At 42.5% G+C, this 72,089-nt stretch overlaps 1 protein-coding gene across 1 annotated transcript; it reads right to left on the reverse strand.

The window, feature by feature from the left end:
* Positions 1 to 405: 405 nt before the first annotated feature.
* Positions 406 to 33,232, reverse strand: KCTD1 (potassium channel tetramerization domain containing 1). Its single transcript, XM_062501299.1, has 5 exons — positions 33,218 to 33,232; positions 32,587 to 32,765; positions 6,100 to 6,244; positions 3,518 to 3,823; positions 406 to 703 (listed from the first exon to the last, which is right to left on the reverse strand). The coding sequence occupies exons 1-5, from the start codon at positions 33,230 to 33,232 to the stop codon at positions 545 to 547; spliced, it is 804 nt and encodes a 267-aa protein (XP_062357283.1). The 3' UTR covers positions 406 to 544.
* Positions 33,233 to 72,089: the final 38,857 nt, after the last annotated feature.

The raw sequence follows: 72,089 nt of genomic DNA on the forward strand, positions 1-72,089 counted from the left end.
CATCCACCTCTAAAAAAGACAGACATAAACCTCCATATGCAAATAAAGTTGAATCAAGGTGTGTACACATTAAAAAGTGGATGGCTGTTTGGCAATGAAAATGGGTGAAGAGTAGTTTATGAATCCCCCCTGGCAATGGCTTGTACACTGTTAAATGGGCCTGGGAATGGCCTAGGACACTTAATGGCCATCACAGCACCAACCTCATCTACCACATTTTGTCATTGCATTTCCTACCCTTTGACATATACATACATATATATATGTACAGACATACATATACATACATATTTTTTTATATGTGTGTGTGTGTGTGTGTGTGTGTGTTTTCTTTTATACCTTGAGGTTATTATTATTATCACTACTATTCCAAGTGTTCCCATATGAATTCAGGTGTGGTCTCTATATTTGATATAAATGTGTCTTTTATTCAATTTTAGTTCCAGGACTTGTTTGGAGTCCAAACTGCACATGAACTGTCCCCCTTTTTTTTTTCTCTTTGTTTTCTTTTTTTTTTTTTTTTGCATAAAGAAACATGTCCATTTTAGTCCAGAGGCTCTTGCTTTATTCGAATGACAGAGGGTGCACGAGATGTCCTTCTGAGTTCTCGTCTCAGTACGTATTCACTGAATTGGGAAGAGTCCACCCCACCTCCACATGAGCCAACAATCTCAAACCCTCTTTGCTGTAACCTCTCAAGTACCTGCAAAAAAGAGGAAACAAACACCAATGTATAAGTAAATAAAAAGACTATTTGCTGTCCAATGATAATAACTGCTGTTTTCAAATGGATTCAGCTAGGGAAAAAAAAAAAGTGGTTATGTAGCTTAACTGTACTGGATTGATATCTGCTGACTATGCCCACTGAACAGTGAAAAAGGAAAAATGAAGAAAAAATCTATTTTTTTACTACTGCCAATGAATCCAGTCTTTGTCTAGCCACAGAAACATGACTAGAAAAACACATTCTCTGCTTCACAGAATTTACAACACAAAAGGATAAATACATGATTGCACAGCAGATGCTGATCAAACACCTGAACAAAATGGTGACAGTGTAGATAACATGGTCATAATTTCAGAAAACCTACCATGATATTTACTAGAGACTTAAAACCCAACTCTTTGTTACTTTTATCATCATCTTCACCTTTTTTGGGCTTCCTTTGCCTCACATGCTAAAGTGACTTCCTGGGATTTACCAGGGTCAGCCTGACAGCTGCCAGGCCCAAGGAAGGGGCTGATGCTCCTGGACCCCACAGGATGTGGGACCCTCTATTCAGCATGACCAGACCTCACAAGGGTTGTGCTGGAATCAGGTGCCTACCATGGCTTTCCCAGCTCTTTCACCAGTTGTCAAACTGGCTTGCATGTAGACTGAGACAACACTGGCAAGCAGAAGGGCAGAAAGCTGCAAAGGACTAGGGCAGGGGAAGAAGCAAGCTGAGGTTTAAAAATGCTTTAAAGAAGACATGCCATGTCTTTACATAAAAATGTTTCAGGCTGGTAAATGTCTTTCCAAAGTACTTGAGCATAGCTAATTGCACAGCAGTCATATCAAAAAGGAAGGGGTAAGAAAAGAGACTTGGAAACAGCAACTGAAACACATGTGATCTTTACCTTTTAACAATATATGACAAAATCCCCTGCCCCTGCCAAAATGTGTTGGTGCAAGCCACTGAAAAACAGAACAGGAGAACTTGGGTCCTGAGAAAAAATGTGGTGGAAGCAACTCTGGAAACTCAGCCCTGGACAATCCATTTGGTCTGTACCTCACTCTTCACCTGAAGAGTATTGGTATTGTCCCATCTCCCATTTTCATTAGCACTGGGAGATGCTTATCCTCCTGTTTATCAGTGTGGGATCATTACCTCTCTTGAATCCTGTACATATATTGCCACTCTGACTTAGGTTTTTCACATCAGTAAATATGCTTTGTAATTCTTATTTCTGCAACAAAATTATAAGCATCAGAATAAGTGACAAAGTGCTGAAGGATACGACTGCCTTGATAACTACCATATGGTGCAGCTAAGCAGCCATCCTTGAAACTCCTTTTCAGTTGTAATCTGACATCTAAGGCTGTCCTAAATTTGCACTTATCTCTATGACAAAGCAATTTTGATGTTTCAGCATGACAGTCAAGGCCAGTAAGAGACAACTGTCCAAGCATAGCATGGGTTAGTTAGGTCTAGATAAGTCTATCCAGACCCTTGTGTTAAGTGCTGGCACAAGTGCAGTGCCTGGCCAGCCTTCGGAGTGTGCCCCAGTGCTCAGCTTGCTTCATCTGGAGCGAAAGAGGCTCAGGGGTGACCTTCTATATTTACCTGAAAGGAGGCTGTAGCAAGGCACATGTCAGGCCCTTCTACCAGGAACCCAGCAACAGGTCAAGAGAAAATGGCCTCAAGATGCACCAGGGGAGATTCAGTTTGGGTTGGACATCAGAAAGAATTTATCCTCTATGAGGATGATTAAGCATTGGAATGGACTACCCAGGGAAGTGATGGAATAAACATCCCTGGAAAAATTCAAGAAATTACTGGATGTGGCACTTAGTGCTATGGCTTAGTTGACGTGGTGGTGTCTGATCAAAGGCTGAACTTGTTGATCTTGGAGATCTTTTCCAACCATAATGACTCTGTGATTCTCTACCTGGACCGTGGAACCTGGCAGATGAAAAGATGCCAAGCTCAGCTTGTAAACCTGTTCTATGAAAGAATTCACTCACAAGCCTGCAGCATTTAGGAGGCGTTTTTAAACTGAACAGCATTGATTGTGCTATTGATGATTCCACATGGGAAGTGCTGGCTATGAGGTTGGTTACTTTTAACCAACAAAGGATAAAAACGTAACACTAATACTGAAGTTGATAATAATTATTCCAGGAATTACCTTAATTTGTCTCCCAGGTTTTTTCTTATCCATTTCATAATATCTACTGATTTTAGACATTGCTACATTGCATCATAGAATACTTTGGGTTGAAAGGGACCTTTGAAGGTCATCTAGTTCAACCCCTCTGCAATGAGCAGGGACATCTTTAACTAAATCAGACTGCTCAGATCCCTGTCCAGCCTGACCCTTGAATATTTCCATGGATGGGGTATCAACCACCTCGCTGGGCAGCCTGTTCCAGTGTTTTATCACCCTCAAAGAAAAATTTTCCTCCTTTTATGTAGTAAAAATCTACAGTATTTTACTTTAAATCATTACCCTTTGTCCTATCAATCACAACAGGCCTCTACTGTATTATAAAAAATCAGGAAAAAACACTGAAAGTGAAGGGTTTTCCCTATGACCACAGAAAATTCTAACACTACTGCAGTTTGTTTGCAAAGAGATTTGGCAAAACATGAATTAAATGGAGAAAGACAACTCGACACACTGAAGTAAATCACTTGCTTAAAGCCTCCAGCTGATTCTGCTCACCAAAATGCTCCAGTGACATGGAACAGGGTCAGCCCACTGGTAGGTGGCCAGCAGCTCCCTTTCAAAAAATGCACACGTGACTTCCTACCTGAACTGAGTTGAGGTGACAGTATCCATTCAGTGGGAATCGGATGACATGCGTAGAGTCGTGGTTCCAGCCGGCGTTGACAGAATTGCACATCACATCACCAATCTCTGGGAACACCTCCTCTATCAAGGACTTATCTCCACTCAGTGTAATCCTCTCGCCGAGATCTGGCGCAACTCGCACCACCAGGCACTCGCAAGACTTGGAGAAGCGGCCACTCTCCCGGTCCTGTTTCCACCGTTCCATCTCTCCTAGCATGGGCTGAAGCTGGAAATACTTTGCTTCTTCATATAACAAGCTGTAGTCCTGAAAGACACGTACGTTACTGTGCACAATTAAGAGAGGCGTTGCTAATGTGGTGTTTAAGGTATATGGTTATTCAGGCCAGCGCTGCTCTAGGTCTGTAACCATTCAGACAGAGCTTCCAATTACTTTGTAGGAAGGGGTAATAAAGGAACAGTGCAAGCAAAAAATAACCATGAACCACCTGAAACACATAGAGTGTAGCAGTGCATGTAAGACTAGGGAAAGGCTGTGCTTGCTCAACTCCCTTATGCAAAAAAAAAAACAACAAAAACCCCACACTTTTCTCCATATTTCATCCCCACAGTGATGTCATATAATAATGATCTCACTGAACAGATGGAACAGAATTCAATCAGGATTCAGAAAATTCATCACTAGGATCCATTGTATCTTACAGCAATACTAGCAGGCATTGTAACAGGTATAAGAATGTAAATGAGGGAGCCTGCAATGGTTGTTAGTGTAAAATGATTCAGATATTTGCATAATGTTTGTACATATTAGTGCATTTTAAAAATTAAGTATTTTTTAATACTTCCCTATTTTGCCACTAGTATTGTTTACTACATCATCTCAAATGTCAGAGCAGAGGGAACACATTTCTAGGCATAGCCACTGCAGAAGTAATTTAGAACTGATGATGTGGAGTCTGCCTACTGCCATTTGTTAAATTTAAAAAACATTTTTTAAAAATACCTCATTTTTCTAGGTGTAAGAGCATAAAACCATTTGGAAAATATTTTTACAGAGAAAAGAGATACATGAGAATTACGGAAGAGAGAGAAACAGAATGACAACAAGAGAAGCCTGCTAACAGTCAATATGGTCCTAAATTTGAACTAGAAACCAAATACTCAATGAGGATACCTAAATCAAGGTAAAAATAAAAAATACTGCTTATATTTATTGTGTAACAAAAAAGTAATGTAATCTATATATTTCTAAGAAACAAGAAACACTCTTCATTTTAATCACTGTTTTTTTGTATACCTTAAAGCATAACTGGGGAGGACACCCCTTTGAACATCACAGTTGGGTGAACCTGCCAGGAGTTACACTTTTAATTTCAGCACACCTACAATATATTTATGTGTTTAAAAGGCTCTACATATGTAATTTCTTAATGTTCCATGAAAGGTGACTTTTCCTTTTTCTGTATTTCTGATTAACTGCAGAAGTGCTGACAGCAGCACTAAGCCATGCTAAGGCTTCAAAAGAAGGAAATGATGCTTATCTGTTAGCTCAAAACTCCCACATTATTCAGGGAGATCTACCCTTGTCACCTATGGGTGCAGCAAGGATAAGTCTACACCAGATGATTCAAAGGTTGCTGAAAAATAGCTCTTGAACTCAGCCTCACAGCTATTAGCCCCAGCTCCTGAAAAACTGTCTCAGCTACGAGGGGAGAAGGACTGCATACCAGTGTGAACTGCTCCATCCCTGCCTCATCAGTCATCACCTCTCCTGTTCAATCCCAGCTGCTGCATTTCCTGCACTGAACCAGGTGCACTGATCATTAAGTAAAGATGAGGATCTGTTCTGTTGAAGACACCACATATACAACCTCATACCTACTAGCTGATAAACATCACATAGATTCTGAAGTTCTGCCTCTGTAGGATTTGTCTGACAGTGAACTACCACTAATTTGATTTGTTACTTAAAAAAACAAACAAAAAACCCCCAGGCTCTTTATTGAAGTTTAAATAATAAGCATAGAACTATTCATTCCTGACTTCTCTAAAACTCCAAAATTAAACTTGCAGCATGCATTCAAGAGTCTGAGGGAGAAAAGATTCTATGACTTAATGCCCAAATATTACCATGTGTGCTGTTTATTTTGTCAGTGTTGTGATTCACACACCATTTTCTGAATTTCAGTGTGGGAGTGGAAACTGGAGCTGCTGCAATCACTGGGGAAGCATAAAAATGGATGAAAGGACAAGTAATCAGCAAAGCTCATGAGCAGTCAGCTGCAGATTGTAACACTGCTTCTGTTTCCATGAGTATGATACAACATTTAATTTCCCTAGGTCAAATCTGGCAAGGTTGCTTTATTACCACTATAGCCAGGAGGGGAAAGTTTAATATTGATGTCACTCTAGGAAAGGAAAACACCCCTTTAGCAACACCATTCTTACTTTTGCCATGTACCACAAATCAAACACCATACCCGGCAAATTCCTCTTCCCTATCCAGGGCTCTGTTTCGACTACACACCAGATACTTGCTTTACCAAGATACAAGCACAACACCCAAGTCCCTTGAAATCTCACCTTGAAATCATCAGGAATGAGGAGTTTTGATGTCCTTAAGAAATTCAAGATATATCTGAACATCTGCCCATCTCTGTCGATGAAATAATGCTGCTTGAGACTGTCGAGGACAATGGGCTCCGTGCCATCAAAAAGCCGGCCAATTCTGGAGAGGAAACAAGAGACGAGGACCACAGTCAGACCAAGCTCAGCTCAAGAGCTGCCCAAATGGCCCAGTGCTATAAAATCCTGCCATGCAAACTTCACTGAAGCAGCTCTGAGGCTTTGTTTCATTAGAAAAAGACTGGTTTCAAACCACTCTGTAAGCCACGTATTTTCCAGCATGGTCTCATTAAGCGCCAAGGAGCACAGCTGGGGAGGTGGAAGGGAAGAAGCCAAGCCAGCAGCCTCTCCCACCCACCTCACTGCCCCAGTCTGTATCTCAAAAGATGACAAGCCCTCAATTATTTTGGACCCCTCTTTTGATAGTCCCCTTCAGCACAACTCATCCCCTCTAGAAGCTCCAACACTCTGACTCATTCCAGGGCACTGCATAGCGAACTTGATTTATTTTGGAAACTGTACCTGGGGAATCATTTGTTTTGGTTCTTTGCTTGGTTTTCATTTGTTTTTTAAACCCAGGTCACTTTTTGGATAGCATTTACTGCAACCAACACTAGGGCAGACACAGTTGAGGTGAGGGGCAGCACACTGTGGTAATATAAACATGGGGGTACAGAGTTGATAACATTTCAATGTGAGGTAATGCTTTAATGCAAAAGTTAAGTGCTTGTGGCAGGTGTCAATCAGAACACTGAAGTAATACAGAAAAAATGTCTCAGCTTTTAAGCACCACCCACTGACCACCAGAACCATGCAGCCACCTAGAAAGACTTCGCTTGGCAACAGCTCTTGCAACATCAACCACTGGGTGCACATACAGTTCTGGATGTGGGTCTCCCAAACCAGCTTTAGTTAGAGCAATAGGAAGGGCTGAAAATGGCAAACAAAACCCCCAGAGTAACACCAAATAAATGTTTTGTTTCTGCACTGGGGCATTTGCAAAACACTCCTGAGTCACTGGTAGCTTCCCAGTGAAATGAGCAGGAGTGACTGGAAGGTCTGATTTTGTGTGTCTGTTCATATGTCTGTACATGCAATGTGGAAGTACTTTTTGACAACAAACAGTCAACATGGCACACTATTTTTGTTTTGCTTTAAAAGCAGTGAATAAACAACGAACCCCCAGCAGCAGCAATAAAAAAAAAGACACCAAATACTCAGAGGTGATCAGCCCTCCTGGCTGCACGAAGCATCCCAGGCTGAGAGATGCCCCATCTGCTGGCCAGCAGAAGGGTATGTCCAGAAGGCATTCGAGATGTAAAAGTGGCTCTCAAAGAGGGGGAGGCAGCAGGGCTTGCAGCAGGGTCCCAGGGAACTGCAGAGGGGCAGGGCTCCAGGTGACCACACACTGTGCTGCATCAACAGCCAAATATCCTCCCTTTGAAAATGGCACAGGCAACCCAAATTGAGTTTGGAATGATGTCTGTGCCTGGAGCAGATATATATATAAGTTGTGAACAGAATACAAATCTCATCTATAGTTTCTCACCAGCTGGGAGGAGACCAGGAAAGAAATAAAACTCCATTAACCCTAGCTGGCCATTTACAATTCTGTAATAAATGCCTGAATCAATTCAAGTTGTATGAAATCTGTAACATATAAGGAATTAAATATATTTTGCATCATGAGCGGGTACAGAACACTTTTTTTTTCAAATCCATCCCTTGAACTATTCAAGCTTTCTTCCTCTAAGACTTGTTACTGCCTGCCCTGCTGCTCAAAGTTTAAACTGCGACAGCCCATACAACACAGGCTCCTGTTCACTTGTTGTATGAGCCACATTTTATGTCTAATATGGAAGTACTCAGCATTTAGAATTAATTTTCCCTTAAACTCAAGCATGTCATCTTCAAATTTATCACGGAATTCACACACAAAACATGTATTTGGCCAAGTAAGTCATTACTGAAATGTATAATTGTAATTGGTTTCTGCAGCATTTTCCTAGTTTTAAATTACTTATATAATTACATATTTTAAACCTCTAGGCTTTTTGTCTCCATTTTATTAATTGTTTAGAGAAGAGCAAGATAGTATCAGAGGATGGAGCCTTCTAACAAAACCATAATGCTGAGGAGAGTGCTCAGCCACTGGGAGTGCTACCTGGGACCTGAATAGCTTTGGGAATGGGCTGGAAGCATTAGCAGAAAGCACTGCCTTAGTGGTCTGCTACTGCAGCAAAATCCCAGGAACTGCAAAGTCCATAGTCCCTCCTGACTCCCCTCCCAGGATCACTCTGCAACACACAACTGCACTTTCACATATTAAAACAGCATTGGAAGGGAAGACCCCCAGCAGGGAGACTTCTGTAAAGAAAATTAAATGATTTTTCCTTTTCAGATGTAAAAATGTAGATTCCAGCGTCCTTCATATGTCCTTCAGGGAAAATCTTGAGATACTACGGGTTCCAAATCTGGCGACATAGTCCTGCTCCTAATCTGCATTTGCTACACACATCAGGAGAGGAGACTGGGCTATGCCAGGATCCGGGGAACAACCAGCATCCTCACCTTCCAGCCTCACCAGGAACTCTTGGATTCCCAGGGGCACAGTGGGAAGCACTCTCTCATGCCTCACTTGTCACCTCCTCTGTACAATACAATTTGATAACCATCTTCCCTGCCACCCATAGCTTTGCTGGCACTCCTGCTTGGTCTCACATTGGGAATATACATGCTTAAGTGACACCCGTTTGCTGGCACAAGAAGGGTTTTTAATAAGGTAAGTCATTACAATACTTTGCTTACAATAAGGTAAGTCATAATTTCACTTCCCAAGAAAACCTGAAAGATGTTTTCCCCATCTCCTTGACAATGCTGGCTGATGATTGGCAAGGACACCTTTCTTTTTTAAATGAGAAATACGTAACAGCTGAGTGGCATTTCGAGACAGGAAAGCACTTTGAAGGAGGCTTGCAAAATAAGATGATAATTATATGCAGAATTAGCCAAATATCAAGGGTAAAGGATAAGAAACTGTAGTCCATTTACAAGAAAATGTGCTGCTGAAATATTTAATTAAAATTAACAGGCTGGAATTTTTCCATATATCAGGAAAATTAACCTCCCATGGGTTGAAAGTGCGACCTCCAATGGGTAATAATTAATGTCTGTGGCTTTAAGTATCATATTCCACTGTCAGAAATCGAGTGCTTCAAGGGTTGAAAATATAACCAGGGGAAAACCCTGTTTCCATCAGAGAATTTGGTTTTACTTAAAGGACACAAAGTAGGTATAGACTAGGTATATTCCCCTTGTTTACTGGGGAAAAAACAACAGGGAATGGAAAAGATCATTGTTTTAATTCCATGAAATACTACAGGGATGGATCTTTCTTCCCACAGATCAGCACTCCTGTAATAGCATTTCTATACCAAAAAGCTAGCACAGGAAGATGACATTGCTTGCAGGATTTCTCAAATTCAAGTACAAAAGTATACGGTCTGCAGCAAAACTGTATACCTAGTGTGTTTATAGCCTTGCTCTCTTATTGTATAAATATTTAAATATATTATTATACACATAAAGATAAAAGACTTCACTTTAGTATATTCTGCCTCATCTGGAAATGTGGGAAAGCAGCAATAATTAGGAACAAGATGGCCAGTACTAATTAAACAAGTCAATTATTGCAAAACTCTCTTAATGCCAAGAAAAATGACAGTGTTCTGCAGATTGTTTTAATGGCTTCACTGGACAGAGCTAAAATTATTCCTTTCTGTAATCAAAAGGATACAGGGAACATGGAAATGCTGCAAGCCTTGATGTTTGCAAACACGCAGAATGTATTACATCACTTTCAAACTAAGGTAGAAATAAACCTTTTTCTTCTCTGAGAAAAAACAGGTTTCTTATAATTGAATATATTCAATATATAATTTCTCATATTAACATTTTTATCAGAGGACGCTACAAACTCCAAACTAACTGAAAATCTTTTGCAATAAAATACTTTCAACTGTTCTGAGCTGTCAGAGTTCCCTGCTCCCCATGTCTTTCACAGAAGAACAAAAAAGGGAGGAAAGCTGGTGAGAAGTCCTTCTTTTAACCCATCAGAGGGGGCTGTGCAGCAGGAGGAGCATCAGTAATGCCCTGGAACCTGCAATCCCACACTAATGGCAAGATTTCTGCCTGGATTTCACCAGGGCTGATATTCAGCAGCTGACAAAGAGCAAAATACTAAAGAAAACATATCTCTCTCACTCCAATAAGGAATCACGTGACAAAGTAAATGTATTTCATTTAAAATCTTACTCATCTCATTGGAGCCACTGCAGCAAAGGGATTAGGAGTTTGGTCCTTAAAAGTCAAGTGGAAGTTTTATTATCATGTCATTATATTTATGTGGCTAATGGGAATGCTTGTTTAACACTCTGGAGTGTGTGGAGAGTGAGCTGGAACGGGCATTTACTTTTTTTTTCTCTGCAACTTTTTAGTCCGAGCTGTCCTTATTAATTTCTTTTCATTTTCTTTTACTGAGTGCTCAAAGGCAATTTGCATAAGAGTCTATTATAAATTAGATCTGTTTAATGATATGCTCATCTCATGGCTATTTAATTCTACTTCCTCGTATGTCTAAATTATATAATTTTGCACTGTCCCCTAGCAGCTAGTACAGCTGAAGAGGTGTCCATGCCAGTGAGAAATGTTATCCTACCCAAGTGGAGAATGATGAGGTTTCTATTTTTTTTTTTTTTCAGAGAACCACTTTGACAGTATCAACCTGCTTTTCTTTTTTGAATAACTCACATCATTTGGATCCATAGAGACTGAATACATAGCAACCTTTATAACTCTGCATAACAAAAGTTGGCTCATAAACATAACAGAATACATTTGCAATTTTCAGGAACATATATTATGAAAAATGCATTTTAACCAAATACCCTGTTGTAATCTCTCACTCTCAGTGCTATTATAATTTGCTCTTATCTTTTTCTTCTTACATTTAATTTAAGGTTTCGTGTCCATGAGTCTTAGGAATTTCTTGGCACGTACAGTTCCTACATTATGAGAAGATGCATGTATACAAATAATTATAAAGAAATGGTAACAGGGGAAACATGTATTAAAACCTAAAAGCTCATTAAACCTTCTATAGAAAACGTATTTATATAGGAGCCAAAATGACAAAGAAGAAGAATGTACAGGAAGAGGTATTAAAACACCACTTCTTATGAGATATTAAAAAAAAAAAGTTACATGGCATTTTAAAGAACAGATAAATGCCAAATACTGAGTAAAAAGATGTCAAACCTTTGTGGAAATATTTGCTAAAGATTAAGGAACTGAATCGTTTACATGAAGAAGATTTCAAACATCTTAAGATTGTTACTTCAGCATGACAGTAAAATAAAAGGTAGGGGAAAGCTCAGAGGGCTCATTGAGCATTTAGAAGGAAGCGAGATAGACAAAAAGTGGTGAATAATGTTAAAGGCAGAGCAAAGCATGTGAGGAGCAGATGGGAAGGATCTGAAATGATGAGTGACATGGTATCATCAGGGAACACACCAGAGACAAAAAAAAAAAAAAAAAAAACTAAGAAAAAAGAGAGAGACATGAGATTTGCTCCAACCTGCCTGATCAGAGGCAGCATCGGGAGCAGAGATGAAAGCAAATCAGACATATTACAAAATGAACTAATAGTTGTTGGATCTAATCCAGATGGACAAACTGACACATTAACTGGAAAAGCATAAATTGCACAACATAATGCAGTCATGTTGCAGGAATGCTACTGACATGAGAGCAAACTACGTCTCTCTACGCCACAGATGAGCGTGGAGAATGAGAGATGTATTGAAACGACAGCAGAACAAACATGGGTACACGGGTCACAGGGAACACAAGGGTGAATTAAAAAATGGATGGCCAAGGCTCCACAACAAAGTAGAAGCACCCTAACTTATGCTTGCCCAAAAAGGAAGTTTTTCCAAAATAAAATAAAACCTGTATTTCCCCTGATACCTAGGAGTTTCACACCAGAATTAATGATTACACCATGAAATAGAGCTAATACAGCAACTCCCTGGGTGTACAGAACATACTGGTTGACAGTCAGTCACCCTGGTGGGTGTAGGGTGCCCACATGTTCAACAGAAGGCAGTCCAAAAATGCAGTCTCTGTCACAGCCTTCTCTTGGGATGTTCAAGCCCTCATTCCAAATTCAGGACCATCATCTACCTAGACACAACTGGCACTCATAGAAATGCTGACATTTTAGAATAGAAAGGAATAAATAGTTGGGATGGGATGTTGAGAGCTGTTGACTCATGACCAGAGAACAGTTTATGCAGGTAGATGGAAACCATCTCCCACATTGCAAGATGGCAACAAGGGTGAGGCCAGAAGAGCACTACCCCAGACCGTGGATGGGCCAGGGAGTTTCTGTTTACCATATTCCTTCTCTCTCTGCTTTGGTGTACCAGGGAGATGCAGACTGATAAGAGAAACAGGGCTGAAACCCTAATCTGCATTTTTTCACACAGGGCTGGGCAGGTAAGTGTTTTAAAAGCAATTTCAATACTGTGTCAGCCAAACTTCCTGAATCTTCAGGCTACATTACAGGCTTCAAATGTGGCTGAGAGGGGTCTATCCTCTGCTCACCAGCTGTTCTCCCACCCCAAACCAGGATCTTTACCCCACAAACCCCATCACTTTTCAGAAAGTGAGGTTCCTCCATCTGACAGACACTGAAGTTGCTGGCACTTCCCAAGACATGTATGGGGCATTCATTTAAGAGCTGGAATCGATGATCCTGGTGGATGTCTTCCAACTCAGATTATTCTGTAACTGAATACATCCTTGATCCTCACAGTTTTGCTTGTCTTCAGATACCAAACCCACCTTCAAGCCCTTTTGCTGCTATACAGATATGTCTCCAGAAAACTTCAGCCTTGCAATCCCCAAACAGGGGTTTCTTCAGCCAAACCACTGTCTACAGACTGGTGCCACAGCCTCTCTCTTCCTCTGGGACTTGGAGACACCTCTGGGACCAACCAGCACCCTGAGTGACCCACCTGCCAAATCATGGAGACTCGGGGCAGGGCAGGAGGCTGCAGACACCTGCCATCACCCTCTCATCACAGGGGACAATTCGCTTGAGGTATTTGTGAGGACATCAGGCAAGAAGGAACTGTACACACGGCCTTCCCTGCACACCCACGGGTCCATAGCCACAGCTTCACCATCAGGATTTTAGTATTTTATAATGCCATCTCTACTCTTTCTTTTCAGGCTTGTGCACGCACTGGATGTACTGAAGAACTGTCTACAAGCCTTTAAGCCCCACATCTCCTACAGTGTTTGGTATGTTGCAAATTAGTCCTTAAAAACTTTCTAGTTTTCCAGAGCATATCAAAACCACTTTTCCTAAAATCACTTAAACCAGTGAAATGTTAAATCAATTATTCATGCAAATACTTTTGCCATCTCTGTTTTTTGTAACCAAGTTTTCTTGGCAATGATAACATTTCACAGAAAAATTCACAAATACTCTCTTTGCTTGCCAAGATGATTTTACTAAGCTTGAATCCGATTTCACTGAGGTATGTTATTTGTTTTATCTTGAGGGAAGCTGCCTATTAAGTTAGTAGCAACCGTGTCCTTTTGCTTATGATATGGTTATTACCGAGCTATCAGGAGTACCTTTAAGTTATTAGGGTGCGATGGCAAATTAAGTACTTTGCGTCATAATTAGCTAATAACTTTTGAATTATATTTTAATCATGTTTAAGATGGTCAGGTTGGCTGTGAGTACAGATAATGGAGGATAGGAGCAGAACACTAGTGTTTATCATTCAATTCCAAAAGTAGGTAAACTGGTGGATACACAACATCCCAAAGGAATATATAATCTGTATATTTAGAACACTGAACTCCTTCACAGGCAGCAAGGTAAAAAAGTGGAACTTGTGTCTTAGGATCGCATTTAAGTAAAAAGCGAAAATATATCCGTTTCAACTCAGCCTATTTTGAGCTTGTCAGCTTTTTTTTTTTTTAAGAAAAAGATTGTTAACAATACCCATCTTCAAATCCCTGTTGATAAACCTGTTCATGCAGATTCCACAAAGAGGACACTGTTAAAGCAGCTTGGAAAAAACTACCAGAGCCATTTCCCTTTCAAAACTATTGATGTTCAAGAAAAACCAACCAACCAACCAACAAAAAAACCTTCTCAGAATAGGGGAAATCCTTTGATGTATTCCTTTGTACATCAAGCTTGCCCCTCAGCTTTCATGAATTTCATTAAAACCACTATTAGCTCTCAGTATTTCCTCCATATCCTTGAGAAGACTCAGCACCAAAATTCCACATACGAATCACTAGAAATCAGAAAACACTGAGATTCTCCATGAAACGCCTTAGAAAAGTAGCAGTAAAACAAGTTCTACATCCAAAACCAAAAGATCCCACTACAGCACATCTATGCTTTGTAGAAGCTCCAAGGTGTTGCTAATTCTGCCCCTTTCCAGGATGTTACTTTGTTAACCTGGCATCCCACTTCACATGCCTGGGACCTCTTTCCCTATAAATGACAAACAACGCAATGAAACCATAACAAATTAATCTTTCCAAGATCTTCAAAACTTTGACTACTGAGCCAGAAATCACATCTATGTTGTTTTGTTAACTGCTGCCTTCTCTAAGAAAAAGGACAACACGTTTCCATAGACAGGACAAGAACACACTTGCCTTTCCCTTTGCAAGAGTTGCACAAGTTCCTCCTGCATTGCAGCCCATAAAGACAGGAGACTGCACCATTAAGCTCTGTGTGCTCTGGGGGGGATTCTACAGGAACTGCTTCCTGAGAGAGAGAAAGAGGCCACTACTGCATTAAAGCCTAGGTAAAAACTTCCTATTAATGAATAAATTTGAATGAATAAAAATGAATAAAATTCAGAGAGACAAAGGCTTCTAAAACTTTTCGATGTTAACTATGTCTGTGCCCGTGTCCCCAGAAAATACCACCCTCCAGAGCCCAGAATGAAGTATTCCCAAACACCCTCGCTCTTCTGCTTTCAATAAATACTCATGAAAGTCACATACAAACTCTGAAACATGCTTCTTAAGTGCAGTCAGCACAGAGGAGAACAATTTGCTGCTGTTAGCTTGTGCAGCAGAAGCCTGTAAAACACATTACCAGGTCTCAACCTAGCTGCTGAACTTGGGCTTGGACTGTCAGAAGACAAATTTGCCAGGGAAGGTGGAAAACATGTTTAGTCTGCTTTTTAAAACCCCTACAAGAGTAGACAAAGGAGAAAAAAATATACGTACACAGAACGCTATTAAGGTAGTCAAAACAAGCTTCACAAGTTAAGATATGTCAGATATTAGAGATGCTCCTGCAAGTCACGTTTGCAAACCTCCCTCTGTGTGAAAGATTTTAGACTTCATCTTTAATCATCCATTCTTTTCTCACAGCACCCTGAACTTGGCATCTAAGCCAGAGATAAGCCAGGCTTGTACATCAGGCTGTTGCCCACGGGACCCCTGCTTTATCTGCTGGAGCTCTAATGGATGAGGAAGGGACTGCAGGAAGGGAAAATGGGTAAGGTAGAAGTACACCTGCCTTAAATTTTTTAGCTCCTTTGAGTGAAGCAAGAAGGTATCAGACTAAGGAACGTGGTAAAGAAAACATGCAAGAATGACTCTTCAGAACAGGACTCAAATAATATGCAGAAAATACAGCCCAAGGGACACATGCTGAAGTGAGGAGGAACAGGAGATGCTGATGACATGTTTAGTAAATAATCAACACAACTCTTTGCACAGAGGCAGGCAAATGTATTGGAGATAATATTATCCATCTACTATGAAAAACACAAAGGTCACCCTGACTGCCCAAATAATGTTCTTTTCCTATAAAGCTTACTTTAATTGCAATGAGGGAAGCTGCAAGGCCAGCTACCCAACAGCATGTTTATTATACTTCAAATATTAGTGTTCTCCTTTACTTAGTCCACCTGCTAAGATTCCTCTACCTAGACTGAAAGCAGTAGTTTCAGAGTAACAACCCAGATTACAAATTCTTCTAGAAGGGCAATCCATATAGTATAAAAGCATACACAACAGAATCAAGGAAGTGGTGGGTGCTATGAGCACAGAATTTAGTATGAGAAACACAGGACTGTACACTGCTCTTTTTTTAATTAGCTCACATGCAGTACAATTACATTGCTGTGATTCCTAGTGTGGACACACACAAGTGCCTACATAGAGAAACGTGTTTATACCCGTACAACTCATTCCCATACATTTACATGTTTAATCGCTTCCATGCTAGAGGTTGAAATAATTTATGCACTTCAGTAACTAGAAAAATCACACCATTAACCAAAACAGTTCATACAAAACCTGTGTGCTAATCAGCTAAGAGGACAGGAAAGTCCACCTAAAACATCTTAGAACAGTGGCTCTGAGCAATAAATAATGCTTATTGCACAGGTTAGAAATGCCAAAGCCACACCTGAACATTTTGCTGGTAGTGGGGTGATAAAAAAACACACAGATAACATTATTTCCATTGACAAACTTTACATATACAAAACAGTGGCTTTATTGTTTATTAAATGAGATGCTGCCATGGTGTAATCATCCCTGCAGCCATACCAAACCCAACAGCAGGTCAGATGCAATCCTGTGGAGGAGGTAGAGAGAGGAGAAAGGAAGAGAACTGAGACACAGCACAGAAGCAATACAGCCCCATAAACTAGTGATGCAAGGAATAATTAATCCATGGATGTGAAAACAGATGCACAACTGTAGAAAGCAAAATCTGCAAAAATACCACATGACAAAAGTAAATGTTACAACATGGTTCCTTTATTAAACAACATCCAGGATGTGATTCATCTGCCTATTGCTACTTGAGATACTCTAGGGCATCCCAAAGTGTTGGGTGATTGCACAGGGACACTACTGCAGGCTTCTGTCCTGCTGAAGCAGCCACAGAGTCTGAGCAGGAACTGTGCACAGGCATTAATTTCCCACATCAAGGTGAGTGTATCCCACTCACAAAAATGACCAGAAACTAACTGTACCAAATTCATATAATAAACAAAGTCTAACATTCTTCCAAGCCACTAACTTCAATTTTTAAAAAGTCAGGCTCTATTAAATAAAAAAATTTACAAATTTGTGTGACATTAAATTCAGAGCAAAAGTTCATGGTGCTCTTAAATTTTATAGGAATTTGTAACATTTTTAATTTAAGAACTCTTTTACCCAGCAGCTCAGGTCAATCTCACACAGAGGAGCTGACTGGTCCTAGTTTCTTCCTCAGCCACAACTTCACTACAGAAAACACAGAAGAGTGACATCCAAAGTCACATTACACTGTGACGTGTGTTAGGAGCCCTGCTTCCTAAATGCAGGCAGTCAGCCTCTAATATTCTAGCAGGGTGTTGAAGCGAGCTGACTCCAGAATCAAGCCACAGCCTATGGACAGACAGACTCCCATGGATCCACACAGGGCTGGATCTCATTCCACACACACTCTGTGCACCACTGCAGCAGCGATTGTGCACCCCAAAGATTATGACAGCTCTGTCACGTAGCAACGAATAAATGCTGAATGAAGGCAGGCAGGTGGGAAATTATCTGTCAAGAAACACCCAAACAAGCATAACTCCATCAGTCTGAAGGATTTACAACAGTGAGGATATATGTTTTACATCTGCTGTGATCTTCCTGGTAGAAACCAGCACAGCCCAACAGTGAAAATCTTCCTGAGGTGGTTCCAGGCTGCTAATAAACATGAAGATGCCTATTAAGATGAGCACTGCTTTTAAACTAGTAGAAATATGCTGCTGATGAAGCAGACTACTGCTTGAGTTTGTAGGTTTTCATTATTTCATTCACTTAACTGTGAAGCTTTTCTCTAAAAAGAGCAAAATATAACTACACTTGGAGCAATAGAAGGGAAAAAAAAAACACATTTCCTAAAGGTCTCTTCATACTGCCATCTGCCCTTTCCCCCAGATGCTGGTAAAACCACACAGCCCTCATACCAACAAATTAAGTTGCAGCTTGCACTACTACTGAAAAAAGCCTGATCAAGAACCAACACAGGTACATATGCCAAAAGACTAGGATTGCCTTAACAACAACAAAAAAGAAAAAAAAAGCTAAGAAATTACTGAGAAAAATATCCAATTTCAAACCTACAGTTTTTTAGAACAATGCAAGTTCTGGTACAGGCATTTTTGGGGACAGAAAACTATTTCAAAAAGGTCTCCACCTCTCTGTTGAAAGTAAAGCACATTACAACCACATTGCATAATTCCCTCCACTTTTGTACTTAGTTAATACCAATGCTTTTTGCTCTATATGTGAATGTAATAAAATTTTAATTTAGCAGAAATCCAGGTGTCTTGGTAGATTTCTAATTTTTTTTTTCTTTCTTTCATCACCCCAAGGCATAGATAGAAATTGTTTTCTGCTATCTTTACCGGAGATCTACGGAACCACGTTATCGAAAGGTGCAGAAGACTGAAAATAGTTTAGGGTAATCAAGACCTGCACTGCTTCATCAAAGCCCCATCTCTCCAGAAGCCACTGGTGTTGCAACAAACAGTTTGGGGCTATAGTATTATTTTGATTATTTTCCATTACCTTCCTAGAAATCTCCTCTTTTCATGGTAGGCAGAAGCCAATTAGCACCATGAAAGGAAGAAGTCGGAAGAAGTCTGGAGAAAGATAATGTGTTAAAACTGCCAACTTTGACTAGGAAGTCGGACCACCAAATTATGTATTGCTAACCACAAGAGTCTGTATTTATTTGTTTTAACCTCACAGTCCTGTGGTGGAAACTAATAGTGCAGTTCTTGGCCCCTCATTTTTACACAGCTTTTCTTCCCTCAGTGTATACCACACGACAACTGCCCACAAATAATGACAGGAGGCAAAATGGACCTGGGCTGCCCAGTTGTCTGCTGCTGAGCACCATGATAGGTTTGAACAGGAGGGAGAAGGCACCTGAGGTCAGACTGGGCTCTGTTCTATCACCACTGATACTGCAGCAGTGCAGTCAATAAGAGCAGCAACACCACAGGTCTCATTTGCTTGCAGCTGCCCCTCAGACCAGATGCCTTCCCCAAACTCTACTCAGCTCAGCAGCTGTTCCCGCTCCATCCTTGTATCCTGCAGCCCACCCAGAGCTCCAGCCACAGTGGGTACAGGCACATAATCCATCTTTGCTGCCTCTAATTGCCACCAACTACTATCTATGTGCTTTGATGTTAGAAGAGCTCCGGCAGAGATCTGCCCCAGGGATTTGCAGTGCAGGAAAGAACGAGTCTGCCATATTCACACTGGTAACACAAAGGCAGCAGCAGCTTTTCAGGGGTCCCTGAGAAGTGTTTGCTAACAACTGAGCCTTACAACAGATGACAAAAGGCAGGCGTATTTCTCCACTGGGCTTCAAGAGTTGGTTGATTTTCGGATCTTCTTCTCTGCTGGACAAATACTGAGGGGCACAGAAACAGCCAGTCTATGACTGTGGACAGCAGCTCAGGCCACTTTGCAGGACCAAAGTCAGACAAAGCATATTTGCTCCTCAGAGTCTGTGAACACAGGCAAAATAAAATTGCACATCTAATTTTGGGAGCACATCACTGGCTTATTATATATTATAAACAGACAGGAAAGATGAATAAGGAGCTTCACCTCAACTCTGAAGCAGGGAAAGCTGACAGGAACACATTCTTGCTGACTGAAGCATGTGGAGTCACTTCTGAGCTGGGGCACCAGCTCCCTCCACACTACCTGCCCTCCCACTGCCAGTATTTTGTTACTACGGCAGAATAATATTAGGACAGCAGTGAGGGAAATAAACTCTCTGTTATGATGGATGTGCATTTAGTCAGCAATGTGCTACAACAAACTTGACCTTTATCAGGACTAGATTTCATTGACTACTTTTTGAGGCACCTCACCCCATTTATTTTGTTCTGTCTACAGCCTCTGCAATTTCCAGCTGATAAGGCTTTCATCACCTTTCCCAGTGGAAGCACACTGCAAAGAAACATATTCTGGCATGCAAGGTCAAGGGACAGAGCCCTTTCTGTGGTCCTCCACAGCAACAGAAAGGGCTCTTGGAAGAAATACTCCCAGAAGAGCAGCAGATGAGCTGTCCCAATGTGAAACAGCCTGGCACAGCCCTGCAGAGTTTCTGCAGGCTCAGGTTCAGGTTTGCAGAACAACATGACTCATTTTTCTTCTCTGAATAAGAACTGTACTGCCAGCTTTACATTTTTTACACAGTACCAGACCTGTTATATGTTCTTCATCACTCCCAGAGCCATTCATGTTTATCATGTTCCCAGGATTTCATTAATAAAGAAAAGGAAGAAGGGCTTATGCCTCTGATTTAACTACTTTGCATTTTAATAGGAAATAATAAACTGACCCACGTGGAAGCTAAATACAACTGAAAGTTGCAGCCATACCAGCTATTTCTATTTTCAAACCCCTGCTTTATGCCTTGTAATGATAGCAGACAGCAGCAACTTCCAATAGCATCTTTTTCATCCTTCATTTTGTTGAGCCTACCCAAGAGAGAAGCATGAAACATACCTGATTAGGGCTTTTATTTCTACTTCCCAAGAGGGGAATTAAATGCTCACCTAGAATCAGACCTCTGTGGTCTGGAGAGCAGCATCCATTCAGTTTTGGAGAGCTACACCATTAATCCAAAGTGCAAGTGGGAAAGTGCAATTGTAGCTCTGCTGATGAGTTTATTGAGGTTAGCTGCTAAGCAAGGGAAGGCCAGTAAGAGAGGCATGGCCCAAGGCCCAGCTTTATGAGACAGCAATATTAGAAACTGGGAAAATGAGAATGCCTGATGAAAAGTGGGGCCTCCAAATACGCTTTACCTACAGAAAAGCAGCAGTTTTTCTCCTTTCCCTTTCCCATAAGGTCTTCCAAAGGGGAAATAAGCATTTGGGTATCTTACCTGTCACTGTTTTGCCAGTATGTTTCTCCCTAGAATAACATTTCCCACCACTTCTCTACTCATGCATCGCCTCTGCACCACAACAATGGACACTGGACTTTTCTCTGTGGCAGCACAATGGAGCCAGTGTGGTTCCCTATGGCATTACTGCAGGAGAGCTGGAAGCTGCCATGAGCAGGGGTATCAAACACCCTCCTCATCAGGTTTTGAAAGGCCAGAGGGAAGTTTATCACTCAGGGGAACTTATACACAGGAGAAGCTAGTAAAGCAAAATTAAACCTAAATATTCTGCAAAGGATAGGGACGTTGTTTTTGAGAATGTTAGCAAAGCATGAGAAAAACATATTTAAAAGTCAGCCACTGGCACATAAGAAGTCAATTGTGCTGGGGAGCAAAATATTCAGAAAAAATATAAGATTAATATAGCCTACATGTTTGGAAAGTACACATTAACAGCTTTTCACATGCTTTATGGCAACTTCAGTCCTGTGCAGCTGTAGCCACAGCACTTGGAGAAAAGGCAAAACATCTCATTGTTTCAAACAAACATGAGCAGTTTCATGTGACAAGCTCCAAGTAAAAAAATGAAAAAAAAATATTCCTAAAACTCCCACATTATACTGCTAGTAAACTAGAATTTCATAGCAAAAGTGAATAAACAATAGCTTTTGAGGCTGGAGAAATTACCATCATGGTGTTATCTAATCTTTCCCCAGAAGTCAAGAATTATGACTAAACCCTTCCAACATAGATATAGCCTGAAAGTGTATGTCAGAAGTATGTCCAATTGCATTTGGCAATCCTTAGCCAAGAAAGAGGCTGACTATAATTGGATGAATATTTGAAGTGCTTCATTATTCATGTAGGAAGGCTAGGTAAAAAGTGTTTTGTAGTCCCAAGACACTGGAGGGTGTGTGTTATTGGGTAATAACCAATTAGGAATGTTGACAGCACTCTGCCTTTGGGATCACCCTGGCCAACAAAGCACCTGGGTGTATGTTGTTGTGCAAAGGCACACACCCGCTGCCTACTGCTCAGTTTATTTAAGCTAGGCTTTCACCAAAGGAAATGGAGGACAACCCAAAGGATGTGTGTTTGACAGCTCAGCTACATTCAGAAATAGTGCTTCTTTGTTGTTCTGTCTTACAAAAATTCATCTTTTTTCGATAGCATTTCTGAATTGCTGATGCTACAGGTTATTGAAAACAAATTCCAGTTCTTCTATTTTACTGCTTATAATCTATCAAAAGAGCAACATTCTTACTACTTCCAGTAAGGAAACACTAATGGCAAAAGATCAGCTCTCCTACCCCTGCAATCTGGTAAAAAACTCCACCGTGCCATTGTAAATACTTCAGACTCAGAACAACAGAATCAATGATTTTCCTTTCATGCTAGTCTACGAAAAACATATGAATCATTAGTACAGGCATGCAAAAGATTCTTAAAACTCCAGCGTTTAAAAACTAACACTTGTTCACAAGAACCAGAAATTCAATGCAAATTCAGGTAATGATAGAGCAGTTCAACCCTGTCACTACCTCTCACAAGGGTAGAATGTATTGATGGTACAAATACTGATTTTTATTTGCTCCTTTATTTTCTTTATTATGGTAATGGAAAAAAAAAGACCCTTCAAATTTACATTCCCATTGAAAGCAAAGAAATTATTGTACAAGCTGCCCAACAGGACTTTCATACCACAAAAAAAAAACATTCAAAACTTTTCCTGAAAGATTTGCTTGTTTCAAACATGCAAAATTCAATATAAGGAAGAACATCAGTTTTTCTGCAGCTCTCATTTTCTGGCTTCTATAATATTTAGCCTGTCCTGTGGCACTGACAGTACTGCAGCATTTTCTCTGAAATCCCCCGAATGCCCCCCCACCCTCTCCCCCATATATCACCAAGACGATGATGTTTTGATGAAGCATCAAGCACGGGCCCTCGAGATAATGGATTCAATGGGATACACTTAAAAGATCATTTTTCTCTTTTGTATTGACTGCTTGCACTGCTCTAAGACAGGAAGGGCTTTCATTTTTTATGTAAGCTGCAAGACCCCGAGGGTCCTCTAAACTGTTTAAGAGGGATCAATTTTCAGATGGGTGGAAGGGGCCCAGCAGACTGTCACGGTTTGGAGCTCCTTCTTCCCCTCGTATCACCGGCAAGTTCGGACAAACCTAAAACCAGCTCCCAGCAGAGCTGCTCTCTGGCATGGCAGTTCTTCCCACTGTTTGGGATCTGTGGTTAGCACTCGAGCAGAACTATAATTTATAGTGCATGGAACAAAATAGGAAAAAAAAAGTTTCACAGAAGCAAAATAATCATGGGTTGACGGAGATAAACAGCAATAGAGCTGCTAAGCAAAGCAGCGCTTGGCGCTGGTGTAGCAGCAGGAAACCATTACCCCATGACACCGGTTTAATGCAGTGACATTGTTGCAATTACATCCAGGCAACCCAACAAAACAAATTCATTGTATGGCACAAAATATTTCCAATTCAACATTGCAACATTTATTTTTAAATTACAGAACAAAGAACAACTTTTGGGGTGTGGAAGGACATAATCCATCATTTGCTCTGAAGTGACACACTTATGGCAAATGCTGTATATTATAACTTTCTATGCCACAGTAAGCAACTACAAGCAATTTCTTAGGCAAGGAATGCAAAGGGTTTGGGTGTGGTTCTGTGAGATACTGCTTATCCCTCCATCTCCCTCTGTGTCAGCAGGGAGCCAAAGGCAAGCCACATGTTGCTGCACTGGGACTTCAATCATTCCTGTTTTACATGTGTCACACAGCTTGTGACAGCCTTTCACCTGCAACACGCCTCACATGGAAAGAGTTTTTACCATTCAAATATAGCCTGAACCGGATCATAAATACAATTTTAAATTAAAAGGAATGGGATGTTAATAGGTCACTTAAAGAACAATTATGTCTTCCATTTGACTGACAGGCTTCACACATTTTATCATGAAAATCCCATTGCAGTCTAGGAGTTAGAATTTATAAGTTGCTGAACTGCTGAAGTGTACCCCATTGCATTTAACACTGCTTTGTCCAACTATCTCATCTTCTGAGCAAAACGCTCGCATCTTTCTATTACTCTCCCTCTTTGCCTCTTTTAATCCTTTGCAAACAGAAATTTTTTGATTCATGGAAACTGAATTGCCAGTGTTGCTCTCCTTCACCAAATGCCTGTTCTGCAAAATGCAGCAGTGTGAAGAAATAGGAAAGATAGGTCTTCAGTAATTAGCTAGGGTACCAGACGTGGCACAGCTGAGTTTGCTGGAAGCAGGAAAAACGAGTCCAGGTGGAGCGTCGCGCTATATTGCTCTGAGCACCTGAGCTACCCAAGTGTCTACACACACGGTGCTGCACAGTGGAAGGACTGGATAGGAAAGTGACTGCGAGCCCACTGCTTTCCTAAAGGCATGTCCCTGCAAAGCAATCCACAAGTAGCAGCTTCAAGCTCAGCTTAAATGCTTTCACATGGTTGCAGAAACCCATTGGTTCTCTGAAGCAGGCAGAAAGTGCCTTGAAAGTACCTAGAAAAGTGCCCACATGAGCTGCACAGACAACTGTGCTGGAAGAATCCTACAGACCCAGGCTAATGAACACATCAGGGCTAGAAACAATTTATTTCATTACTGATTTAAAGACTCAGTGAAAGAGATCAATGTGAATGGGTCTCAGAGCATCCCTGAACTGATGTCACTAAGAGCAAAAGCATCATCTGAGACATCTGTAACATATGCTGCCTGCTTACCTACTCTAAGACAGTTCACTATTAACAAGAGCCAGAAAACCATACATGTGTGGGGTGAAAAGGACAAGCAAGAAAGCAAGCAATGTGCTTTGATCTGGTCAGGTAAAGATCACTTGTGACATCTGTGAGCTCTGACTTCTTGCAACAGAGATAGGAAAGTGTGCATGAAAAAGACATGAAGACAAAGCAATGAGGGACTAGTTGACAGAAGTAGAGTAAATGCTCAGAGCAGAACAGTGACAGAAAAAAAGACACTGAAAGGCAAGAGTCAATGGGACATCAACATCTTGCATGGTGTAGACAAAGGCAAAAAAAAAGGTTAAGAACAAAAAAGAAAAGGAGAATAAAGCTTGCCAGATGACACTTATCTGGTTATAATATTTGAATAAACTGCAGACCTGTTAAGTTAAAGGAAAACGTCTCATAACAGTAACTGGTGACATTCCCTTGGCCAACACAGCATTTGTGCCTTAGTTGCATTAAAATGACTGCAGATAACCATTGAGTCCTGAACAGTTTTCACCATTTCCTATGCAACCTCTGCAAACACCTCCCCAAACAGCAAGCATACTTGTACACATGAAACCCAGCCAGAAGGTTGATCATCACCAGAAGAAGTAAGTCAGAAGTTGGAATCTATATCCTAAAGCTTCAAACACACCCAAGAGGTGGCCGGGTGTTGACGGCAAAACTGGAAGCCAAACGTTTGCTTCTGCAATTATGTATGCACTAGATGCCAATTTGCTTAGCAACTACGTTGTAATTTATGAAAGACCAATGAAGTACAAACAGTTTATGTGGGAGCAGAATGCGAACCTTGTGCTAACATACTCTTTGCCATCAGGAACCTCTGTAAGTACAGCAAAAGGCAAAACAAACCACTGAACCTCATGACTATGGCTCAAACCTGGGCTCTATCAGAAGTGATAAGCAGAATACTTCAGTGCCACCTCAGTTTCTAATGGGAGTTTTCTTATTAGGTCAGCGAGTCCCAGAGACTCCGAATATTGTTTTATCTTCCCAGGTATTGGTCAGGCAGTGTGAGAAATACTGCTTGGGTGCCTTCAGTCTAGCTTATGAAACCATGCTATTGGGCAGAAATACACAAAAACTGTATGGTTCCCATCCACAAATTTCCATCCACTGAGGGTCCTAAGCAGCCTGTTCAATCAAATGATTTCTCAAAGCACAGACCCTTAAACTAGTTATTGACAGCCTCTGCTGGACTTACAGGTTGATCCAACCCTTACAAACCCACATAAGCCAACTGGCAAAGGAATCTCTACACTGATGATATGGCTATGGATTTTCTTCTTTCCTCTTGAGAAAAATGATTGTTACTTCTGAGAATTACTAGCCTCAGAAATAAGGAGCTGAAGCCTTTAGCTTTCTAACACTCCTGAATGTAGACACTTACTCCTCTGAACATATTTCCTTATATACTGTCATAGCCAGGCAGCCAGAGACAAGCATGGCATGAACCCTTGTAGCATCAAGTCTGCACATCTACTTTCTCTGGCTCTGCATACGTGCACAGAGCTCTCCAACAATCCACTGTCTTGATTTTACTGTCATTTGAAACATTTGAGTACAAAAGCATTGAACAGGTACAGGACCCTGCTTTTTACCCTCCAAGTAAATACACATAAGATGACTTTTACTGACATTTAGACCAGGAAGACAGACATCAATTTTGTGGCCCCTTTCAGCGATGACTCACCACCAGTTACTGACCACACGATGTGAGAACCTGCTGATCAGATGGTGCTATTTCTTTCACCAGTCACCAGCCACAAGCAACAGCAGCAACTTGCTGACCTTGCAAGTTAAATATATTACAGGACTACAATTTGAAAAATATTTACTTCTACTGAGGCAACTGTGATGACTGACCTGTGGTGATCATTAATCGAGGCAAAATGAGGTCAATATATACCCTAAGTTCAATATACATACCTAGAGCTACAATTAATCTTGGTTCAGCCAGGACCAGAAAATACCCCTCTGAGCTCTTTATTGACAGATGTGTGTTGCAAGAGAGTTCTCTTTAAAACATCAGTTGTGTAGATTCTCTTAATTTCTTTAAATAGGCATGAAGTACAGTATCATTCACAGTTCTATTTTCTTTTCAAGTCTGTATATGTGGTTACCCTAACCAACACAAATGTACTGCCTGACTGTGTTGAGTCTGGCCCTCATGAATCAACAATAAATTGTTGAATTTTTTTAATACATGTTACTGATGATAACAACATCATCAACCTCTATCTCAGTTACTGGATCTATAAATATTTATGCTTAGAGATAGTAATCTTTTACACTTTCAATCATCATCCCAAAGCACTCTACAAATTGCTTTTTTGTTAACCTTGGTAGGAAACAAGCGAAGCTCAAAGTTAAATCAGTTATCTTGGGTCACAGAACAGGTCAGTAAGAGTCAATGTATTTCCCTACCCCAAGCCCTCACTCTTCCTTGCCACAAGACCATGCAGCAATCAAATGATGAAATATAAAAGGTGAATAACAAGATGAGTAAGACAGGATAGATAACAAAGATTGAACTGATGCTCTGCCAACTTCCTTCTGCCTATTTCCCTCCTACCAGGAATGTTAGGAAACATTAAAAAGCTGTGATCTGAACCATTCATGCTAATACAGCAGACAAAGGTGGTTACAGCAATACTGAAAGCTTTCACAGAAGCTTGTTCTTGATGTTCCTATTCTAGAAAGAAACACATGAAGATGTACCTCTCAGGAAAATACATCCAAATAAGGAGAGTGGAAATAAGATGCAGTAACACACACTCTCTCAATATTTCCTTATAAGGCCCAAATCACCCGATGCTCATTAGATAGAAAATTTTGTATTTCTTCAAGCTTATCATAATTAGAGGAGTTTGAGAGGCACTTTCCAAGGTGAGTAGGAAAGTTGTGACAGGGCTGCTTTCATGGAGGTGTTACAGAGGGAAGCCTATGCCAAGTGCAGACCACCCTCACTTCAGCAGGTCTCATGCCAAGACAGAAGTCTCCAGCACGGTGCTGCAATTTGCATGAGTTTGAAGTAAAGGCCATGTCAGTTTGTTTTGGACCCGGGGACTGATAACAGAAACTGCCAGAGCTCTGAAAACAGGCAAGCAGTGCTGCCTGATTCACAGCATGTCCTTGGAAGTCCACCTACACAACTTGTGAAGGATAAGTCTTTCTTGCAAACTGTCGAAAAAGGCCAAGGACAGGCTGGGCATTCTCTTAAGTAATTCTGTGCTCTTGATGCAAAAGAAACCCTTACCAATAAAAAAAAAACATGCCAGTGTCCTAACTGGATCCAAGTGTGTGAAATTTAATTTCCCTGAGGGCTGAGAGTGAAGATTGGGTAAGAAAACTGGGACACGAATGGATTGGTTCATATGAAAACCTGAAATAGCCTTGGGCAGAAATTTGGAAGGATTGTGAAATACTGTATAAGAAGAATCCATCTTCATATGCAGGGAGTAACTCAAGATGGGAGATGTAGCAACACAGATACTCCAAAAGGTTCTACAAATTTATGTATAAGGTTTAAAGTGAATTTTTCCCATTCTGTGGTGGGAATATAGGATGTGGCAATCCAGTGCCATGGTGTTATGCAAATATTGGTACCAGGTGACTTGGACAGAATTAATTAAAAGTTCAGATGCTTTGAACATATGAGATAGACAATGCTGCTGATATTGCTGATATCAGAGATATCAGGCAGATGATGCTTGTATGATCAAAGTTAAACATCCTCCCATTTAGCTCCAATATTCAGTTGAGGTTGTCTTAGCCTGGTACACAATAACTTTTGGTAGATGCCAGGCAGACAGCATTAAGGCTGAGATATGCAGGAATGCTGACTCCAAGCAAAGGGTTCGATCCTGCTGCAAGATGATAAAGCACTGGAAGGAGAGAAGGCTGCTTGGGTTAAAGTATCAGAGCTGACCAGCCAGAGCTTTCTCTCCTCAGTTACAAATCCCAACACCTCAACCCCTTCTCCTCAGACTTTCTGGTGACCACAGGGAACAATGCACTGCATGCATGTGCCTGAGCTCTCAGGGGAGAAAGGCTCCTTTAGCAGACCCTCATCTTGGAACCACCTTTTCTGGAATAATTTGTTTTTCCTGGGTAGTGGGAAGAAAAAAGAAAATAATTTTTAAAAAATCTTTATTTGCAAAAAACAAGCAATTTTTTTTTTTTTTACATCCAAGTCTTTAACAGATAGCTCTCTGTTGCCAGACACCAACCTGAAGATCTGGTAACTTCAAGTGAACCAAAGGTTGTATAATCTGTGCAGGAGTGAATGCACCAACGTCTACAGTCTTGGCGGAGAGAGCTACATAGAAGGACACTGCTCCCTCCTCAGACTTCAAAAGAAAATTGGAATTTATTTCAGCAGAGAGACCTTAGATTAGGTCTTCTTGGTAGACAGGCTGATTCAAACTACCGCTTCCTGAAGCCTAAGTCTGGCAAATTGTGTTATTGAGCTTCATGAGACCATGTCTGAGGCATGGTCTCACTAGTTTCTTGGAAGAACCTGAAGCCTGTTGATGAACTAAAGTATTCATAGGGGATTTTCCTTGTGGAAACAATAGGTTCTCCCTAGTCTGGATTATAACTAGGCTATTTGAAATTATATGATACCAGATTTTAAAGTTAATTTTGAGGGCTTTTTTAAGCATTATTTTAGCTTCATAATTTATAATTCTGGGATTACTCAATTCAAACCATCTATTAGATAAACTGCTTGTCTGTTGGATTGCTTCACTGAATCAGCTTTTGCTCAAAACACAGATCAGTTCTGATTCTTTGGCTTCTTCAAGCACAAGAAAATTTGAGAGAAACCCACAATGGTCTTTCCAAAGCAGAGGGCAGGGATCCAGTAACATCAGCAAGACACTTTTACAGTCACACCAACGTTTCTTTGGAGGAATGAATAGATATCTGTCAGTAGGCATTTTACATGTCAAGGCACAAACCAGGTTGGGGAACCTAACAGAAGTGTTATGGAAAACGATCCCTTCAAGCTACAAGTCTTTACCTGATATAATTTAAGGAACTCTTTTTACCAAGTACTCTCCCCAATTTGTACTCTACTGTCCAGGAAGAAGAAAACAGCAAAGTACAAGATGAGATGCTCTTGACCCCAAAAGGAGAAGGAAGAGTATACTTGCTCCAAAGCAGAGACTGCTCCATCAGAATAGGTCTCCCTCACACCAGCAAGTCAGATTGACTCCAAAGCTGCTGGTTTGAATATCACCCTTTCAATCTCACAAAGAAAGATGACTCTGGTACCTGGCCCACAGATGAAAGGTTCATTTTAGGCTTCTGGCCCTTAGACTACATGTAATATGAGTCAGAAACCTAATGACTTTCGTGTCTCAACCTGTTACATGCTGGAGCCTGCAACTGATGCCTTGACTCATCCCTGGAGCAGTGCTCTTTCAGGCAAGATAATCAAGACCTTATTTTTCATAGACAATACTTCATATAACAGTAAGTCTCAGGAGGTTTCAACTGGCCCAAAAATATCTATGAGACCTTTCTTAGTTTTGATATTATTCACACATGTTACATTGGCAGAAAAAAACCATATAAGCAATGTTGACAAAAACCTTGTGCTAAAGTTGAGTAACAAAGTCAGAGTCTGGCTAGATACCAACTGACCAGGTCAGCCTCCAAGAAACAACTTGTATTAATGTCCAAATATTACCAGATAATTTTTACCTAGCACTCACTCTATAAAAATATGTATAGATATATCTACACACATATACACAACCCAACCCTCCACTGGAAAAAAGCCTGATGGCAAAATCTCAGACAAAACCCAAACAACTATATCATGATTACTGGCATACTGCTTCATGCCATTGTCTTGACATTCAAACGAGTTTAATAATTGCTCTTTTGAAGCTGCTAATGTTAAAAAAACCTCTCAAGTTCTGGAAGTGGCTGGGAATTCCAGGTTCTAAAATATTCACTCATCAGGAGGTTCAAAAGACACTGTCAGAACTGAAACACAAACACATGTCAGAACGACTTGAAACAGAATGACTGTAATTCAGAGTTTGGGTTTTCTTGAAATTATGGTTGAAGAGCTTTTAAAATGTTTAATTTATTAAACTGGCTTTGATACTACAGGCATAGCTTTCACTTTCAAGTGCTACAATGGCTCAATTGAGCACAGAATACATTAAGCTTAAATTCCACTGCCACCATACACATTTTTGAATGACATTTTCGTGTTTCTTCACTTCAAATAGTATACTCTCTGTGAATTTGACATGAAAACTGAAGCAGCAGCCTCTCACTCTGCATACACAAGTGTCAGACACCATCGCTGCTCCAACTACCAAAAAACCCACTAAGTAATCACAACTACTGGGAGCTGAACACAACCAGCTTCTAAAAATAAACCCAAAAGAACAGATTTGGTTTTCGAAGAACAAGTTCAAGTTTTCCCAGATATTACTTCAATTTCTCCTGGCAGATCCAGGCTTTGGCATGGCTTCTTTTGCTCCCCTCTGCTGGGCCTTCCTTGAGGAGGCTGTCACAAGGAAGGCCACGTGCCTCGCTGTATGTACAATTCTTTTCCTCCAGCCCTCTCAGGATCACTACTTCAGTCCACCCAACACTGTGAGCTGATGATGCAGAGAGTGTAGGACCAAGTGAAACCCAGGCTTTGAACCAAGTCACATCCCATGAAGTGTGCTTTGTGCCCCTTGAAAAGGCAAGTCAGAGCTGTGCGATCAAGAAACTGAAAATCTTCCCCCCTCAGGCTGGAGAGAGCACAATGGGAACATTGCCTTCCCTCTAGAGCAGGACTGGGCAGCGAAGGGCAAGGGTCTATCTACATACAGCGGACACAATGAATTCCTGCTGTCTCTTAACCAACCCTTAGAGTTACAGTACCACTACACTGCTTGTCTGCCAGCACCACCAGGTAATGCCCACACACACAGTTAAATGCACTCTTGATTTCTTAGAGATGCACTCTTGTTTTATCTACTCTACAGGCTCCGTTTGCTCACACACACAGCAGTTTTCTGACTGCTTAATACCAGTGAGCTACCAGAATCAAACACATGCTTCATTTAAAAGGTATGTCAGAGTTAAGAGCCTAATTATTGGAAAAGTCCTAAGATTCTGTAAAAAGTATTCAGTTAATACTGTCCTACAGTTTGTTTCATTCAACCTTGCCTTTGCCACAAGTGACACATCTGAGATGGGGTGTAGACAGTACAGGAGAGTGGTTACTGTTCCAAAAGAAACAAAACAATTGCCCCAACACCCCCACGTTTAAATACAGTATCACTACAGTTTTTGAATGTAACAAACCACAGCATGGGTGCCCTGGCATAGACCCAGGATCCTAGGTAGTAGAAAGTAAGCGGTCTTTTCTATCAGCTTTGTTTTAGTACCCACACATCAGGATTTGCAGAAGTGCCATTTGTCAGAAACACAGTGGAGCAGGGAAAGAAAAGTCTCTAACTGCCTACTAACAAAGAAACCTAATTTAATTTTGAAACAAAAGGAGCTAAATTCATCATTCTGAGACAGCCCCAGGAGGTCCAAGCACGAAAAGGAAGAAAAGGAGTTTGCCAAAGACATGCAGAAGAAGCTTTTTAGAGTTACCTGGAATCGGGGTATTTTGTAAGCGTGGCCAAGCTGCTGGTATACATGTGCCCACCCACATCAATGTGAACTGGTGCGTTGGATTTTGTGAGCTGTGCTGGAGTGGGGATGCCTTGATTGTTCAATGGAGATGCAGGGGATCTAGTGATCAGAGGTCTTGACATATTGGGCCGACTGTCCTGTGAAAAGATAGACCTGGGTTAATGATCTCCTTAAAATCCTTACAGAAACCTCCAGTCTTGACTCAATAGGACTGTCGCATAGTCTCAGATTATGACTTTTATCTTAGTAATGCACAGACAAATATTCGGCACTTTTTAAAATTAGTCCAGCTCCAAGAGGTTGAAATGGCTACATTTTAAATAAGTGGGGCAAAATGCACTGATAATCCACAAAGAAGAAACCACGTTCAATAAAACAAGTTTTTCCTGAACACTACTTGCGACAGTCAATTCATATCAATAAAAAGAGTCATTCTCATTTTTAAGAGCTGATGAAAGCACTGAGAGAAAGAGATACAGACGAAAAGACTGAGAACAATATTTTCCTTAATTAAGACGACCCCAGGTAGACTTTCTGCTCCTTCCCAAGCCCTCCATCACTGCCGTACCACCAGAACAGAAATACAAACCCTCAACTCCTCCATCCTGCACACTCTTCTCTGGAATTCCCAATTCACATAGCACAGGAACAGAAGCGGAAACACCTGGACTAGTCAACTGCTCATGGACTGCAGACCACTGGACATCGACAGCCTTTGAGAAAGACATTTTCCATTTAAAAGTTATACGTATGGCGACAGCTGCCCCCGCGTGTCGCGCATAGGCTGCAGGTCCTGCGTGGCTTCCCGGGGCCGGCGAGCTGCGGGCAGGGAGCGGGAGCCGAGGCTTTCCCCGCTGCTGAAGCCAACTTTCAGTCAAGGAGGGAGCGCTGCACCAGCACGGAGGGAGCAGCGGCCGCTTGCGCGCTGCGGGTGGGGCAGGGCAGGGCAGGGCGGTGAGCTGGAGCCAGGAAGGCAGGCGGCAGGCAAAGTTGGGGATTAAAATAGAAATGCATCCGAGAGCGGTTTTGAGACAGCCCCGCTTTCGACTGAAGGACAGCTCCACGCGGGGTGGAATCTTATAGGGATGCCCTGAGAACTAAAAGCCCTTGCAAATGACTGAGTTTTACATTTAAAAGGTAAGCAAAGCAGCGAGAAGTCAGATACGCTTCATCACAAAACTCCCTTTGTTCTTTCAACACTGTCTTTCGGCTGCACAAAGTAATGGATTCCTTGTAAACATCTCAGAGCCGGGCGGCAAAACCTCAGCAAAGCGGAGCGCGGCCGTGAGAGAGAGTTACGGGGCATTCGGACAAGCAAAGTCCTCCGCCGCCGCCAAAACCAGCATTTCTCCGTTTTCCATGGCTCTTAAAAGACTCAAACCGTCAAGGCAACATGAGCCAGGTAATCGTCTGGCTAAAATGATTTACAGGCCAACGTTGCACAATAAATCCGAGTAATATGTAACAAAAGGCATCTGTAAACCACGAGGTACTTAACTAATTTTCTTTCATACACAAAAGCAAGCTTAGGTCTTAATACTGATAAAAAACTAAGGGAATAAAGAAAAACATCTCGTTTAGATGTTGGGGGGTGGGAAGGGTTGGGTTTCTTCTCTTTCTTTATAAGCAGAAGTTAATATAAATCTGCAGAAATACCAGGCTTAATCACTACAATTGCTGGAGGAGGTGCCTGCAGTGCAAAGAAGACAAGTCCAGACAAAATAAGGTACACACGCTATGCAAAACTAATGTCTGCTACAAATGCTATGTGGTACAACCACCACCCAAGATGCTACTGATCTGCAGAGTGGTATTTAGTAAAATAATGAAGAAAAAATTAAAAACAACAACTACAAAGGTGAAAGTGAGAAGTCAAGGACTCATACAAACTGGGGGTGGGGGGAGCATGTGCTGGACAATTAGCAAAAGGAAAGCAGCAGGTCTGAGAAACCTATTTCAGTGCTTAAAAGTAGACAAACAGTTTGGCAAAAATAAAGATGGAATTCTCAATTAAATTTGAGACCAAAAAGAAAAACAAATTCTGCAACTTGTATGAGATGGACACCAGCATGTCCCTTCACAGGATCCTCTCTGGCAGAAAAACACAGCTCTCTTGCAATTTAGCACAGTGCAGCACCACCTAGTCTGTCATAGTTTTTCAATTGGACACATTCTCCTGTATACCCTGCCTGGGGCTGCTCAAGAGAAAATGAACAGATTTGCAGGGTTAATACTGTAGTTAGGCTGGAACCTCATTCAGTGTAGATGTGATAGCACTGGCTGCACAAAACAGTAGAAGAATGTGTAGTAAAAACATCACTGCCAGGATGGGAGACCGGTTGGAGGACCGTGGGCATTTTAAAAGGCAAAAGAACCCACAAAACATAAGAAAAGGGAACCAGCTTCCGAACCCAAGGCATAACCAAGCTGCCGTTTACACAGTTTACCTACTAAAACTCCCAAGAAATAAAAATGCTTTACAGTAAAACCTTTTGCTCTTTTATTTCACCCTCCTCCTTTTCAGCTCTTCAAGTTATCTCTTCAACTCTTTTCAACTCCTCCTCTTCCTCTTCAAGTTATCTCTTTTTATTGTGTCTCATGAAACAAAGTCCTTCTTCTCAATGGCTGATACTAAGCACAACGCTGACCTTGCTCCAGTCCTAGCCTACAAAGCACATATCCCTGCATAAAAACAGTTTGGTACCATTTTGGAGTCACTTTGAAATTAGACAATTGCATTTCTACTGCAGTTCTCCCAGAGAAACTAAAGCAGAAATGGGATTCAGAGGAGCAGGTACTTAAAAAAAAACTCTTTTTTTTTTTTTAATGTGGCACAACTCAATAGCACTGTCAGAGTACAGAAGAACACCATCCAATGGGTACAGCATCAGAGTTACATAATTGCATTTGTTAAACGCTGTATTGTTCAGCTGTGGAAAGGATAACACAGGGGCAAACAGTATCTGAAGAAATACATGGTTTGTGTTGGATTATTGCAAAGGTGGAAGTGAACAAGCTTTGGTAAAAAGTAGTTAAAACAAGGCACTGCTGGTAAGCTAAGCTTCTACCACCTAATATGATTACAAATACAATTCCTTAGCAAGAATTACAGGTGGAGAGAAGGGAATCAGAGAAACTAAACTCAACGGGCTCCAGCAAGCTATCTGGAACAGCTGACAACAAGAAGAATCAAAAAGCTCCTCAGAAGCCTTTCTTGGTGTCAGGCAGGTGAGACATGAACCCAGGAACAGGTTCAGAGCTCAGCCACGGCTGTTCCCACGCAGGAGATCACAGAGGTTGTTGCCTGCCTTGGGAACTGCATCAGCTTTGTTCATGTGCAGGGCACAAAGCGTGGCCACCACCTGCACTGGCTGGATGGGCAGTGACCCTCCTGACCTGTCAACAGTCTGACCCTTCATAGCTTTCCTTCTCAAACATTTTATTATTTATCCTACAAAAAAAAAATTAAGTAAGAACAGAAAGTACAGTTTTATAATAGTTCCATGAACCAAAATGCTTCAAATACCCTGTAATGCATTTAGCATTATTAATATCCAGATGAATCTTCCCCCTAACAACTTTTCATAAAAATTAGTTCCCACTTTCACTCAGAATAAGTGCATGACTGGGTGTATGTAATCAAAAGTGCCAAAATCTGTGTGCTAGGCAGGCTAAAGGCATTTAGGTTGTCTAAAACTTTTTAGTTTTGGTTCAGCACACAAAAAGCACTGCTCTTAGAGCAGTTTGGGGCTCATCCACTTCCTTGCTGATATTTGAAGGAGTCTTTTCACAAGAAGCAGCTCATAGGCACAGGTCTTTAGAGTATATCTGAACCTGGTTCACGTTTTCTGCTCTAGGCAAGCCATCCTGTAGGCTCAACAAAAGCAAAAGCAGCCTTGCCTTAACTACTCCGCCTAGGTTTTACAAAAATACGTATAATTTAGAAGTCTTCCTACCAAAGGGGGACAAAGATCATGGAGAAGAGCTCACAAATCCTTTCTCCTCTTCCTCCCTTTTCTTCTATACCATATTCTTCCCAGCTCCACTCAAAAACAATGTTAAAGAATAAGCCTTTACACCTGGGTTGAAAAAAAACCACGGTAGCTGCAGGGCTAAGATGTACACTCATGCAACTGGTCTATCACGACAGTAACACAGGAACCATGTCAATGTTCTGGTAGCCAGTGGAAGGCATAGGAGATATCTGAAGAACATGAGTCATTACAATGTGCTAAGTGTACAAAAATCAAAGAGATGGGAGGTTTACTCCTCCCCTCAAAATATTAGCACTGGTATCCTAAGTGTTATTCACACTCTGTGGTCTTGAGTAAAGTCATCTTGGTTCCCTTCTTAAGACAGAAACCTTGACCAAAACCATATCACTGCAAGACAACCCAAGCTCAGGCACAGAAGGACCGGCATTCAAGTACACTTTGTCTGCTTGACTCACTGGACTGTGAGGATCATTTCAGTTTGCAGGTCAAGACATTGCTGGCTGGTATTATTTTAGCCAATGTCTTACCCTGTAAGCCAGCCCAGCTCAAGCAGAAGTGTATATGCTTCTCAGTAGCATATATACCCTCTGTCAAAGCCCCAGCAATTATTACTGCTGAGAAACTCAAGTTTACACATTCCTAACTTCCTTGGATTTTTTGGGGGGAGGTGAGGGCAAGCTTGTCTTATCTGTTCTAGACATTAGAACAAATAATCATGCAGTAGTTTATTCTAAAGTATCAAATCAGTCTGTGTTCATTGTCCTTTTATCACAACACAGAGACATGAGACAGATGCTTCTCACAAAACCTTGGTGCCCAGGAACAACTGGAAACAGCAGTTAACATATCCACATCAACCACCTCCAGCAGAGGAGTCTGAACACATATATCCCACTGTATGGGGGGCAAATGCAAACAGCAAACAAACTTCAGAAGCTGGCATCAAATCCCCTTTCCTCCAGTACAGAGCAGAAATCAGTCAAGTGTCAGGGACATCTGTGTTGCCTGCACTGTGAAATAAACACCAGGCTGATGCTCTGGGGTGCTTGTGGGATGGGGAAAAGTGCAGCTCAAGAACCTCATCCAAACCAGGAACAGTGGGACTGCTCTAGAATTTGGCTCCTACACAAGTGTCCCCCATTTTGAAGATGCACTTTTTCAAAACAAACATTTCATTAAAGATTAAAAAAAAATCATGATCATGTCTCACCACAATGTTTAAACAAGTACCCCCCCCCCCCCCACTTTTTTGAATTCAGCAAAAAGAGTTGCCACAACAAAGAGGCTGGAGAAAGCATTTATTCAACACAAACAGTATCAGTATAATACAAACATCACTTCTTGAAGGCGTAGCAGGCAAGCAGAGATACAAAGCTACCTGTCCAAGAAACCCAGGAGTTTATCCTGCTGGAAGGGGAAAATCCCACCCTGGGTACCTCTATGGGCTGGTGATGTCCTCACACCAGGTTCTCTGGCTGTGGCTCTGGTACTCAGCATCCACAGAGGACACCAAACTGTGCTGGCCCCTCAGACAGAGCCCTGAAAGGTGGTCAAAGATGACCATGTGCACCACACAGAGCATGCAAACTGCATTTTGATCTAAAGGTGTGCATGCCATCATGGTGCTTTCTCTTCACCTTCATTCTGAAGAGCCCAGAAGCACAAAGAAATTGCTCAGATCTTTGTCAAAAAGTCTTTACATGTAAGCACATCCATCCTTTTCTTCTGCTTCTTCACCCTGACACCAATGCTTGGTAGCTCCCTGAGGACATGGTTGGGCTTTACTGCTGCCACTGGGTCTGCAAAACAAAGAAACAGCCCATTGTTTTCCCCAGCAAAAATTTGCCAATTGCATTGTCATGTTTTGCCTTTCATCAGTATAATCCAACTGCCCTTTCTCTCACAGCTGCAAGGTTTAGGATTGCGGACTCTGAACATTAGGAATTATGTTTATAAGGCAAAACTCCAGAACAATTGTGTTTGAGCGTCACATGAGAAATGGGCCCAAAACACAACCAGCTGCAATTCAATGCCACAGTAAGCTAAGACACCAGGTCCACTGAGAGTCAATAGTAGTACTAGATTTATTATTCTAAATCTCTAAAGCTTAATTTAAAACCCTGAATGTCTGTCAACAGATGACAGAAGGTCAAATTATCCTATGCAAGACTGACAAATACAATGGAGAGCTTGAGAAGCAGGAAAGTTTTCTGGATATGCTGAGCCACCAAACCGCAGAAGATGTACCATGCCAAGCAGCTGCTCACCCCTCACACCACAAATGCCATGCTTGGGGCACTCAGTATTATTTGCAGAAATACATGCAGCAATGCATTTTAGAAAGGTGGGTGTCACAAGGCCACCTGAGAGAGGGGACAGAGATACCCAGAAGGGTCCCTCATAGCCAGTGTGTAGGGTACAGTTCATCATGAAACAGAAACCTTGGCCAAAATTCATTCCTGAAGTTGTCAGGAACAATATTAGGCTGTCCTCTCTGTATCCTGAAACAGTCCAAATGCAGATCGAGCCTACAAATGGACCTCTGGTCACACCAGAGTGGCTACAGCAGTGGTGACTGGAGCACTTACCTGATGGGACAGTTTTAATTGGCACATTCTCCTTGTCCCAGAGTCACCGGCCCTGCAGCGGAGCGCTGATCTGGCCCCTCAACAGGGGGGTCCCTTGCAGCACATCCCAAATGCTGGCTGCTTACAGCCTTCTCCTCCTTGAGATGCTGGCACTGCTGAGCATATACACATGCTAAGTTCTGCAAGCGCTGGACAGATGTGCTGGCATTTCCTTGGTAAAATGAGCCTTGCTGGGATTTCAGAGCTGACCAGGACCTAGAATAAATGACACAGGTGCAGAGAACCAAATGCAAGGCAAGGGGCTGAAGGAAGTAAGATATTTGTTTGTGCTGGGTGGAGAAAGCTGCCTACCTGGAGACACAGGACAGTTAAAAACCACCCTTGGACAAGAGCTTGCAGGCACCTTGAAAATTCCAGAGCCCAGGAGACAAGTCTATAGCATACAACTAGCTTGAGCAGAACAGCTCTAACCATACTTTCATCAGAAATTTGTGAATGAGCCCTTAAGAAAAATCTTTAAGTGGAGAAAAAGAATTAATGGATAATAGCAGATGTCAAATGAGGGCCTGTGCTTACACCACTACAGCAGTAAATGCGAGTCCAAAAACCTGGCAAAGTTTACAGAGACGGGATGTATCTTCTCAAGTGCTTCTAAAATTTCTCTGAAAACTTCCCTAAGCCTTGAAACTGCAGACAAAAGTTTAATACCTCCCTCAAAGTATTTTATAAGTTTGCACTCTTTATGGAAGATTAACTTGGCCCCTTGCTTGTTTGGGTGAGTAGTGCTGAGGTCAGCCCAAATGTTATCATTTATTACATCCCATTTCTTCCTTGGGTCAAGCACAATGCTTCTGCTGGAGGTGGCTGATGCTCACACTTGCTGTGCTTGGGACAAGCAAGTGGCAAACATGGCCAGCACAGAATCTGACTGAGGCCCCTAACACAAGCAGGATCTTTGGAATACATCCAACCCACTGTATTATAAAACAAACAAACCTAATTTGCGGGTCCAGCCCAGATTCACTACCCCCAAACACAAACACTTTGGCTTTCATGATGGAAGGAGAACATCTACGACCTTCAGAGGTGCCGATGTGATTCTCACTCAACAAAAGCTTCCATTTAATTTACAAGCAAAACCGGATTTGAAAGCTGCTCCCAATTAGTGCACAGCACATCACTGCCCACCTGACACTGTAATCACAGGGTGTTCATCCCAGGATGCAGCAGGCAAAAACATCCCCTAACCATCCTGGAGGACACAGTGTTTAGATGCAGGAGGACATTGGACCAAAGGTAACAGACTTGTCATGACAGTGATAAGGGTGTCATATAATAGGGGCAGACTGGACAGCTGGCTTTTCAGGCCACTTGCTCCACCAAGGGCTTGTCTGTTCTGCACCAGCATCTACTGAAACTAGCAACGGAACCGAATTAGGAGTGACCAAATGAAAGTGCAACTTGCCAGCCTGAGCTGAACATGACCAGTTCAAAATATTCATGAGGTACACAATGCAGTGCTTCAGTCAACTTCACTCAGACTGCTTTATTCTCACTTGCAAGAGGGGACAAGTATCCCATCAGATACTGCAGAAACAAACCAGTAAGTATGAAGTGATCCCTTGCTCTGAGAAAGGAGTGACTGCAGCCATTGTGGACACCAAAAAAAAAAAAAAAAAGAAAAGAAAAAAGGAGGAAATGCTATTAAAAGATGAGCAGTCCCTGGGAAAGGCTTCCAGGTCTGAAGAGCCTTTAGCAGCCTGACAGCCCTGCCCACAACACTACAGCTTGATACAAAAGTCTTTGCTTCTGCTGCCCTGAGGACAGTTTCATTTACTTTCCTTTAAACCTGGAAAATAGGTCGCTTTTCTTCTCGTACCTCTATCGAACCCCAGGTAGCAGAAACAACGTGAATTTACTTGTACTTCATAGGAAAGCAAGCACACACATAGGGAGTTTCACCTTTTGCAAAGGGCAGAGAAGAGACTACTTCCCCTCAGTACAAGGCTTCACTCATTCTAGTGAGCCATCGATCCAAATATCTTGGACCACTTCATCCCTGCTGCAAGAGGTTTGGCATGCCAGCTACTTTGCAGATAGCATACCTAAATACTCTGGAGCTCCATTCAGAGTCTACACCTCCTTCCTGAAAGAGGCAGCCACTCAGTCAGCTCTCCCCAGTCCCAGGGAAGAGCCCAGCACAAAGCAGTCCACAGCTCCCACTGCCTCTGTGAGGGATGCAGCATCTGCCAGCTCATCTCCTGCACCAATGAAGGCAGGAATCTGACAGCCACCTTTACCACATGTACGTGGGGTTTGGGCCAAGGGAAGGAACAGGAGAACTCTGAACACTGGAATCCATCTTTCAGCTGTTCCCAACTAGACAACTTGTAGGTTGAGATTTATTAATAACGTAATTTTTAGTCTGATTTTTCACTCAAGTGCTGTTGCCTTTTATCCATTTCTAGCAGGCACTCTACACATATTTTGCAAGAGTCTTCACATAAGGATAAGGGAACAACAACAACAAACACTCCCTCCTGGGTTCAGAAGGAATGGACCTCTCTTTGCCAGAGCCATGCTGGTACACTTGAATGCAAAGTCAAACAAATCCTTACAAATGGTGTCAAGATTTGAGTGGGAAAGAAACCAACGGGTTACATTCTTCTTGGACCAAATTTGCAATCTGTCCAATAATCTTCTGGTGAGAAGTAACACTAAAAAACAAGCATTGTTAAAATCTGTTTTGTTTGTAAGGTAAGATCCTATCAGCAGTACATGAATAAAGATTAATGTCTTGAATTGCACTTGTATCTGAAGATTTTAAATACCTATAAAAATGTAGACTGCAGTGGGATAACTGGAAGATTGTCAGGAATTCTCAGAATTTGAGAAATGGGCTTTTCTTCTTTAGATTTGGCTCACAAAGTGAACAAAAGTAAGCCTGTACTGCCTTATTTGAAGTCAGTTTACACTCCAGTTTGAATAGCACCTGCCCTTGGGTATGTTCCAGAAGAACATCTACCTTTCCACAAAAGGAGGCTAACACCCATTGTAAAACTTCCAGAGGCACATTAGATGTCTGTTCTCCCCCCAGCAATTTCACCCTCAGAAGTAGAAGGAACGCTGCCAGTTACAGCCTGTGCTGAGGAAACATGAGTTATAATTTTACCCTGGGAAAATTGCTGAACTGGGAGCTTCTGGTGTGGCATAGGTCTTGCCTTCGCAATCCAATGGTTCTTTTGATTCAGAGAGGCTTTGAAAGGGTGGTGATGAAAAACATAGCCTCTCCCTTTGAATCAGCCAGCCGACTGCTTTCCTTTGCACTTTTAAATTTGGTTTATTAATTTGCCTAGGAGCAGAAAGAAATAACACTGACCCATCTAGAGAAGATATCTACTCCAGACTGAACAGGAAAACAAAAAAACACCCCCACTTGTGGATTGTCCAAATAATTTTGTATCTAGAACCACCTTTACCACATTTAAGGAAAAATGCAAGAAAGTCTTTATTAGGTCTCCCGGCCATATGAAGAGGAAAAAGGCAGGGGACAAAACAGAAGGATTTGATATAACCACGTCTTTGAAATGTTGCAAGACACAAGAGCTCTAAGCACTCTGCAGATGTTTCTTGAAGCAACCAGTAATAAAATATTCTCAACTGGAATCACAATTTTGAAGACATTGAGTTGACTTGGTAATTATGACAGTAACCAGTAAAACAGACAGCTTCATCTATAACCTGACTGCAGGAAAAAGGCATAAAAGTGCTTTGAAGCCACACATTTGCAATTATCTAATTTATGATAAAGATGTAAACAGAACCACAATTTTGAGAGCCACAGCTCAGTCTTGTAGAGAATTAGAAATAGGGTGTGAAATTGTAATATTAAATTATACACTCCTCCTTTCAGTATCAATGAAATACCATGAGTAAAAACCCTGCTGATCTTTAGGACCCCTGTGTCACTCAGTTTTCTTTCTTTCTTTCTTTCTTTCTTTCTTTCTTTCTTTCTTTCTTTCTTTCTTTCTTCCTCATCTATTCCCCTTCCAACAAGTCTCTGAAGCTGAGCTCAGCAAAGCACTGTCCCAGTCTCAACAAAATTTTAATCTATCAAAACCCCACTAGAGGGACAGAGACTGCCAAGAGGGAGAACAGTGCAAGGAAAGGGTAAGAGTTGAACTTACTGAGATGATTGAGGCTTTTTGGAAGTTCCTGTCAAGACGGACTGCAGTAGGGAGCATTTACCCACCTCTACCACGATCCCATGCATTTCCAGGGCTAGCTGGGACTTCCTCCTCTCCTCTTGTAACTCCCATTAAAATTATCAGCCTACAGATTTCATAACAAGTAGTAGAATGAAAAAACCCAAACATTATCGTGAGAGAAATCGTATTATGATTAACAATTTCAAAATGCCTGTGGGTTACCTAATACCTTGGGACAGGCAGCATAACACCACCAAGGTGTCACAGTATGGGGACAGGAAACAGCCCCCTGCTAAGCATACACATGAGGCAGCACACAGCAGTGGGGGCCTCTGCCCAGAGCTCTGGGAATGGGCTATGCACATGCACAGGAAACCTGCACTCAAACCCATCACTTTTGGCACAGATACTTCCCTACTCCAAAATCTGTCCATCTTTGGATTTCAAATCCCTTAGAGAGGCAGGTTTTTTTGTTTTTTTTTTTTTGGGTGGCTGGTATGAATACGCTGAAGTCCCAAACTACACTAAAACATAGGTGTGACTAAATTCAGAAGGCTCCTTCAATGCAGTAGTGCATGAAGGTTTTTTTTACTTCAATTTCCCTCTTTTCTTGTGTTTGGAGTTCTCTTAAATGCTGGAAATGTATTCAGGGATGAATGGAGAAAATCATATGCCCACCACTTCCTATGCAGATCAAACAGCAATTCTGTTTCGTTAATTTGAAGGGCAAGATTCAAGGAAAGGAGAACACAGGAGTCTGCTCTGGCAGGCAAAAAGAGTGCTTGGCCAGACAACGACCATATGGCACATGAACAAAGCATATTTTAGATTTGGTTCATTTGATTCCATTATATGTAAAAGATACTCTAAGATCCACGTCTAAGAAATACAATTTTGGTTATTGTTTTCTATATTTCTATTGTTTTCTATTGTTTTCTATTTTTCCTATAGACCTGTAGGAATTTCTCCAAGTAGTCCTTGTAGCTTGTATGATAAAACACGGATTTGGCAGCTAATTTTAGCATTTTTTATCCACAGGGGTGATTAACCCTGAATCTGTATAACCCTGTGCAATATGCTAACAGCAGCCATCACTGTCTCTGCCAACCTCATGAAGCAGCAATCCACTATTTAGTTGTGGACAAACAGTCTCTGCTAAATAGCTCGGCAAACTCTGAATTTTATATTAAAAGGCTTTTTCTTGATCCAACACCAAATCATACATACAACCTTAGAATAGCGGATGAAATAGACATTATATACAATATGCACTTTTTTGGATGGCATAGCCTGCTTCTGTTTGTGTGGTAATACTTCTCTGGTCATTACTAAAACACAAAACACCAGTGGCTGGGTAACAAAAGGACCTGATGTTTAAATGTTTAAAGAAGCACAAAAATCTATGCCTGTCAATCAAAGATAAATGCCTATCTCACTTTCTCTAGCTACCAACTTTTATTGCCTCTAATGTACAATACATTTCAATAAAACTGAAAATAAAAACACATTGGCATAAACCAATAGCCAACATATCTATGTCAATGCACAGAGGAGAATCACATCCTTAGATGATTCCAAGAGACAGCTCAAACCAGCAAACAGCAGCTTCATCAAGAAAATAAAAGATAAACATAATAAAGGTACATCATTTTCAAAACACACAGAAGTTAAGCAGGACAGCCCTGGACACAGGCTGTCACTTGCCACAGCTGGACCAGCCACCAAGGGGTACTAGGCATTTAGCTATGAAATAAATATCTCTTCTGTCAGGCTGCTCTGTAACGGGGCTCTCAGAGAAGCTGGCAGTGGCCAGAAGCTCAGCTCAGCTCACTTGAACTGCTATCGAGGCAGAAAGCTTTAGATGAACTTACTCTCATTTGGAATAATACTTGAAGAAATCTTTTGTTGGGTTTGTATGGGAGCAGGGGAAGACTTCATTTAACCAAAGCTAGTTGAAAGAAACTCACTGAGTATCTTGAGTGGTAATAACCAGTAAGACCATGCTGCTCAGGGGCCTCTCTAGGCCCAGAGTTTTGAACCTATCTTCTGCAACACAGAAAAAATGACTTTAAAGAAGGATAAAGACTACAAGATTTGGGACTAAGAAAGATTTTATAAAAATCATGAAAAGAATAGTTTTGAATATCAAAAGTATGAGAAGCTGTCAGGTGCAACCATCAACTGTGATGAAGTAATTTTTAAAAAACCATATGCAAGAAACCCACCACATTCCAATAGGGACCTGAAAAATGGAAGAAACATTCACAAGAGAAAAAGTTGACAGGTAAAGGGACAATTGTACATGGCAACACATCCAGAGTCTTTAAAAGACCAATCTCAGCTAAAGTATGTGAGATAACTGCAAGGGATTTTATCTGAAATCAGGTAAATTTGAGGGAAACATCTGGAAGACCTTACAGTTTGCATCTCACTTCATGCTTGCCTCCCACTTAGGAGCACTGGAGGAAACCATCAGCTCTCCCTGGTGTGGAAAAGGAAGAAAGCAGAGGCTGAAGCACTAGCATTCCTGAAAAGGGCAAGGACAGGGTACAACAGAGACATGAGTGCATGTTGGGAGTGAGAAACCAAAGTATCCCCTTTTGAAACACCAAACCCTTGCAAGGAAAAGGAAGAGCAGATAGAAAAAGGACAAGGCATTAAATTGCTGAGAGTGGGGGGGGGGAAATAAAACCAAACTCCCCCAAAATGTCAAACATTTTAGTTGATAGGCCTCTCCTCCAGAAGAAAATATTTGAGAACCCTAACTTCAGGAATAGAAGATTTATAATGTCAGAAATAAAGGTGCAATTGAAACAAACAGGAAGCATTTCAGGAGTCTTGTGGTGATCATCCATAAGAGAAATTAACTTCAGTAACAATCCCAGAGTTGTAGATTGTCTCAGCTATCTTCCATCCCATTACAAATGCAGTCAACTGAACACTTAATTTCTGATGAACACCATCTTAGAGTTGAAGAAGCAAAAGGGAATAGCTTGGGGAAAGGTTTATCTGTGGGGAAAGGGGGTAGAAGGATGAATGGCTAGATTTTGTATTTCAGCAGAAAAAACAGACCTCATGATTTCCACCCACACTGCCTTGCACAACAAACAAAACTTCAATCCAGAAATCAACAATGGGTGAGGGTATGTGTGTGCCTTATTCCACATATTTGAAAAGCAGCATGGAATGAGGTGTGGCAAGTGGAATTCCTAATTCCAGCCCTGGCCAGGAAAGATGGCTGGATGCCAACCATGCTATGAAGGTCTTGTCATCTAAAATTCAAGTAAGTCCCGAGGTGCCCAACACTTTCTCACACTGAGGTGTGCCACGGACACAGAAAGAACTTATATTAGACTCACAGGGTTTGATAGCCACAGGAGTCTTGCCTGCCACACGCTTGCTTCAACAAAACCTCTTAACCCATCTCACACTGATGAGTTTTACAAAGTGCTCAGCATCAAGTAGCTTCACAGAGAATAACACACCCTGCCAACAGCAGCCTCACTTGACCAGAAGCAAGTCTGGAAGTTTCTAGGATGCTGACACTGTGGAATACAGTTGATGAAGGTTCACCTTGTGAGGGCACAGTGAAGCAAGCCAGGACATTCATCCAAGACTAAGAAACCCAGGAGAAACGTGAATGCATGGCTGAGCTTAAGCAGTAGCAGTTACATTAAAAATGGTTTTAAACACAAAAACGGAACAGAAGACAAGCAGACAAATTCTAATACTCACATACAAATTAGAATCAATGATGATGATTGATTTTTATAAAGGGTCTAACAATGCAATGTCAAACAAGTCTTCCCACCTGCAGCCTGGCACCATTTAGTGTATATTTAGTTCAAAAGAACCCTGAGTATGGTGTTTTCCTCTCCCCCTTCTACTGGCTCTTTTTCCATGCTGACGCTTATTTGCATTACATCTATTTTGAGCTAAATTAAATAGGAGAAGCAGAGTTTTGATTCAGTAGTAGCAATAAATGGGGTTAGGCTGGCATTGATCTGTGTAAAGGGGCCAAAGCTAAGACTGCCAGAAGCAAAACATGGTCAGTGAACTCTACAGCACAAAGAGTGACCCTGCAGCTGAATTTCTAGCCCTGATTACAACAGAAAGAGACTTGCTTTCCTGAACAAAGAGTATTTCAGGCAGCAGATTAGCAAGAGAAAGTCTACTTGCAATGGCAGTCAGAGGAAACTGACCAAAATTAAGAACCACAGCAGACTTTGGAAGATTTTAAAAAGCCTCTGAACAGTGCAAAGCAATTGCCTGCCTTACCCTGCTTTTCCTGTATACCATCATCAAGTCCAAACACTGAAGAAACAATATTTTTCTTTTGCATCTCAGTTAAATAGCTTTAAGTCAGTAAAGTGTGCAGCAGGGAAGACAAGCCAAAACCATGTTAAGGATAGCATGCCAAAAAAGTTCCCTTGAAGACTGAGAACATTTATCTTGCAGCCCTGCAGAAAGGGCAATCACATTTACTCTAGGAGGAAAGGCCTTTTTTATAAATCATGCTTTAAATTCAGCCAGGAAATTTGTACAGAAGGAGAATTTCACAATGCTTAGGAAACACGGATCAAATTTGCTCGCTCTCCGGGTGTTTGTGCTGTTGTGCAATACAAAACAGGGAGAGCACAGCAGTAAATCTGGCCTCATGACTACCAAGTTTAATCACAGTGTATCTACGATGGAGAACAAAGTGCCTCTTATTCCCACTGCACTGTGATCCCCCCGGATCTCAAGCCAAGCAGGGTCAGTTCAGGCCAGTTTTTGGCTAGAGTCTGGCAGAGCACTGGAATCAGCCATTCCGAGGTCGGAGCAAGCTCACATCTCACTACCAGAGAGGCCAATTCACACAGGAGAAGCACACAAGGTGTTGGGTGCTCAGTCATCCCTAGCAGCACCTTCAGCCACTACTCCCAGTGCTTCAGCAGTTCACAGGTCCCGCACACAGTGAGAAGCTGGCAAGAAGCACAGCCCTGCCAAGTGATCCAAGGCTGCTGAGCAGCAATGTTTCTTATCTTCATTTTTTAACCCAGGACAGGTGGGTGACATGGTGCTGTATGCCCAGAGCTCAAGCTTGCTGGAAATCCTGAGTCAGGGCTGATGCCCAGCAGTGCAACCCCACTCCTCATGCCAGCTTCCCCAGGAGCAGTGGGGACCTCAGCCCCCAGAGCAGTGAGAAAAACAGAGGAGCACTCATTATCACTGCTTTGACTTCTAGCTTATTTCTTTTCCATATTTTACATGAACATTTCCTTAAAAACAAGGACCACAAAACTGAGCCATGTCTAAACCTTATGTATAAGCTATTAAAGGTCTTCAGCCCATTTTCCCTGTTTGAAGTCCCATACATGATTTTTGCTTTCTTCTCTGCCAAGCAGAAAGAGGCAAGGTGGAGACCCACAGAAGGAAGGGAGAAAGATTGAAAGTCTGTTGGCATACTGACAGTCTGCAAAAAATTAAGTCAGAAATCTGCAAGATTGCAGCACCTTGGCTTCTTTCTTGCTGCTCATTTGGCTCACAACTTTTATTAGGGGTTGATTGCATCCCTTTCCTGAGTTTTGCAGTGGCTGCAATGTCTGAATATGGGACGTGGTTGTCATGACTGGGAACTTGCTGACTGATTTACGAGAACTTACAAACCCACATAACCAGAAGATTTTTATTATTCACTCATGTCCTGAATGTTCCTTTCACCTTTTACTGAATGAATCTTGAGAAAGTGGAAGATTTATTTCTAGTCTGAAATTCAGTTTCCCTTTTGTAGAAGGGTGCCAAAGCATAATATACCTTTGCCATGGAAAAATCACCCCACAATATCCCTCTGAAGAGCTCGAGGTCAATATACCTACATTGGTAAGAGCATCTTAAAATTAGGTTGTCATTTTAACTGTTTGGCAGGCATTGAGCCATTTCAAATAGATCAGTTCATTACTAAAAGTGGCAATTATTGTAAATTATACTCTTCATTAGAGCAGCTACCTAAGCTTTAAATATGTTATGATACCTCCCTGACCATTCCCTTTAAATGAGAATAGCTGAGGGCTCAGACATCATCATGCAGCAAATAGCTCTGCAATTTCGGACAACTATTTTTTAACCACTCCTCTCCCCAGGGCTACCACCCCCATAGCAGTGCTGGCAAAACAGACTACATGTCCCTACCTCCTCTGTTCCAGTTCACAGACTAAATGTGGCAACTCAATTTAGCGGTGACAATGATGGCACACAAAAAATACTAATCCCTTGACCAACGTTTGTTGTAGCTGCTTAAGTACAGGCACACGGCTCCTTTTGCTGACTCCACAAGGGAGCAAAAGCCTTCCACAAAGGAGGAGGGCAGCCGAGGGCAGCAACATCAAGGTAAGATTTGCCAGGGCTTGTCTGTCAGAGGACAAAGTTTTGCATTTTAACCACTTTTGGCACATTCCACATTCAGTATTTTCAGGAGCTTTCTAGGATGCTTGTGAAACAACTGCAGGGTAGGCAAGTAAATTGATGGCGGCACAAAGAATGCTTCCCACATTCTTCTCCCATGCTCTTACTGTTGAAGTAAATGAAGATGTAGTTTATGTTTCTGTAATTACAGTTTGTTAAAAGGAGAACAGGTTGTTAAGTTATGGTAAGGAGCCCATGAGCCTGTCCTCTGCTTTGAATACCATAGCGATGTAGATTTTACTGAATAAAAAGACCAGTCAAAACATTACTCAGAGAGAATCTACACTCTGATGCCATCCAGCATAAAACTACCTACTTCTGAAATAGTCACATTAATCAAACCTATCAATTGGAAATTCTTATGAGAGCTATTTTTACATAGATGAACACTGTCAAGTTTCAGTCATTTAATATTTACTGAAAGGATACTACTACACATTTGCTCCACAACATTTCTGTACCGTACGTCATCAGCTGTTTGCTTTTAATCCTGCATTTCCCCCATTAAATACTTACAGCATTTATACAGCCTAATAAAACTCCAGTACAAAAGAATAAGCCACCAGAACTTTTCCCCATACATTACTTACCAACTTAACTATGTAACACAATGTGAAAGGTTTATGCACACCAGCTGGATCTCATTACAGCTAAGTTTCTGTCTTCTTAAAATGTACTTTATCTGGAACATTGAAGTCCCTTAGAATTTCACTTCTAAATACTGAGCTGACATAGACACAACTTTCTGCAGGATGCTAACTCAGTAAGTAGGTTCACAAATCAAACCTGTAGACACTAGTTTCTGGAGTTTAAAATGCATCAGGTACAATTCAAATATCTGAAGCCAACTGAACACCTCAGCCTAATTCAGTCTTCCCCTCCTAAGCATCACGATAACTAGAGATGCTACTCCTTCTACAGTAAGAAAACCAGCAAGAAAAGTAAGAAAGGAAGAGTTTCAAGATAGCATTGGTATCACCTCCCTCCCGATCGGTGCTAAGGCTCAGAGGTACACCAGCTTTATATACCAAGGTACAGCTAAAAAGCAGGAATCTGAGTGGTGATGAATTCAGTAGGAACACCATCAAAGAGTCTACTAAATACCCAGATGAACCAAAGAAAGCTTGTCAAACACTTTGGTACTACCAGTTGAGAGATTCCTGTTCAATCGTGAGGCAAGAATTGCGGTTTAATAAAAGCACAGAACAAAACCAAGCATAAAAAAAATAATGTGCAGTGATTTTATTTTTGTTGTATATTTGACTGTAATTACTGTCTTAAGTACTTTAATTGCCTGGCATCTCCTCAAGTGCCTTGCCTGTGGGGAGGGGAGGCAGGGCAGTTTATAGTTTGTTATTAATGAATGAAGTGCAAACAAGTTTACCTTGTCTGCAATCAACATTCCCATCAAAACAGTTCGAGAGGAAAATGTAAAGGGGTCTGTACATCCCACAGGCCCAATGTGACTCTGTTAATATCTGCTTTTTAATGATTAATGTGCCTCTGATGTGTCACACCTCAGAGGGAGAAGTGGCAAACATCTTGATAACACCCACATGAAAAACATCACCTATCTGTCCATTTCTGTTCTCTTCTACAGACATCTGCTCTTGGCCACTGATGTGGGGATGGGGTATGGGGACAGGCCCCATATGACCTTCCTTGCATGCATTCTAGGGCAGAAAATGGGGTATTCCAGCAAATCTGTAGGGTCATTTACAATAGCGCTGGAATGACACACATCTAGCCCTTCTTCACTGGAAATAATTTTTGCCTGGAGTGGAAATGGAGTAGAGGGAAACAAGAATAAATGATGAGAGGCAGCTCACACAGGACAAAATAAAATATAATTGTGTGCTTCATTAAGAAATTATTAGAGACAAGAAGGTATAAGTAAAAGTCAGTGAGTTAGACAAAAAAGATGGTAAAGCCAGGAGGATGGAGAACCAAACTGCTATTTTTCACAATTAGTGGAAGACACAGAGTGTAGAAATTCGGCCATTAGTCTTGTTTTTCCACTTAAATTGGTACAGGAGTCTGCTGCTTTGAGGTAACATCACATCAACAGCCTAGCAGGCCATCCAGACAGCAAGTGCACCAGGGGCAGAGTGAGCTTTCTCTTGTGTCTGTCACCCTGTCCTGCTGGTCAGAAGCTCACCTCTGGGGCAAGAGCAGCTCTTCACCACCCAGACTGCCAACAGTTCAGTAGCCTCCACTGCAAGGATACTTGCCCACTAAGACCCAGACTGAGATTGTTAATTTTCCCACAAGTCACCAAAAAATGCTCTAGGAATAGCTTACATGCTTTCCATTTTTACAGATGGGGACCTCTTTCTCCAGCCCCCTTTTCTGACTCTTTCACTGGTGCAGCCAGGATAACATCTCTGCCATGTATCCTGCATCCTGCTTACAGCCTTCCATTAGCTGGTACAGCATCTCCAAGCATCTCCTATGTCTTGAAACACAACTTACTTTTGTGGCACTGTCCCACTGGCATGGAGGCAGCACATTTTTTGCTCCAGGGAGGCTTGATGTTGCGGTGGTCACTTTTCTCCACAGTTAAACACAATTTTCAAGTCATGACAAAGGCCAGTATGTTTGGCAGTTTCTCCAAAACACATTCCTTATAAAACCATGTTCAAAGCATCCTCCTATCATTGTTTAAAAAGCAGATATTGCTGATCTGAAGAACACTTTCCCTTGAATAAATTTCTTATAAAATGCATAACCATATATCTTGATAGAGCTGCATATATAAAGCATGAAAGCAGACCCTGTAAATATTGATTTGAGCCTCCTACTCATGCAGATGCATAGGCAGAAACTTGATAGAAGAGATCATAAAAGTTTAAAATATATTTATGAAAAAGGTGGAGTACAGTGTGACAGCAGCTTGACTTCTCAAGAATGGATTGCTGAAAGCTAGCACCCAGCCATCTACCTACCAACAAGAAATTCCTGACTTCTCAGAGCTGTGACACCATGTGTTTCCTTAGGGGGAGAAAAAAAAATGTGTTTTGATCAAGCACACCACCAAAGCATTTAAAGTTGTCATGTAACTGACTACACAAGAGAAATTCAGGCATTAACATACACAGAATAGACTGGCATGCACAAGTCATTTTGGATGCAGACAGCTACTCATGCAAATAATTCAGCAATCCTAGTATTCCACTAGGAAACTGTGGGTCAGATAAACATGGGGAAAACAAGACTCCAACTGTCACCCCTCGACCCCATACACTTCCCACGTGCTCTCCCACCAAACAGTGGAGCTGCTTTCTCTGTTTGGCATCCAGGTGGGATGAAGCTGCCTTTGAAAGCAGGAATCCACCAGGGCTTTTCTCAAGAATTTTATGAAGTAGCTGAAGGATTAAGAGTGTATATGACTAACTTCTACATCGCTCTGATCAAAAACATGTTTTCCCAACTTCCTCAGTGAACTTTAATAAGATGTGAATGAGAAATTGATCCAGACACTTTAGTTTACAAGGAGTATTTCAAGTAGCTCGAGGAAACTACTTTATTGTCCATTAGGCATAAAATCTAATGCTTACAGGCCATTTTACCACCATGCTGACAGCAGATTTCTTTCAGAATACATACCCAAGACCAACGTTTACTCCAACACAAAACTCTACAGGAAACCACTGTTTGAAATTTCACATTTTTTAAGGTTAAGGGAAAAAAACTCTTTAGATTTTAGTTTCCCTATGAGGCAATAATACAATGCACTTAATTTAAGTCCCACTCACTTTTTAAATTCACTCTAAAGTTGAAGAAAACCCAAACTTTCCTCCCTGCCCCTTAACTGTTCTTTTATATTTTCATCTACTTTCTCTACTTAAAAGAAAAAGGTGCATAGTCCTTCTTTGCCTTCCCTCTGTCTTTATCTTTTCCTTGATCATATTTTGTTTCAGTGCATCTACTACATTTGTTATTTAGCCTTAGGAAAGAAGGATTTCCCCCTCTCCCCACCCTCCAATTTCTTCCTCCAATTTTAGCCCCTCTCCAAAGAGAGACATTATTTTTTGCTCCCTGAGTCCATTAAACTAATCCAGCAGAAGTACACTGGTATACAGAAGTTAATCTTGTTCCCAAACTGATATGCTGCAACAAGATAGTTGGTATGGTAGTCTCACCCTGCTTTTCCTCTCCTTATCTTCCATTTCAACTTATTCCTTCCATCTCTTTCTTCTCACAAAGTAATCATGCTCTGCCTTCAAAATCCTGCTAGCTCAGTTATTTAACCCCTTCTGGCTTCCAGAGAGGTTGGAAGCACACATCTGCTCCTATCCCCTCCTACAAATCTAGTCTCTTCAGATAAAGTAACAACTATTTCAGACCACTATCACATTAATGTTAAAGACAATTAAAGCTATTTAGGGTGGGGTTTTTGGAGTTTTTTATTTTATATATATTGGGGTGGGTGGGGGGGAGGGGGGAAGACATTTGAATTTTTTCCTTACAGCATTACTTGCCTTTTTGGGAGAAGAGCCTGAGAAGACCCACAGAACCCTGAGCCACGGGCAGGGCTGCATGGCCACTGCTGCTGTGGCTGGAGCCTGAACCAGCTCTCTGCAGGAGGGACAGGGCTATGGAGGGCACTGCCACCCCCCCGTGCCAGGCAAGGGGCAGCTGCTGTGAGGGGTAGGGTAGCTGGGTAGCTCTGGCAGCTCTGCTGCTGGTAATCTATGCAGAACAATGCCAGAACACCCCGACACCAGAGCATTTCACAGCAACTAACACTGCTAAGATCATAACCTTGTAGCAAAAGAAGTGGCTGGTCAAATAAGTCTAGCACTTTACAGAAATAAAAATGGCTTAAGTTAGAATAGTCTGAGTTACCTGCTGAGTTACCAAGCAGAAGGAGGAGGAGTGTGTTTTGCCTTGGCAAAAATTTGGACATGGGCCTTGTGAAATCTATATTTTAAAAAAAATTAAAAATAAAAAAATAAAATAAATTTCATCTATTATTATTTTTCCTGGAAAGATACAGATTTGACCTGATGCCCTTGTATCTCTCAACAATTAAAACAACATACACAAGCTTCTGAATGTTTTACATGACAATCACAGTTACTACCATACCATTATCCTGGACTGCAAATCTAGCCTACTATTACGTTCACGATCCCAATTATATCCACTGGCAGTCTGGAAGCAAATATACCGTACTGAGAAAAACTGAGTGGTTAAAATTCTACTTTAGCACCAGAAGGAGAGATCTTTCCTTAATGAATTGCCACAGTAAACTCAGAAGTGTTGAATTATCCTCCTCTGTACCATGAGGATAATTTTGCCAGTTGCATAGTAATGTAGTGCTACTTCCATACATCAATACAATGCATTAGTAACTCAACTAATACTATATTTAATATTGAGTCACTGTACATTCTACATGCCATGCCCATTTTGACACATTTGTACTTCCTTGTTAGAATGAACCTCATTTTCCTTAGCTTGTTTAAAAAAATCCTTATTTTTAATACTTTCCAATGCCTAAACCTGAACAGAACAGCTTGTATCTAGAGTACTTTCAGTGGAAAAAAAAATTTGTATTCAAGTGCATCTCAAAACTAACACACTAAAAGTCTCTCCAAAAAGGTAACTTACAAAGACTTCTAAGATGTTAAACCAGTAATAAGGTTGCTTTGGAAGTGTGTCAAATACTCCAAAAGCAAGGCAAAACTACAGAGTTCTGAAAGGACATTTAAGTTGTTGCTGCTTTTCAAAAATCAAACTGTAACTGTATTGCACATACTGCTTTGGATTGGCAGCAGCTTCAGAAAGCTGATTTTTGCAGCAGTTTGAGGCTGACACCAAAACCACATTAGTCCCATTCTGCCTATTTTATTTTCAAACGGTACTTGGGGCAGGGGGGAAGCAGATTCAAAGGCTGAGGAATTTTGCACTGCCATCTCTGCTACGGAATACAACTTTTTCAAGTGTTTGTGCTGGGAAAAAAAAAACCAAAAAACTACATATTCTTACCAGAATCAGTCCATTCTAGAGAACTTAAGTTTTCCTCACATGGTTTCATGGACCACATAGCTTTGCCTTATCTGCTCTTCCTCAAAGAACAATTACTTTTCCACTCCCTAGTCTGTCAGTCACTGATCAATGTTTGTTTTCAGAGAAAAGTGTTGGTTTTTTTTTGTTTTCTTTCCCCCGAGAAACTGTATTTTCAAAGAGATAATCAGCAAGATACATACTTCAGCATTACTAAATTAAGAGACAAGAGAAAATAAACCAAAAAGCTCAACAATTATTTCTGAACTGCTGATTAGTCAAACTGCACAAGCTCAAAGCATCTTATTACTTCCCCCATCCCTTAAAAAGCATTTTAAAAACTTGAGCAAAATGTGAACCTGGTTCACAACAGTCTAGGGAGAGCTTCCAGAAACTACTGTATCATGACAAGAAAGACATTTTCTACACCCAAGGTGGAAACAGCACTGATCAACTTGATAAAAGCCTACAAAAAGCCAGTATCACTGTCACATCTGAGATAAGGAGGAATAGCACAAATGCTTTTTTTGTGACTAACCAGTGCTGCTAGTTATAAAATCATTAGAAACACAGGGAAACCCTCAAAAAGGCAATCAGTCGAAGCAGGCTCTCTCTTCATCCGAATTTCAAACACAGCTTGTACTACATCCATAGGATTCTGTTGGGACATCTGTGCTCCCATTTACACTTTCCAACTTGTCAACCTAACTCTCTGCTAGGTCCTCCTAATTTGGCATCAAAACTAGATGAGTTAATTACAGCACTTCAGATGAACGGGGCAATTTCAGTACAGGGGAAGGAATTTGTCAGGCATGTCACAGGTGAAACAGCCAGCCCTTGTTAAGAAGGAAAGGAAGGAAGGAAGCTATTTAAGTCTGCTTCACTTTTTCCTCTTCCCCACGTTTCAGGCAGAAGGTCAAAGAGTCTCAAGACACCCCAAGTAGAAATGAAGTGGGGAAGGCAACACAAGCAGATTTCCCCTCCTCTTTCATGCTAAACCCACACACCCATGCTCCCGGTCCCCACACTGGCCAAACACACCACACACTTCTGCTGCTACTTCTGCAGGGGAGCTTTCAGCCAGAGGATGCTCACTAATTAACCACTGGTGCTACTGAGCCCAAAAGTTTCAGTGCTGTCCCTTTGTGTGCACTGTAGACAGCTCACCCATGAAACAAGAGCTCTCACCAGCAAGGTGAGCACAAGCTCCCCATCCAGCCAGCCTGCATCAGAGTAAGAGCTCAGTAAGACTGCACTGGACCACACTGGAACTGAATGACTCAAAGCCAAGGCATCAGACACAGTATGCTGCCCTTACTGCAGATCAACCTCCTTCTGCCACTTTTGAAGCCTACTAGACCCATACAGAGAAAAATCAACAGCAGCAAAAGAAGGAGCTAAAAATATCACTGTGGTGAGTAAAAGCTCAGGATTCAGCTGAAGGGTGTTGAGAAATCCCTTTTGAATTTTTTTCAGCAATCTTTAATCTTGAATAAACATAACTGTACACTCACACACATACACAAAAGGCTTAAAATAAAGGTATTTTAGGGGAGTTCTTCATTTATACATTACATTTCTGACAGACTGAGAGATGTAGTAACAGAGTACACAGGTGCCAGTTTGCAGGGGAGCCTGAGAGCTGTGGCTCCTTCATTACAGCTACCAAGAACAAGAGTGTCAACTACACAGGCTTCTCTTCCTCTCACTCCTGATATCAAAAATCAAACTAAAACAAACAACAGCATCATCAGACCTGGCCCCTGGGCACTTTTTGGAGCAGAGTGGGAAGCGAAGCACTGTGGTAGAGAAGTTCAGCTCAGAAATCACCCCAGCACCTCCACAAGACTTTTTGGATACGGAAACCGGAAAAGGAAAGCCAAAATTCCTTTAGAAAGGAAACCCAAAATTCAGCTTCACACCTTGCTTCCTGTAAAGAGTTTTCTGCTCTCTTCCCTTTACACAGATAAGTGTTCCAGCCTCTGTTACCTGAACAGCACCTACCAAACAACTTCCCTCCCACCATGAGCTACCCCCACTACCCAAAAAAGCTCCACTCAGTCCTCATCTCCTATGCCCATCTTGGGGAAGGAATGGTTTCCTATAGCTGGTGACACTGCTTGAAGAGAAGTGATTACCTCTTTCCAGAAGCCACACAATAATGCACTATATCCAGACTACATGACCTATTTTAAGTACCAAGAATGCTGCAAATCACATGAGAAGACTCAGGTTTTGAAGCAAATCAGAAATCCCAAGGAGGTGCTAGCTCAGAATTGTGCTATATGGAGCAGATCTGTCCTAATCATACAGTGAAAATAAATTTTAAAAATCCATATATTGGTAAAGTGAATGGGGCTTTAAAATGTCTTTCAATTTCCATTTCATTAAAATGATCTGTCCTAGCTACAGAAGTCTATAGGTGCATACAACAGGTAAGCTTATCAATGAACTAAGAATTTACTGAAAATGTTTATAATACATTTGTGCACTACAATTTTGATTATTTTCAAAACTAAAAGTTGCATTAAGAACACATCAAAGGTACTTATTCCCATCAGGGATTAAGTCCTTAGCAAGTTTTAAGGTTTTCACATGAACTAAAACTGAGTACAAAGCATGTAAATTTCTAAAAGCCCAGAAAAGCCATTTTTCCTTGTTGATAATGAAAACACAAAACACAACCAGAACAGAATTCAATTGTACGTCTTCCAATGTTACTTTTAGACAAGGTACTGCGAGAAGTTTCAATCCCTTCCTTATTCCCCATTCTAATGCCTGGAAGAATCTGAAAGCACTCCCTGGAAACATGATTATATATTTTTACTGTCTCAACACTAATAAATCTCTTCCACATCAGATAAAATGCAGTTACCAACACTTGTCCCTTGAATCCAAAATATGATTAAAAAATTATCTTGCACATACATATTTGGCTACATGCCCTTAACAATTTCCTGCTGAAAAGAAGGGTGAATTTGTTGCTTCGGAAACAGAAAAGCAAAATAATAAGAAAGGACACAGGGAAAGAGATGAACAGAAGGGCTTCGAAAGTGACTGAAAATCTACAACATCTCTAATTAGGTTCCAGCTTCGAACACAATAGTGGGGGTACCATGGCCTGTTATCAAGTTTATAGCCAAGGGCACAAGACAATACAACCCCACATTCAATTTAATTACAGCCTATGGCTTTTGCAGTAGTGGTGTGTTTCAAAGGGTTTAAGCACTCATTTATTTCTACACCATACATGAAATAAGGCAGCTCCCTGTCATACAGACTCACCAATTAGACTGAGCAGTTTCTGATCTCTTGCTCTCTAGAAACAGAGCAGTGGGCAATGGGAAATCTTTCACAGGATAATCACAGAATACTTTTTATTAAAAAAAAAAAAAATCAGCTCTCTGCTGCCTTTAAGCTTGTGGATTTTATCTTTGATGTGCACAGAGTACCAGCATAGTAATTTCAGATTCTATAGGATGTAAAAGAGAGTCAAAATACAGCAGCACTTCAGTGAAGTTTCATTCTCCTGATTGTATTACAAAGGTCATATTCATTTGAGCTACAAGGACCTGGTCACCTCTTGCATTCCTGCCATTGCTGAAGGCTGGACAAAGCAAGTTCTCCAACCAGCTCAAGTGACACAATGAAATAAAAATGAATCTAACTTCTAAAAATGAAAAATATTTTGAAAAATTAAGTGAAATTAGTAGAAATCACCAGCTGAAATAGTTGCATGATTTAATATCTTCAACATATCATGCCAGTGCAACCAAGAGGACCTACAAAGACAGGACTGGACCTTCAGCTCCACAGCCACTATTCTAAATGCCTGTATCAGAACACCATTCATTCTGCTCTGAAATACTCTCCCAAGTCACCTTAAATCAACTCCCTCTCTAACAGCCGATTCAACATGGACCAACCTCAGTCTAGGAAAGAAAAAACAGTTCCCTTCATTCCTTTCAGTGCATGTATTGCCCCCAACCACTAAGCCTAATGTCTATTCTGCTTGTTTTGTACTCATCTTGGGAAACACTCACATGCCTACTAAGCTTCATGTTCATTGTAAGGAACACAGCCTGGGATATCCTATTTCTTTAAAAAGAAAAAGCCTATCTCTCTTCAACAATCTTTAGAAGCACTCAGTTACAAACAACACGGACTTCCACCCAAAAGAGCAATAGCCAGGATTCCTGCATTTCACTCTGGAGATTGATAAGAAAGCTTTGGGGACCATACTTGACACCACTACTACCTTATTCTCCAGCCCTCCAAGGAGTTCAGAGCAATTTTGCTGACTATCAGGTATAACAGTCCCTTCTACAGTTCTACTTTCCACATGTATAGCTCAGCAGAAGAGGAAAATTTTTCCTCAGTAAAAAACCCATAAGTAACAAAGTAACAAACAGAAGCTTCTAAGATAGATACAGTTTCTTAAACCATAAATTAAAGGTTCTTTAACCCTCACCTTCTAGGTTTTAACTTCAGTGCTTCTCTTAAAAAGACACCTAGCAAATTGTGGATTTTCTTGCAACCTGGGATAATCCAGTAATCAAAGAGAAGAGCACTAACTAAGCAGTAGGGCAGCCAGCACTAACCTCTGAAACCTGATCAACAGTAGTACTGACACAAGAACTAACAAGGTATTTAGCAGTCATCACTCTTAATAGCCACTGTACTTCAAGCCCTTAAGATAGGGATATTGCTCCATCTATTACCCTGGTAGAAATAAAGCCTAGCATCTATACACCACTATCCTAAGCATCCTTCCCTGAAGCTACCTGATGAGTTCTTCTGCTCCGCCCACTGGGACAGCATCTAGCAACGATTCTGGTCAGAATACTAAAGATATTTGTACAAAGCATAAGCCTTTTGTGTGCCCATTTATGTAATGCCCAGGATGTTCCCAGATCAAAGATCAAACAGACAGATTCTTATCTACCTCTTCCAAAATTCAAGACTAAAAAGGGCTAGACTGGTTAACTACTTTTGATTTGCTCTCGATTGTGCCTACTGCCTACTCATATTCCTCATGTGCTATTGTTCTTGCCTTCTTTTGCACAACCTGCAGCCAGAACTAGATTTCTGGTTTGGGACAAAGCAAGCCCTTCAAAGAGAATGTAAGGCAATGAAAAGACATGTGCCAGATCAAAAGACAGCAAAAAGGGCAACTCTGAATTTAAAGCAGGAGAGAAAAAAAAAAAAAAAGGCATTTCAGGATTCCCCAAAACAGCTATGACAAATGCACATGGCTCAGGTTTTAATGACCAAGCTTTTGGTATCCATCTTAAGGGCTAATAAATTATTCACAAACAGCCCAGAGAAAGCCAACTGAGTAGCAGAACAAACGTAATCAAAGCATTTGCAAGTGACAGGCAACTCTTCTCCTCCTCCATGGCAGAAGCCAAACTATTTTCCTACACCTATTTTTGGGTATTACTATTGTAGTAAGTTCAGCATGTACCAGATCTATAAAACCTAAAAGCTACTACCACATTGTAGCATCAAAAGTTTAAGCTTCAGCTATTGTTCATCTTTCAGCAACATGGGAGATGAACAACAGCCAAATTACATCTCTCTGTCATCAACTTGAACTGAAGTACTTCTGTCAGTGGCAGGAAAATTGCTACACTTCAGAGCAAATAAGGACTGAAAAGAAAGTTTTGCTATGATGGCAGTGCTGTATGTTTAAAATACACTATAAATGCTGCTCTTAAGGCTAAAATCTAAAGCAGTAGCTGGATCAAGATGAACATTTAATGTACCTTTCCTGAGCTCTGGAAGAGGTTCCTACAAACTCAGTGTTGAAAAGACAATTTGGGGCTAAAACGAAAAATGGGAGCTACAACACAAAAGCATAAAATTAACATTCTTTCTCAGATAGAAGACAAATTGAAGGCACCTCATTTAGTACTTTCATTTTCCACACTTTGCTTAATGCTATTTAAAAAAAAAACAAAACGCACAGTATAAAGATGCTAAGAAACCCCCACATTATGCCACCACTTTTTCACCAGAGTATTGCACAAATGCATGAGTTCAGCAGAATCTGTCCCCTGGAAGACTAATTACAAAGACAACCAATAAACCACAAACTTATGACCTTCATGTTTTCAAGGAATCAGTAATATTTGTCAACAGTGGAATTTAGTGTCATGGTACTTGATGAGATATATTCAGTAAAAGGGCCTTAGAAACTCTTTGTTTATAATTAAGCAATAACGATTGAGGGCCAGGGCATTTCCTGGGGATTAATGACCGGCTGGGAGAGTCAATGGCTTGAGGCAATGCCTTGGGCCATTAACCTCAGCCAGCCATTAATTTCCCCAGGAAATGCCCTGGACCTCGATTAGTGTAAGTATAAAGGGTAGCTAGAGAGAAAAAGTTTAGCATTAACATTCTCCCAAGGAAATCCATTCCACAGCCACTATTTTTTCATTTTGTCACATCCCAGAAGTACATAAGTTAAAACTGACACAGAAAAATTGGTGATGAAAAAGGAAAAAAAAAAAAAACAAAAGAAAAAAAAAGAGGCTTTTTTTCTCTTTAAGATTTAAATTAATGAGGTTTGTAGCAAAGGCAAGATTCAGCTACAAAAGTGACTGGGCACCTTGTTTAACTCATGAAATTGTGAATGGAGGTGAACATCTCCACATAATTACTGAAAAAAACCCACACTGTCTAGTTCTAGTACCCTTGCTAATTGCTCATTTTCCTTCTTGATACACTTAGGAAAACAGCAGATGCCTGTGTACTCTCTTGCAACTATTTCTCCCTTTCTCCCCACAGCCCGCTGTTAATGAGAATTACAGCTCCGAACGCTTCCCGTAGGAAGCACAGCTTTGCAACAAACGCGACAGCAGCTGGATTTCTCCTCGCCTAAGCTTTATGTAAGTGTGAAGGGATTTGTGGGCCAGGGTTGAGATCGAGTTCTCTAGTCTGACAACTGAAAGTACCAAGACACCTCATTTAACAGGTTAAAGACACGCACACTCCGTGACCACGGACTGCTCTGTCCAGTTTCCTCTTCCCCTTCCCAGACGCACGTGCGGTGCTCCTCCTGAAAAGCTAAACTATGCTCAAAATTTCAAAATTACTTTCAAGATCATTAAAAGCAGGGGGAAGAGGAATCTAGGGTTAAATACAGCTAGGAGCATTAGCTTTTTACCTGAAATAATAAGCTACAACAAAAACATTATCTGCACACAATCAAGCCTCTAAGACACCAGATACACACAGCAGGAGATCAAGCTACAGTACCCCACTGAAGCGGTCCAAAAAAAGCCTCCCTGAAAGAGAGGTCACAGCTATCTTAAAGAGCATAGATGCTTATGCAGGCATTCACTGGGAGCCCTGCCCTCCCCTTCCCCACCCCAATTAGCCTTCAGGCTGGTTGATTAGTTGGCAAACTCTTTGAAAGGGTCAGTCCGTCCAGAACTGGTATTTCCACTCGAGAAACAGCTCAGGCATGTCATATACCTGTGCTTGCCCAGCGCCGCGCTCTCTGGCTGACGGCTGCGATCCCTGTTATTACTTGACGCAAGAATGTCAGAGGGGTTTTGTAATCATGTAGGGCAGCCAGCAGTAAAGTTCTTGCCTGAAACGCGGTATTTTATGGGGCACAACGTAACTGCATGCGCTTTACAGATTTAGTTAGAATGACTTCCAAACTTCAAGCCAATTGCAGAGGTGCAGCGAGTCTTTAATTGAAGTAATTTAGCTCCGGCGCTCAAACACCCGAGAGGAAAGTACTTTTGGAGGGGATGGGGAGCAGGCACCAGCACGTGCTGGCACACAGCAGAGGGGGCTCTGCAAGGCACACATTAAGGCACAGCCCAACAGCGTTTTCGACAACACAGTTTTACCTTAACGAAACGCATCTAACGAATCTGGGCTCATTCCACAGCTAAGCTGCACCTAAACCCGTTTAATTGTGCTCTTACTGTATATTTCGCCACTATGGTAACTAATGCAACTAAAGCCAAATTGCCTTTAAAAAAAAAAAAAAGGATCACTGCCAGGAAACAGAGCTATTTTAAATAAACAAATACAAGATGAATGCAATTGCCATATTAACCCTCTTGTTAACTTCTGAAGTTTAAAATTACACCCTCATTACTAGTGTGTAATTGAGTATTCTCCCGGCTGTTTCCTGCATTTGAGGTTATTCAAATAGTTCATTAGCACATCAAGAACACCACACACACTAATGACACCTGATGCCCCTATCTACTATTCTGGCCCGACTTTCATAAGTCACATCTCCTGCAAGAAGAGAAATAAAAAAGGGGGAAAATAAATAAAAAGGAGGAAAAGGGGAGTCCATAGGGCTGAGCTGTTGGTGCTGCCGCTGAGGGGGAGCACGGCAGCACCCAGGAACCATTCAAGTCCAACACTTAGGCATACAGTGAGTGGCCACTGGACCAGTGGCAGAGCATGAAGAGACTGGGGGGGGCAAGTAAGTCGAATAAACTCTCGTCGGAGCTCTTTGGGTGCCTGAAGAGGGAGGGTGACCCCAAGAGCCATCCCAGTGCTGGCAGTGTGCCTCAGTGCCCAGCCTTGGGGGAAGAAAGGAGGGGGCAGTGCAGACTATGTGGGACAAGTGAGGGGTTGCCACTTTTTTTTTTTTTCCTTTTTCTTTTTCCGGTTACCTGTGTGGGGGAAACAATAGCAGGTGAAACTACTGTGGGTGAGGTGGTGCTTCTGTGCCCATTTGCTTCGGGGAGGAGGTGAGGCAAGGGGTCATGTTTCACTGAGACCACCACCACGGCTGGCGCAGCGGCATCCAGGGGCTCGGCAGGGCGGCGGCAGAGTCTTTTGGGGGAGGCAGAGGGCCCACATGTGTCACCACCGGCCGCAGCCCCTGCCGGGAACACTGCCTCGTAGAGCGCCCGCTTGGCCGGGGCCACCGCGGCCGCTTCTGCTTTCACCGGCGCAGCATCACCGTCTTTGGGCAGCACGTAGGGGTTGGCAGCGGGTGGCCGCGGCCGAGGTCCACCATTGAGGGCGGCAGGGGTGTAGCAGCCCCCGCCAGTGGGGTGGTGGAGGAGGTGGTGGTGGTGGGGAGGGGGGTGGTGGTGGGGTGGCTGCAGTCCTGCCAGCTTGGTGCCAATGCCAGCGATACTGTTGAGGGTGGCAATGGAGACGGCACCAATGCAGTGGTTGGTGTAGGTCTTGGAGAGCTTGGCCGCCTTGGAGAGCATCTGCATGCGGGTACCCAGGAGGTTCTTCCCGATGGCCTTGTTCTCGTACCAGGTGATGTCACCCTCACTGCAGTGGTCCCGAGGGCGCTGGAAGAAGGCCTTGCAGAGGGGGTTGCGCTTGGAGAGGTACTTGACAAAGCTGGCGTAGGGGCAGAACTCTGTGCCAGTCTCATACATACGAGGCAGGTTCTCCTCGTCGCTGCTCTCTGCCCGCTTCTTGCTCCAGGAGGACGAGCGCGACTTGTGGTAGGGCCCCAGCGCCTTGAAGTAGACGAACTTGCGCCCATCCTCATCCACGGCCAGCCCAAAGGAGTCCTCCTCCAGCTCCCGCTGGTTCTCCCGGCCCCGGGTGCAGAAGTACATGCAGGTCTCAAACCAGACCTTGTTGAGGAGCCCGAAGGGGCTCTGGGTGCTGAACACACTGCACGTGTAGAGCTTGCGGAGGTCGGCGCGGGTGATGGCCTGCTTCTGCACCACCGGCCCGGCGCCCTGCTCCTCCAGCTTGCGGATGACAGCGGCCAGGGTGAGGTTGGCGGCGCGGAGCTCGGGGTCCTTGGTGAGGTCGAGGGTGCGGCAGTAGGGCGGCTCGTTGAGGTAGCGGTTGAGGGAGCTGCGGATGCTGATGAGGGAGGACTTGGAGTAGAGCTGCCCGCTCTTGGAGCGCGCCTCGGCGTAGAAGGAGCGCAGCACCCGGCAAAGCGCCCCCTTGTCCATGGTCTCGAAGTCGGGGCTCTGCGCCTTCTCGCTCAGGTACTCGCGGAAGATGCGCACGGCGTAGCGGGTGGCCAGCCGCGTGTTCTCGCTCAGCCGCGCCCGCTCCGGCCGCTGCAGCAGCAGGGCCGCCTCCAGCTCCGCGTCCTCCGCCGCTCCCCCGGGGCCGCCGCCGCCGCCGCTCCCCGGGGCAGCCGCCGCGGCGCCCCCCGGGGCAGCCCCGACGCCGCTGCTGCCGCCGCCCGGCGTACGGCCCGGGGCGGGCGGCAGCGGCTCCGTCTCCTCCTCGCCGTCCCACTCCAGACCCATCTCCTCTTCCTCCTCCTCCTCGTCCAGCAGCAGCCCCCCATCGGCTCCGTCCTCCTCCTCCTCGTCCCCCGTTATCTGCACCTCCTGGATCTCATCCTCCTCCTCGCCCTCCTCCTCCTCGCCGGCGCTGCAGTAGCGGTGCGGGCGGGGGGCGACGCCGCGGCCGGACGGCCGGTCCCCCGCATTGTTCCCGCCGCCTCCGCCGCCCCCTCCGCCGCCGCCGCTCCACTCTCCGCCGCCGCCGCCGCTGCCAGGCATTCTCGCCATATTGCCGTCTCCCTGCCAGTCCTCGGGCAGGGCGCATGCGCTATATTGGACCGCAGCGCTGGAGCGCTTTTGTGTTTTAATGACCTTCAGCTACCGGGAGGCAAAGCCGGGCTCTTAAAGGGGCCGCGCTCCCACTGGCGGCGGCGGGGAAGGGGCGGGAGAGGTTGGGATGGATGGGGAGGAGGCTGAGTCGCGCTCAGGGGGTACCGCGGGGAAAGGGAGCGGTACTTACCGCGCCCGTCGCTCACCTCCGGGTCCGTCCCGTCGAGCAACGCTGACGGGCGCCGGGCGCGGCGGGGAACCGCCGGGCAGGTGCGCCCCGGCCCGCAGGTTCCCCCGCCACCCCCGGCGCCCGTCCCACCTCCCCATCCCCGAAAAAGAAAGCACTCCGCGTGTGGAGCGGCTCTTTCGGTAGGGACCGACCGCCACCGAACTGCTACGATGCTCGCACCTCCTCATTCCACAGTAACTTAAACACAGAGAAAAAGGGAAAAAAAAAAAAAAAAAAAAAAAAAACAACCAAAAAGCAAAACAAAACAAAAAAACCCCCGCAAAGCAAAGAAAAACCAAACAAAAACCCAATCAAAACCCAAACACACACACAAACGGCTCAGATCTCGCTAGGATGCTGCCGGGGAGCGGGCGGAGGACCCGGCCCCGCTCCCCGCCTGCCGTACTGCCGCGACATCGCCTGCCGCCGACCTCGCACCTTTAATCGGGCGCCCGGATTTCTGTCGAGGGGCTCGGGAGGAGACGGACGCTCGGGGCATTGCATCCGTGCGGCTTGGAGTCCGCCCGGGAACAGCCAGTCGGTAGCCGCGGCGCTCGCTTGGCTTGCGGGAGCCCCGGCGAGGCTGGCCGCGGAGAGGGAGCAGTAAGGACTCGGGGGCTGACGGGCGCTCCGGGCCGCCCTCTTGCTCGCTAGGGCTGCAGACCTTAGGGCAGCCGGAGGGGCCTCGGCCCCCCCGTGCCGCCGCTGCCTCCCATCGCGCTCGCGTTCTTCCTCTGCTCCCTCTTCAGCGACGGAGCAAAACCCGAGGGCACTCCCGCAACCGCGGCGGGGTGCGGAGCCGCCGGACTCAACAAGGGCACTTTGCGGGTGTTTTCGCAGAGGGGAGCCCCGGAGCTGCGCAGCGCGGGCGGGGGGAGCGGAGCCCCGGTTCAGCCCTGCCCCCGCCGGCCCGCGCCCCCCGCCCCGAGCGCGCCCACGGGGCGCTCCGTCCCCCGCCCGGCTCTGCCCCGGGAAGGCGGCTGGCTGCACGCTGCCTTCCTTACCCTTCCTTCCCGGGAAGGGTCCTTGGCCGGGCTGGGCGAGGGCAGGAGCCAGGGCATAAGCCTACGGCCGCGCACCGAGAGGAGAGGGAGCCTGTCCCACTCGGGACGGGAGGGGACGAAGTGGGTCCCCACTGGTAGCACCCCCACTCTCCAAACCAAACTACCCCACAGAACTCCCTGTGCTATTTAGCCGGGTCATTTCTTTTATTCCGGACGATGAAATAAATATTCATTACGACTGCTGGCTACACCTGAAATTATAGCCCTAATTGCAGAGCTGTTGGCCTGAGTTACCACATTTGCTGCTTACTCATCCGTAAGAATTGCTCAGCGCCGGGCCCACGCCGCGGTGGTTCCCTTCGGGGGGGGCTCGGTGCCCGCCGGTGCTGGGCGGTGCCGAGCCCCGTGGCCGCTCCCGAGGGCACAGACCGACGGCCACGGACGGGGCGGCCCGGACAGCCCCAACTCCCGCTGTCCGGGGAAACGTGGGACGAAGCCAAAGAAGGGATGTGCAAATTGTTGAGCAAATTAGGCCAATTCGAAATAAATAAGCACTGCGGGAAGAGAGCCTGCCACTCCCGGGAAATAATTGAAGAGAAACCCGGCACTGTTATATTGATGTAAGCCCGGAGTAATTACACGGAGGTCAAAGTTGTTGCACGCACTACAGAAGTTGTGCTCACTCTGTAGTTTGAGAGAGGATTACGTTCCCTCTTAGGTCGATGGCACGTATATAAAATTCTGCATTTTTTTCCCTATGCACATAAGAGGATAAAAATTAGTTTTGTTTTTTTTTTCCCTTGTCATACTTTATCTGTAACCTAATCCTGAAACAAAGTCTCAAAGACATGAGATGGAGCAGATGCTGAAACATATAGCTAGAAGAAACAATACCTTGTTGTGATTAAAAGGTGAATGCCCCAGACAACAACCCACCTAGACAATCCACCCTAGAAGACAGAGAACTGCAGGGCTTGCAGTGCAAACTTTTTAAGCAGAGATTATTTTTCTTTATTGTTCCCGTAAATGCTAAAAATTACGTGATCGGCATTGACCTTTGATTCTGTTTTAAGATCGTGGAAGCCACTTTTTTTTAAAAGATCTTTTCAGAGCCATATGAGTGCAAAAGGTAACTGAATATATTTTTTTTAACTTTAAAAAAGATGAATACCAGGTTGACAGCTTCTGTACTTGGATGTTCATTTAATCACCATTTTCTGATTACAGGAGGTGAACTATGCTGACAGACTTGCAGATGAATATGCAGCCCAGTATACGAATAGTAAGTATAAAGGACATAAAGAACTTGCAGTGAGGTTGGAGGGGAAAAATGTATACGGAGCCTCAGTATTACACACATCAACTGGAAGCACCTCGGCAGCCAGGGGAAATTCAGAGAGTGGCAAGTGAGGTGTTCAGAGTGCTGCAGGTGCCCATAACTGGGAAGATACATGCAGATACATATATATATATAGGTTGTACAGGTGTGTGTGTATATATATATATATATATATACACACCTGTACAACCTATATGCATATAGGTAAGTTAATAATATACATATATGTTACCTTACCTATCTGTCTGTGTTGCTAAAAATAGCATTTAGCCTAGTCAGTTGTATTCCAGAAGTTTAAATCATATTGTTCAAGGCTCTCCAGTTAGATAAGGTAATCGAACTGCATTCCAAAACTGACAGAGTTGCACAAGGTTGTCTAATGTGAGCTGACATATAACATTAAACTTACATCCACTCCACCCTCCACGTCACTAATCAGAGGTTTATCCTGCTGAGAACTCTGTGCAGGCACAGACAGCATTCTGCACTCTCCCCTAGGACTCAAGGTTTGAGGCTGATTCTCAAATAGGTCCTGTCCGCACTTGGAGAATACATTTTATTACCGCTGTCAGTAGAGAAGATGTGATACCCACGGAACACTAATAATGGACTGGCCTCACTAAGGATTATCTTTATGAATACTTGGAGATCGGTTCATATGTCACAGAATGAGCATGCCATTTACTTTAAAACACAAAACAACCTTTTCCATGAGTCAGTTGGTTTACAATAAAGGTAATGCTTGTTACCACATTAGCAAATAGTTTCAGGTCTTTCTTCACTTCTTTTTTAAGCTACTCTTGCCCCTGGCCTCGCTCATGGCAAAGCAGAGAGCTTGCTAGAGTTGTGTTCTTTGACAATCGGCTATTGTGCTAAAGCTTTCCACAGCCTAATTCTCCTTCAGACTAACACAACCTACTTTCCCGGAGCCTCTGTGAGTGGTTATTTCACTTACAAACACCTAAACCTTCATGCTTCTGTGAGTGTTGGTACGTGTTTCATCATGAGGCTTCACGAGGAAATAAACTGGAATACTCCCAAAAGCCAAGAAACAAAGAAAAAACATTGGGTCCGTTTGCTTCTTATGAGCCCGTCTAGGCATCTAGAAAAGTTTATTTAAAATATAGTGCTTAAAACAAGCTTGTGGGTTAACCCTAATGCTGGCCACCTGGCATTTTTTTAAAGAAAATTACGTTTTCTCCGTGTACACTTTTATTGTTAGTTTAAATTCAATAAACATTTTCTTTAAATGTCTTAATACATTTTCTAAACACAAGATGTTTTCGCTATAGAGGCAGGCTATGTGGAAATTAGTATGAGAAATCCATATTGACACTACAGAACTAGAAGGCAAATAACACTTGGGACTCTTGGAAAATTCACTTAGGGAAAAATCATGTCCTAGAAATCCTTCTTCCACCTAGAAACATGCAGTTTTGAGATAAGCTTTTTTAGCATTTCAGAACTGTCACTTCAAATGCTAATTCAGTTTTTATTTTACTCTGTTATTTTTGTATACGTTATTTCTTGTTGTTTCATTACTTCTTCATACTAGGGACAGCTAATGCTAACATATAGTGTGCTATAACAGATTTTATATCTCCTTTATTTAATTTTTTTCTTTTTTTTAGCATCTCCCATCTGTGTGGCAATGAAACAGCTTCATACAACTCAACAAAGGAGACGTTGATTTAGTAAAGTGAGGATGTATCCATCAGCACCAAGCTGCAGCTGTTCTTAATGGAATTTAAAATACAAAAGCTATTTCACCTTTCAGATTGTCATATTATGAAATGTTAGCAGTAGTTGTGCATATCAAAGCACCAGCTACCACCCAAACCTTGTGAAACATGAAGGCAGCATCAAGCCAGCCCCCTTGCAGAGCTCCCCAGTGCCAACTGAAAGCCTATTTCCCCAGTACACTCCTGGTTTTACTTTTTTTTTTTCTTCCCGCAGGTATTTGCTGTTACTCGCTCACTACTTTTTTTTTTTCTTTTTTTTTTTCCTATTATCTTTTTACAAAAGCAATCTATCTTCTGCTGAGGCCACGATTTGTTTCTCAATTGCTTTGTTTTCAAAATAAACCAGAGAAAAACCGAGTCGTCATCTTTGTAAGAAAGCACGAATTCAGTGCTTGGCAAATTACAAAGCAAGACTTAGCAAATCACCTTTATATTCAGTGTCAAGCAGCTGGAGCATTTTTGCTTCCAAAAATATAGAAGAGCTATGTTGTCAGACAGCCTGGAGAGGGGGGCAGGTAATAAATTGCATTGTGCTGCGTAGAGATTTTAAGGGTCTTTTAGAATGTGCTGGAGGTAAGTTGCCAGGAGATACATTAAATGTTTTTATTTGTATGTATTTCAGTTTGTGCTTGTCTTTGCTTCTCTGGTGTTGAAGGCACTTGAAACATATTGGCCAGTCTGTGGCACAGTGGTAGGTGGTTAAAGTTGCTCTAGTGGTTGTCTGATCATTTCTATGAACTACTGACACCAAGCAACCTGCTGTGTTAGCGGCACAGAGTTTGTTCTCTGTAGAGGAATAAAGAGCTCTTTCTATCCTAGCTGATAATTGGTTAGTTTTTATTTCTTCTCAACTGAGTCCATGCATTCTACATGAAGGTAAGGGAAATTTAGAAGGACCAAGCCAGTAACTTAAGAAAGGGAGCTCCAAAGAGAGAGATCCCCGTGAAACCACAAAGCTTACAGGTGTTGTAGGTCTAAGTACAAGTTTTCACTTTATACAGCATTTTGAGTACTATGTAATAGAGCATAACTTTATGCTGTATTGGACATGGAGTTCTTGAAATCTTATTTTCTAATAATAATCTTCCAGTAAAAGTTTAATTTGAACTATGAGTTCAGGCTGGAAATCACACTGGTCTGGATGAGATCTGGAAATGCAGGGAAGGACAACTGGCTGTATGATAACAAGGTCTGGCTAAGAAAACTCCTTAAACATTCCTTTAAGAAAAAAGGAACAAAAAAACCCCAAATCCAAATGAGTATGTAATATAAAGAGACTCTGAAGAAGTGCACTTTCCAACTTGTTTCTGTACCATATGGATTTTATCTTGGCTCCTTTTACCATCCCCATTGCATGACCCAAAG

This window comes from Cinclus cinclus, chromosome 1, assembly GCF_963662255.1.
Source record: "Cinclus cinclus chromosome 1, bCinCin1.1, whole genome shotgun sequence".
In the NCBI taxonomy this organism is placed as follows: domain Eukaryota; kingdom Metazoa; phylum Chordata; class Aves; order Passeriformes; family Cinclidae; genus Cinclus; species Cinclus cinclus.

What these genes read in the sequence shown, in the direction of transcription:
- KCTD1 (XM_062501299.1), bottom strand. An exon ending in ACAAAATACCCCGATTCCAG is followed by an intron (nt 6,245 to 32,586) that starts GTAACTCTAAAA and finishes TTTCCTCTCCAG; the next exon opens with AATTGGCCGGCTTTTTGATG. An exon ending in GTCACCTCAACTCAGTTCAG is followed by an intron (nt 704 to 3,517) that starts GTAGGAAGTCAC and finishes TCTTTTTTGCAG; the next exon opens with GTACTTGAGAGGTTACAGCA.